The sequence below is a fragment of the Engystomops pustulosus genome, chromosome 6 (genome assembly GCF_040894005.1).
Source record: "Engystomops pustulosus chromosome 6, aEngPut4.maternal, whole genome shotgun sequence".
NCBI lineage: Eukaryota > Metazoa > Chordata > Amphibia > Anura > Leptodactylidae > Engystomops > Engystomops pustulosus.
In genome coordinates this window covers 25,167,178-25,239,266 of record NC_092416.1, presented here as the reverse complement: position 1 = coordinate 25,239,266, position 72,089 = coordinate 25,167,178, and the positions used below count along the sequence as shown (strand labels likewise).

Below are 72,089 nucleotides of genomic sequence, written 5' to 3'. Positions count from 1 at the left end.
CACCATAGATAGGGGGCATCCTCTACACCTAGAGGAGAGGAGGTTCTACCATCACCATAGACAGGGGGCATCCTCTACACCTAGAGGAGAGTCGCTTCTATCATCACCATAGACAGGGGCATCCTCTACACCTAGAGGAGAGGAGGTTCTACCATCACCATAGAAAGGGGGCATCCTCTACACCTAGAGGAGAGGAGGTTCCATCATCACCATAGACAGGGGACATCCTCTACACCTAGAGGAGAGGAGGTTCTACCATCACCATATACAGGGGACATCCTCTACACCTAGAGGAGAGGAGGTTCTACCATCACCATAGACTGGGGGCATCCTCTACACCTAGAGGAGAGGAGGTTCTACCATCACCATAGACAGGGGGCATCCTCTACACCTAGAGGAGAGGAGGTTCTACCATCACCATAGACAGGGGGCATCCTCTACACCTAGAGGAGAGGAGGTTCTACCATCACCATAGACAGGGGGCATCCTCTACACCTAGAGGAGAGGAGGTTCCATCATCACCATAGACAGGGGACATCCTCTACACCTAGAGGAGAGGAGGTTCTACCATCATAATATACAGGGGACATCCTCTACACCTAGAGGAGAGGAGGTTCTACCATCACCATAGACAGAGGGCATCCTCTACACCTAGATGAGAGGTGGTTCTACCATCACCATAGACAGGGGGCATCCTCTACACCTAGAGGAGAGGAGGTTCTACCTTCACCATAGACAGGGGACATCCTCTACACCTAGAGTAGAGGAGGTTCTACCATCACCATAGACAGGGGGCATCCTCTACAGCTAGAGGAGAGGAGGTTCTACCATCACCATAGACAGGGGGCATCCTCTACACCAAGAGGAGAGGAGGTTCTACCATCCCCATAGACAGGGGGCATCCTCTACACCTAGAGGAGAGGAGGTTCTACCATCACCATAGACAGGAGGCATCCTCTACACCTAGAGGAGAGGAGGTTCTACCATCACCATAGACAGGAGGCATCCTCTACACCTAGGGGAGAGGAGGTTCTACCATCACCATGGACAGGGGGCATCCTCTACACCTAGAGGAGAGGAGGTTCTACCATCACCATATACAGGGGACATCCTCTACACCTAGAGGAGAGGAGGTTCTACCATCACCATATACAGGGGACATCCTCTACACCTAGAGGAGAGGAGGTTCTGCCATCACCATAGATAGGGGGCATCCTCTACACCTAGAGGAGAGGAGGTTCTACCATCACCATAGACAGGGGGCATCCTCTACACCTAGAGGAGAGGTGGCTCTACCATCACCACAGACAAGGGGCATCCTCTACACCTAGAGGAGAGGAGGTTCTACCATCACCATAGACAGGGGACATCCTCTACACCTAGAGGAGAGGAGGTTCTACCATCACCATAGACAGGGGACATCCTCTACACCTAGAGGAGAGATGGTTCTACCATCACCATAGATAGGGGGCATCCTCTAAACCTAGAGGAGAGGAGGTTCTACCATCACCATAGATAGGGGGCATCCTCTACACCTAGAGGAGAGGAGGTTCTACCATCACCATAGACATGGGACATCCTCTACACCTAGAGGAGAGGAGGTTCTACCATCACCATAGACAGGGGACATCTTCTACACCTAGAGGAGAGGAGGTTCTACCATCACCATAGACAGGGGACATCCTCTACACCTAGAGGAGAGGAGGTTCTACCATCACCATAGATAGGGGGCATCCTCTACACCTAGAGGAGAGGAGGTTCTACCATCACCATAGACAGGGGGCATCCTCTACACCTAGAGGAGAGATGGTTCTACCATCACCATAGACAGGGGCATCCTCTACACCTAGAGGAGAGGAGGTTCTACCATCACCATAGAAAGGGGGCATCCTCTACACCTAGAGGAGAGGAGGTTCTACCATCACCTTAGACATGGGACATCCTCTACACCTAGAGGAGAGGAGGTTCTACCATCACCATAGACAGGGGACATCTTCAACACCTAGAGGAGAGGAGGTTCTACCATCACCATAGACAAGGGACATCCTCTACACCTAGAGGAGAGGAGGTTCTACCATCACCATAGACAGGGGGCATCCTCTACACCTAGAGGAGAGGCGGCTCTACCATCACCATAGACAGGGGGCATCACTACACCTAGAGGAGAGGAGGTTCTACCATCACCATAGACAGGGAGCATCCTCTACACCTAGAGGAGAGGAGGTTCTACCATCACCATAGACAGGGGGCAGCCTCTACACCTAGAGGAGAGGAGGTTCTACCATCACCATAGACAGGGGGCATCCTCTACACCTAGAGGAGAGGAGGTTCTACCATCACCATAGACAGGGGGCATCCTCTACACCTAGAGGAGAGGAGGTTCTACCATCACCATAGACAGCGGCATCCTCTACACCTAGAGGAGAGTTGGTTCTACCATCACCATAGACAGTGGCATCCTCTACACCTAGAGGAGAGTTGGTTCTACCATCATCATAGACAGGGGGCATCCTCTACACCTAGAGGGGAGGAGGTTCTACCATCACCATAGACAGGGGGCATCACTACACCTAGAGGAGAGGAGGTTCTACCATCACCATAGACAGGGGACATCCTCTACACCTAGAGGAGAGGAGGTTCTACCATCATCATAGACCGGGGGCATCCTCTACACCTAGAGGAGAGATGGTTCTACCATCACCATAGACAGGGGGCATCACTACACCTAGAGGAGAGTCGCTTCTATCATCACCATAGACAGGGGACATCCTCTACACCAAGAGGAGAGGAGGTTCTACCATCACCATAGACAGGGGGCATCCTCTACACCTAGAGGGGAGGAAGTTCTACCATCACCATAGACAGGGGGCATCCTCTACACCTAGAGGAGAGTCGCTTCTATCATCACCATAGACAGGGGGCATCCTCTACACCTAGAGGAGAGGAGGTTCTACCATCCCCATAGACAGGGGACATCCTCTACACCTAGAGGAGAGGAGGTTCTACCATCAACATAGACAGGGGGCATCCTCTACACCTAGAGGAGAGGAGGTTCTACCATCACCATAGACAGGGGGCAGCCTCGACACCTAGAGGAGAGGAGGTTTTACCATCACCATAGACAGGGGGCATCCTCTACACCTAGAGGAGAGGAGGTTCTACCATCACCATAGACAGGGGGCATCCTCTACACCTAGAGGAGAGGTGGCTCTACCATCACCACAGACAAGGGGCATCCTCTACACCTAGAGGAGAGGAGGTTCTACCATCACCATAGACAGGGGACATCCTCTACACCTAGAGGAGAGGAGGTTCTACCATCACCATAGACAGGGGACATCCTCTACACCTAGAGGAGAGATGGTTCTACCATCACCATAGATAGGGGGCATCCTCTAAACCTAGAGGAGAGGAGGTTCTACCATCACCATAGATAGGGGGCATCCTCTACACCTAGAGGAGAGGAGGTTCTACCATCACCATAGACATGGGACATCCTCTACACCTAGAGGAGAGGAGGTTCTACCATCACCATAGACAGGGGACATCTTCTACACCTAGAGGAGAGGAGGTTCTACCATCACCATAGACAGGGGACATCCTCTACACCTAGAGGAGAGGAGGTTCTACCATCACCATAGATAGGGGGCATCCTCTACACCTAGAGGAGAGGAGGTTCTACCATCACCATAGACAGGGGGCATCCTCTACACCTAGAGGAGAGATGGTTCTACCATCACCATAGACAGGGGCATCCTCTACACCTAGAGGAGAGGAGGTTCTACCATCACCATAGAAAGGGGGCATCCTCTACACCTAGAGGAGAGGAGGTTCTACCATCACCTTAGACATGGGACATCCTCTACACCTAGAGGAGAGGAGGTTCTACCATCACCATAGACAGGGGACATCTTCAACACCTAGAGGAGAGGAGGTTCTACCATCACCATAGACAAGGGACATCCTCTACACCTAGAGGAGAGGAGGTTCTACCATCACCATAGACAGGGGGCATCCTCTACACCTAGAGGAGAGGCGGCTCTACCATCACCATAGACAGGGGGCATCACTACACCTAGAGGAGAGGAGGTTCTACCATCACCATAGACAGGGAGCATCCTCTACACCTAGAGGAGAGGAGGTTCTACCATCACCATAGACAGGGGGCAGCCTCTACACCTAGAGGAGAGGAGGTTCTACCATCACCATAGACAGGGGGCATCCTCTACACCTAGAGGAGAGGAGGTTCTACCATCACCATAGACAGGGGGCATCCTCTACACCTAGAGGAGAGGAGGTTCTACCATCACCATAGACAGCGGCATCCTCTACACCTAGAGGAGAGTTGGTTCTACCATCACCATAGACAGTGGCATCCTCTACACCTAGAGGAGAGTTGGTTCTACCATCATCATAGACAGGGGGCATCCTCTACACCTAGAGGGGAGGAGGTTCTACCATCACCATAGACAGGGGGCATCACTACACCTAGAGGAGAGGAGGTTCTACCATCACCATAGACAGGGGACATCCTCTACACCTAGAGGAGAGGAGGTTCTACCATCATCATAGACCGGGGGCATCCTCTACACCTAGAGGAGAGATGGTTCTACCATCACCATAGACAGGGGGCATCACTACACCTAGAGGAGAGTCGCTTCTATCATCACCATAGACAGGGGACATCCTCTACACCAAGAGGAGAGGAGGTTCTACCATCACCATAGACAGGGGGCATCCTCTACACCTAGAGGGGAGGAAGTTCTACCATCACCATAGACAGGGGGCATCCTCTACACCTAGAGGAGAGTCGCTTCTATCATCACCATAGACAGGGGGCATCCTCTACACCTAGAGGAGAGGAGGTTCTACCATCCCCATAGACAGGGGACATCCTCTACACCTAGAGGAGAGGAGGTTCTACCATCAACATAGACAGGGGGCATCCTCTACACCTAGAGGAGAGGAGGTTCTACCATCACCATAGACAGGGGGCAGCCTCGACACCTAGAGGAGAGGAGGTTTTACCATCACCATAGACAGGGGGCATCCTCTACACCTAGAGGAGAGGAGGTTCTACCATCACCATAGACAGGGGGCATCCTCTACACCTAGAGGAGAGGAGGTTCTACCATCACCATAGACAGCGGCATCCTCTACACCTAGAGGAGAGTTGGTTCTACCATCACCATAGACAGTGGCATCCTCTACACCTAGAGGAGAGTTGGTTCTACCATCATCATAGACAGGGGGCATCCTCTACACCTAGAGGGGAGGAGGTTCTACCATCACCATAGACAGGGGGCATCACTACACCTAGAGGAGAGGAGGTTCTACCATCACCATAGACAGGGGACATCCTCTACACCTAGAGGAGAGGAGGTTCTACCATCATCATAGACCGGGGGCATCCTCTACACCTAGAGGAGAGATGGTTCTACCATCACCATAGACAGGGGGCATCACTACACCTAGAGGAGAGTCGCTTCTATCATCACCATAGACAGGGGACATCCTCTACACCTAGAGGTGAGGAGGTTCTACCATCACCATAGACAGGGGGCATCCTCTACACCTAGAGGGGAGGAAGTTCTACCATCACCATAGACAGGGGGCATCCTCTACACCTAGAGGAGAGTCGCTTCTATCATCACCATAGACAGGGGGCATCCTCTACACCTAGAGGAGAGGAGGTTCTACCATCCCCATAGACAGGGGACATCCTCTACACCTAGAGGAGAGGAGGTTCTACCATCACCATAGACAGGGGGCATCCTCTACACCTAGAGGAGAGGAGGTTCTACCATCACCATAGACAGGGGCATCCTCTACACCTAGAGGAGAGGAGGTTCTACCATCACCATAGACAGGGGGCATCCTCTACACCTAGAGGAGAGGAGGTTCTACCATCACCATATACAGGGGCATCCTCTACACCTAGAGGAGAGGAGGTTCTACCATCACCATAGACAGGGGGCATCCTCTACACCTAGAGGAGAGGAGTTTCTACCATCACCATAGACAGAGGACATCCTCTACACCTAGAGCAGAGGAGGATCTGCCATCACCATAGGCAGGGGACATCCTCTACACCTAGAGGAGAGTCGCTTCTATCATCAACATAGACAGGGGACATCCTCTACACCTAGAGGAGAGATGGTTCTACCATCACCATAGACAGGGGGCATCTTCTACACCTAGAGGAGAGGAGGTTCTACCATCACCATAGACAGGGGGCATCCTCTACACCTAGAGGAGAGGAGGTTCTACCATCACCATAGACAGGGGGCATCCTCTACACCTAGAGGAAAGGAGGATCTACCATCACCATAGACAGGGGACATCCTCTACACCTAGAGGAGAGGAGGTTCTACCATCACCATAGACAGGGGGCATCACTACACCTAGAGGAGAGTCGCTTCTATCATCACCATAGACAGGAGACATCCTCTACACCTAGAAGAGAGGAGGTTCTACCATCCCCATAGACAGGGGACATCCTCTACACCTAGAGGAGAGGAGGTTCTACAATCACCATAGACAGGAGGCATCCTCTACACCTAGAGGAGAGGCGGTTCTATCATCACCATAGACAGGGGCATCCTCTACACCTAGAGGAGAGGAGGTTCTACCATCACCATAGACAGGGGGCATCCTCTACACCTAGAGGAGAGGAGGTTCTACCATCACCATAGACAGGGGGCATCACTACACCTAGAGGAGGTTCTACCATCACCACAGACAGGGGGCATCCTCTACACCTAGAGGAGGTTCTACCATCACCACAGACAGGGGGCATCCTCTACACCTAGAGGAGAGTCGCTTCTATCATCACCATAGACAGGAGACATCCTCTACACCTAGAAGAGAGGAGGTTCTACCATCCCCATAGACAGGGGACATCACTACACCTAGAGGAGAGGAGGTTCTACCATCACCATAGACAGGAGGCATCCTCTACACCTAGAGGAGAGGAGGTTCTACCATCACCATAGACAGGAGGCATCCTCTACACCTAGAGGAGAGGAGGTTCTACCATCCCCATAGACAGGGGACATCCTCTACACCTAGAGGAGAGGAGGTTCTACCATCAACATAGACAGGGGGCATCCTCTACACCTAGAGGAGAGGAGGTTCTACCATCACCATAGACAGGGGGCATCCTCTACAGCTAGAGGAGAGTAGGTTCTACCATCACCATAGACAGGGGGCATCCTCTACACCTAGAGGAGAGGAGGTTCTACCATCACCATAGACAGGGGGCATCCTCTACACCTAGAGGAGAGGAGGTTCTACCATCACCATAGACAGGGGGCATCCTCTACACCTAGAGGAGAGGAGGTTCTACCATCACCATAGACAGGGGGCATCCTCTACACCTAGAGGAGAGGAGGTTCTACCATCACCATAGACAGGGGGGATCCTCTACACCTAGAGGAGAGGCGGTTCTATCATCACCATAGACAGGGGCATCCTCTACACCTAGAGGAGAGGAAGTTCTACCATTACCATAGACAGGGGGCATCCTCTACACCTAGAAGAGAGGAGGATCTACCATCACCATAGACAGGGGGCATCCTCTACACCTAGAGGAGAGGAGTTTCTACCATCACCATAGACAGGGGGCATCCTCTACACCTAGAAGAGAGGAGGTTCTACCATCACCATAGACAGGGGGCATCCTCTACACCTAGAGGAGAGGCGGTTCTACCATCACCATAGACAGGGGGCATCCTCTACACCTAGAGGAGAGGCGGCTCTACCATCACCATAGACAGGGGGCATCCTCTACACCTAGAGGAGAGGTGGTTCTACCATCACCATAGACAGAGGGACATCCTCTACACCTAGAGGAGAGGCGGTTCTACCATCACCATAGACAGGGGGCATCCTCTACTCCTAGAGGAGAGGCAGTTCTTCCATCACCATAGACAGGGGGCATCCTCTACACCTAGAAGAGAGGAGGTTCTACCATCACCATAGACAGGGGGCATCCTCTACACCTAGAGGAGAGGTGCTTCTACCATCACCATAGACAGGGGGGAATCCTCTACACCTAGAGGAGAGGTGGATCTACCATCACCATAGACAGGGGGCAGCCTCTACACCTAGAGGAGAGGAGGATCTACCATCACCATAGACAGGGGGCATCCTCTACACCTAGAGGAGAGGAGGTTCTACCATCACCATAGACAGGGGGCATCCTCTACACCTAGAGGAGAGGAGGTTCTGCCATCACATAGACAGTGGGCATCCTCTACACCTTTAAGAGCAGTGAGACTATGGACCTCTGTGCCGCAGGAGGTTGTTATGGTGGACTCCATATACAAGTACAAGAGAGGCCTGAATGCATTTCTGGAGAGCAAAAATATCACAGGTTATGGGGGAAAACATTGTGTAATTCTTAAAGATTGGACTTGTTGGACTTGTATCTTTTTCCAACCTTATATACTACGGTGGTATACGGATGTATGGTGAAACCAGAAGAGGGGAGCCAGGTCATAATAAAGTTCCCTTCGGAGCAATTTGGTGTATATGATAGGTCCCAGCTGATGGTAAAAGGGGGAGTCTGTGATATTAGTGGTTTTAGCCAGGGCACAGAAAACAGAGATTCTGAAGTAAAATTCACTGTTCATTTATTGCGATACTCACCAAACCGCAACAATGGCCCGCAGGGCTGACATGAATGAATGGATTCACAGCTCTGCTGCAACAGCTGCACCATCAACAGTGTCTTCACAGAAATCTCCAGATAGAGACCAACAGTCCAAAAGAAACCTAGAACCAGGGCAGAGCCACTTTTATAGACTGGTGGCCTCTGGAATGTTCTGAGGGACCGGTCTATCAGACATCCTGCATCTCAACCGGTGGTTACAAAAGAGAAACAGAATGTAAAAAGATGTAAAAAATAAAATATTCAAATGAGGTACATTGCAAACAGTTAATACCCTCAATACCCTCAGCCTATATAGGAGGTTATCTAGAGATCACTTAAAAAAACTGGATTTACTAAAGTTCCCTGAGTTACAGATGACAGCAGGGTGATCAGGCCTTTCGGTGTCTACTCCAACAGGATAATAGCACCAACTCTGGGTTATAGCATCTACTAGCAACCAAATGGCAACTAATATCCAATGATACCCTCTATATCTGGGCAATGCCACACCTCATAGTGCTCCACCCTACACTTTAAGCAGCTTATAGCAGAGTGCACAGAGCAGAAGCTCCACACACAATTCTGATGGAGGGAGACAACAACACAATGTACCAATGTATCAGCCGTGGAGACCGTCCAGCCCGGACCAGCGCCCCATCAGCGCCCCAAGGATTATTTGACATGGTCCATTATGAACCTGCTCTGCTGCTTTATACCCACTGGGGTTGTGGCTTTGATCTACTCCGCTAAGGTAATTACCGGAGACAAATTGTAAAAGCTTGTTTATGTTTTTATAACTTTCTTTATTTATTCAAGTTCAGCCATATTATTACCAGGTTATCAATAGGAATTATCCCACTAGTTTAATAAATTGACTTATTATTTCGCTTCAATTTGCTACATTTGCCTCTTAAGATTTTTTTATTCTATTTATTTTATTTCTGTTGTCTTTATTATTTAGATTTTTTTGGTTTTTATGCTTAAGAGTTTCAATTTTCCCTTATGTGCAGTATCCTTACATCTTGTTTTATGCATATAGAAGAAACCGATGACGTGGTTGAGCTTTATTGGGAGCTTAAAGCTGAGGAAAAATTACTTATTTTAGTTATTTATGTTAAGCATATATGTTTTTTATGTTTATAAATTTGTTATGATTATGTTATCTGTGACATTTAATAAAATGTCATACAGCCTGTGAATTGAAAATAGATGATGTCACAGCTTATCCCCTCCCCCTCCCTGTACAATGACCTCTATATAGATAACACTGACCCATCATTACATCACTACTGACAATAGATGATGTCACAGCTTATCCCCTCCCCCTCCCTGTACAATGACCTCTATATAGATAACACTGACCCATCATTACATCACTACTGACAATAGATGATGTCACAGCTTATCCCCTCCACCTCCCTGTACAATGACCTCTATATAGCGAACACTGACCCATCATTACATCACTACTGACAATAGATGAGGTCACAGCTTATCTCCTCCCCCTCCCTGTACAATGACCTCTATATAGATAACACTGACTCATCATTACATCACTACTGACAATAGATGATGTCACAGCTTTTCTCCTCCCCTCCCTGTACAATGACCTCTATACAGATAACACTGACCCATCATTACATCACTACTGACAATAGATGATGTCACAGCTTATCTCCTCCCCCTCCCTGTACAATGACCTCTATACAGATAACACTGACCCATCATTACATCACTACTGACAATAGATGATGTCACAGCTTATCTCCTCCCCCTCCCTGTACAATGACCTCTATATAGATAACACTGACTCATCATTACATCACTACTGACAATAGATGATTTCACAGCTTATCTCCTCCCCCTCCCTGTACAATGACCTCTATATAGATAACACTGACCCATCATTACATCACTACTGACAATAGATGATGTCACAGCTTATCTCCTCCCCCTCCCTGTACAATGACCTCTATATAGATAACACTGACCCATCATTACATCACTACTGACAATAGATGATGTCACAGCTTATCTCCTCCCCCTCCCTGTACAATGACCTCTATATAGAGAACACTGACCGATCATTACATCACTACTGACAATACATGATGTCACAGCTTATCTCCTCCCCCTTCCTGTACAATGACCTCTATATAGATAACACTGACCCATCATTACATCACTACTGACAATAGATGATGTCACAGCTTATCTCCTCCTCCCCCCTGTACAATGACCTCTATATAGATAACACTGACCCATCATTACATCACTACTGACAATAGATGATGTCACAGCTTATCTCCTCCCCCTCCCTGTACAATGACCTCTATATAGATAACACTGACCCATCATTACATCACTACTGACAAGAGATGATGTCACAACTTATCCCCTCTTCCTCCCTGTACAATGACCTCTATATAGATAACACTGACCCATCATTACATCACTACTGACAATAGATGATGTCACAGCTTATCTCCTCCTCCCTGTACAATGGGCTCTATATAGATAACACTGACCCATCATTACATCACTACTGACAATAGATGATGTCACAGCTTATCCCCTCCCCCTCCCTGTACAATGACCTCTATATAGATAACACTGACCCATCATTACATCACTACTGACAATAGATGATGTCACAGCTTATCTCCTCCTCCTCCCTGTACAATGACCTCTATATAGATAACACTGACCCATCATTACATCACTAATGACAATAGATGATGTCACAGCTTATCTCCTCCCCCTGTACAATGACCTCTATATAGATAACACTGACCCATCATTACATCACTACTGACAATAGATGATGTCACAGCTTATCTCCTCCTCCCTGTACAATGACCTCTATATAGATAACACTGACCCATCATTACATCACTACTGACAATAGATGATGTCACAGCTTATCTCCTCCCCCTGTACAATGACCTCTATATAGATAACACTGACCCATCATTACATCACTACTGACAATAGATGATGTCACAGCTTATCTCCTCCCCCTCCCTGTAGAATGACCTCTATATAGATAACACTGACCCATCATTACATCACTACTGACAATAGATGATGTCACAGCTTATCTCCTCCCCCTCCCTGTACAATGACCTCTATATAGATAACACTGACCCATCATTACATCACTACTGACAATAGATGATGTCACAGCTTATCCCCTCCTCCTCCCTGTACAATGACCTCTATATAGATAACACTGACCCATCATTACATCACTACTGACAATAGATGATGTCACAGCTTATCCCCTCCTCCTCCCTGTACAATGACCTCTATATAGATAACACTGACCCCTCATTACATCACTACTGACAATAGATGATGTCACAGCTTATCTCCTCCTCCTCCCTGTACAATGACCTCTATATAGATAACACTGACCCATCATTACATCACTACTGACAATAGATGATGTCACAGCTTATCTCCTCCCCTCCCTGTACAATGACCTCTATATAGATAACACTGACCCATCATTACATCACTACTGACAATAGATGATGTCACAGCTTATCTCCTCCCCCTCCCTGTACAATGACCTCTATATAGATAACACTGACCCATCATTACATCACTACTGACAATAGATGATGTCACAGCTTATCTCCTCCCCCTCCCTGTACAATGACCTCTATATAGATAACACTGACCCATCATTACATCACTACTGACAATAGATGATGTCACAGCTTATCTCCTCCCCCTCCTTGTACAATGACCTCTATATAGATAACACTGACCCATCATTACATCACTACTGACAATAGATGATGTCACAGCTTATCTCCTCCCCCTGCCTGTACAATGACCTCTATATAGATAACACTGACCCATCATTACATCACTACTGACAATAGATTTCACAGCTTATGTCCTCCTCCTCCCTGTACAATGTCCTCTATATAGATAACACTGACCCATCATTACATCACTACTGACAATAGATGATGTCACAGCTTATCTCCTCCCTCTCCCTGTACAATGTCCTCTATATAGATAACACTGACCCATCATTACATCACTACTGACAATAGATGATGTCACAGCTTATCTCCTCCCTCTCCCTGTACAATGTCCTCTATATAGATAACACTGACCCATCATTACATCACTACTGACAATACATGATGTCACAGCTTATCTCCTCCCCCTCCCTTTACAATGACCTCTATATAGATAACACTGACCCATCATTACATCACTACTGACAATAGATGATGTCACAGCTTATCTCCTCCTCCCTGTACAATGACCTCTATATAGATAACACTGACCGATCATTACATCACTACTGACAATAGATGATGTCACAGCTTATCACCTCCCCCTCCCTTTACAATGACCTCTATATAGATAACACTAACCCATCATTACATCACTACTGACAATAGATGATGTCACAGCTTATCTCCTCCCCCTCCCTTTACAATGACCTCTATATAGATAACACTGACCCATCATTACATCACTACTGACAATAGATGATGTCACAGCTTATCTCCTCCTCCCTGTACAATGACCTCTATATAGATAACACTGACCGATCATTACATCACTACTGACAATAGATGATGTCACAGCTTATCACCTCCCCCTCCCTTTACAATGACCTCTATATAGATAACACTAACCCATCATTACATCACTACTGACAATAGATGATGTCACAGCTTATCTCCTCCTCCCTGTACAATGACCTCTATATAGATAACACTGACCCATCATTACATCACTACTGACAATCGATGATGTCACAGCTTATCTCCTCCTCCTCCCTGTACAATGACCTCTATATAGATAACACTGACCCATCATTACATCACTACTGACAATAGATGATGTCACAGCTTATCTCCTCCTCCCTGTACAATGGGCTCTATATAGATAACACTGACCCATCATTACATCACTACTGACAATAGATGATGTCACAGCTTATCTCCTCCCCCTCCCTGTACAATGACCTCTATATAGATAACACTGAGCAATCATTACATCACTACTGACAATAGATGATGTCACAGCTTATCCCCTCCCCCTCCCTGTACAATGACCTCTATATAGATAACACTGACCCATCATTACATCACTACTGACAATAGATGATGTCACAGCTTATCTCCTCCTCCTTCCTGTACAATGACCTCTATATAGATAACACTGACCCATCATTACATCACTACTGACAATAGATGATGTCACAGCTTATCTCCTCCCCCTGTACAATGACCTCTATATAGATAACACTGACCCATCATTACATCACTACTGACAATAGATGATGTCACAGCTTATCTCCTCCCCCTCCCTGTAGAATGACCTCTATATAGATAACACTGACCCATCATTACATCACTACTGACAATAGATGATGTCACAGCTTATCTCCTCCCCCTCCTTGTACAATGACCTCTGTATAGATAACACTGACCCATCATTACATCACTACTGACAATAGATGATGTCACAGCTTATCTCCTCCTCCCTGTACAATGACCTCTATATAGATAACACTGACCCATCATTACATCACTACTGACAATAGATGATGTCACAGCTTATCTCCTCCCCCTCCTTGTACAATGACCTCTGTATAGATAACACTGACCCATCATTACATCACTACTGACAATAGATGATGTCACAGCTTATCTCCTCCCCCTCCCTGCACAATGACCTCTATATAGATAACACTGACCCATCATTACATCACTACTGACAATAGATGATGTCACAGCTTATCTCCTCCCCCTCCCTGCACAATGACCTTCATAACACTGACCCTATGATGACATATGATGGCGCATTACGGCTATAGTGGGGGTTTTGTTGGCTGTGTTAGTCAGAGTTGTTATGGCGGCCATATGTCCTGTCCTGTATAAAAGCAGTTATAAGAGACTCTTTTTACCTGTGATGTTTCTAATGTTAATAATGGATCTCTCCTTTTCCGTTTGCAGACCCGAAATGCTTTGCACCTTGAAGACCTGGTCTTGGCCGCCAAGTATTCCCGCACCACCTTCATCATCAATGTGATCAGCACAGTGATCGGAGCCATCATAGGCATCATCTTTTTGGCCATCTTTATTTTTTTGAAGAAAAAATAATCCGAATAAAAGTGTTAAAAAACAGCAGAGAGGGTGGAAATCAATAAAAGTCTATGAGAAGCTCCCAGCATGTGTCTGTGTTTTATCTTTCCCTAGGACTTCTCTCGTGCTGCTCTTGTTCTCTAGGATTTAATATTTTGAGCCTTCCTGATAAAGGTGCTAAAGGTAAAAGAAAAAGGTAATTGTCTGGGTCTTGTTCACACAAATTCTGTTTTGTATTTTTTCACCAGAAAAAATCATCACCAATCATTACTTATTATGTGTAATCTTTAAAACCGCCGCATTTTAAAAAAAAATGTGTCACGAAAATTGCACTTACCTTCATTCAGCCCGGCTCGGTGAACTCCAGTGTGTTCCGATGCTCTTCAGCGCAGCAGCGCCACCTGGTGGACGTCTGAGGAACTACCTTAATAAATCCCGGCCGGTCCCGAATCCACCGCAGAGAACGTGCCGCTGGATCGCGAATGGACCGGGTAAGTAAATCTGTCCCAATGGGGCAGATTTACTTACCCGGTCCTGTCGCGATTCCTGAGGTGCGTTGTCCGACGAGGATTTGGGTCTTTTGCGATTCACTAAGATCGTGCGCCCGATATCCTGCATGTGTCGCTTCCGCGGCCGAGGTGTGCCGAAGTTCACCTAATTAAAATTCTGCGGTTTGTCCGAATCCGTTGGGTTGCCCCCCCCCCCCCCCCGATTTCTGCTGCGTGCAAGCCGATGCGCAACAATCCGATCGTGTGCACAAAAATCCCGGGAGAATTCGGCGCAAAACGGAAATTGTCAGGAAACCCGACGAAAATGCCCCCGACAGACCCTTAGTAAATGAGCCCCAAAATTTAGGGTTGGTTGAAGATGCCCTTTTCTGGATTATTTTTGGATATTTCCTCGCCGCACAGTTGGCCTTTTTAGCTACTAGAAGGAACTATCGTGCCTTTAATAAACTAATTGCCCTCAGTGCGGGTAATAGGGATTCTATATTTTCTCTCTTGGAAAGTAGGGAATTAAATCAGTATAGAAGTAGTCACATGGCAGGGTTGTTAGATGCATATAAGAAAATAAGGGGTATTCAGGGGGGGGTTTGGTTTATGCCGATATGGGATCATTTTCACTTTGGGAAATTCGGATCCATCTCGGATAGTATGTATTGGATCTAAAAAAAAAGGGGTAAGATTTTTTTTCACAAATTCTTAGAAATTTTCACTTATGTGACTTTACAGAAGAGTTTACAACTCGTTTTTGTCACAGGTGCTCCCGCGACCCATAACGCGAGTCACAGGATCACCCGCACCTCTCCGTACTCGCTGGTGTGGTGCGTCCCCGTTTCCTAGGGCGTGCGCATGGGGGCTTCAGAAAATTTAAAGGGTCAGCGCACTGTTAATTGGCGCTGACCATTTCCCAGAATTCTATTGAGACCTTCCCTGCACACCCTGCCGGATCTTTGTGCCTAGTGCCTCAGAGAAAGCTGTTCCATGCAATTTACTGTGTTTCTGAATCCCCACTGTTACCTTGGTTCCGTTATTGACTCTGATCCTGTGCTGCCTGTCCTGACCTCCCACTATGTCCCTGACTCCAATCCTGTGCCACCTGTCATGACCTCCTGCCTGTCCCCGACCACGAGTTTGCCTTACGATTCTATACTTTGCCTTGGCTGCCACCGCAGACAAAGTCACACCTGTGAAGGGACCTGGTGGTACCACGCCGCAGCATGTCCAACTCACTTTGAAACCAGGTGCCAAATAGATTCTGGTCCCAGGTGCCAGCTTACACCATCATCCGCTGTGGTCCAGAGGGTCCATTACCTCCGAATCCTGAGTTTTGATGGATTTGACATTTGGCTCTTTCGGTATAGAAGTTTTGGTTAGTAATCTAGCACCTGCAATAAGGCGATTTCTTTTTTATTTAGGCAGGTAATTCACGGATACGCAAAAAGTGTAGATCACTCTTCTAAGAGAAAATAGCAGGAATTGTCAGGACCCTTCTCTGATGAAGTGCGGGAGAGATGCTGTAGAGGTGCAGAATTGTCCTCCATATCTTGGAACCATCAAATGGTGCAATAAATTTTGTTTGACTTACAGACAACCCCTAGTTACAGGCGGACCTCTCTGTCCACTGTGACCTCTGGTGAAGTCTCTAGATGTTACTATAGTCCCAGGCTGCAATGATCAGCTGTGAGGTGTCTGTAATGAAGCTTTATTGATAATCCTTGGTCCAATTACAGCGAAAAATTTAGAAAATCCAATTGTCACTGGGACCAAAAATGAAATGTTGTCTGGATACACAGTTTACATACAAATTGAACTTAAATACAAACCCAAGGACCTTGTACGTAACCCGGGGACTGCCTGTATAATACTCCAAGAGGCGATTTAAGATGAAACTGAAGGGAACTCAGGGAACTCGCTAGGTTGAATATTGCACGTAAATGGGGTAATTCGTGGCTCCTTAGTTTCATGAATGTTTGGCTGAGGTTCGAAGGAGTAAGAACTATGAGATGATAATGTCCATATGTGGGGGGGGGGGGGGATCTGGAGAAATAGAGAAAGATATGGAAGGTTGGACACGTTGAATTGAGTAATGATTTTTTTTCTCCCCCTCTCCTCCTCATGGGGGTGGGTTGAGTCGGGGGGATATGGTTATGGTTGATATGATTTTCTCAGTTCGGATTGTTTGTATCTTGCGTTGATGGTTTTTATATAAGATATCCGAACTGAAGTTTTTATTGTATTGATGTATTTTTATAGTTGTACCTATTGATAAATGATTAATAAAAAGAAATAAATAAAGAGGGAATATCTCTCTAATTATTCATAGTGGGAGCACTTACCTTATAAAATATATGTAAAATCTTTTTTTTTTTTATGTAGGCCACATAGTCACGGCCGGCTCCAGGTTTCAGTGGGCCCCTGGGCGACAGTGCCTCACTGGGCCTCCTAGCAGTGAACTCATGTGGTGGCTTTAAAAGCACAGAACCTTAAGATACCAATATAAATATACAGCCACCCAGGCTCCATTACTATACAGCCCCCCCAGGCTCCATTAATATACAGCCCCCCCAGGCTCCATTAATATACAGCCCCCGGGCTCCATTAATATACAGCCCCCGGGCTCCATTAATATACAGCCCCGGGCTCCATTAATATACAGCCCCCCAGGCTCCATTAATATACAGCCCCCGGGCTCCATTAATAATCAGCCCCCCCAGGCTCCATTACTATACAGCCCCCCAACTAGGCTCCATTATAATACAGCAACCACCCAGGCTCCATTAATATACAGCCCCCCATGTTCCATTAATATACAGCCCCCCAGGCTCCATTAATATACAGCCCCCCAGGCTCCATTAATATACAGCCTCCCCCCCCCCCCCCAGGCTCCATTAATATACAGCCCCCCATGCTCCATTAATATACAGCCCCCCAACTAGGCTCCATTAATATACAGCCCCCCAACTAGGCTCCATTATAATACAGCCACCCCCCAGGCTCCATTAATATACAGCCCCCCAGGCTCCATTAATATACAGCCCCCCAACTAGGCTCCATTAATATACAGCCCCCCAACTAGGCTCCATTAATATACAGCCCCCCAACTAGGCTCCATTAATATAAAGCCCCCCAACTAGGCTCCATTATAATACAGCCACCCCCCAGGCTCCATTAATATACAGCCACCCAGGCTCCATTAATATACAGACCCCCCCCCCAGGCTCCATTACTATACAGCACCCCAACTAGGCTCCATTAATATACAGCCCCCCAGGCTCCATTAATATACAGCCCCCCAGGCTCCATTAATATACAGCCCCCCAGGCTCCATTAATATACAGCCCCCCCCCAGGCTCCATTAATATGCATGCCCCCCCCCCCCCCAGGCTCCATTAATATACAGCCCCCCCGCAGGCTCCATTAATATACAGCCCCTCAGGCTCCAATAATATACAGCCCCCCAGGCTCCATTAATATACAGCCCCCCCCCCCAGGCTCCATTTATATGCAGCCCCCCAGGCTCCATTAATATACAGCCCCCCAACTAGGCTCCATTAATATACAGCCCCCCAACTAGGCTCCATTAATATACAGCCCCCCAACTAGGCTCCATTAATATACAGCCCCCCAACTAGGCTCCATTATAATACAGCCCCCCCCCCAGGCTCCATTAATATACAGCCACCCAGGCTCCATTAATATACAGACCCCCCCCCCAGGCTCCATTAATATACAGCCCCCCAGGCTCCATTAATATACAGCCCCCCAGGCTCCATTAATATACAGCCCCCCAGGCTCCATTAATATACAGCCCCCAACTAGGCTCCATTAATATACAGCCCCCCAGGCTCCATTAATATACAGCCCCCCAGGCTCAATTAATATACAGCCCCCCAGGCTCCATTAATATACAGCCCCCCCCCCCAGGCTCCATTAATATGCATGCCCCCCCCCCCCAGGCTCCATTAATATACAGCCCCTCAGGCTCCAATAATATACAGCCCCCCAGGCTCCATTAATATACAGCCCCCCAGGCTCCATTAATATACAGCCCCCCAGGCTCCATTAATATACAGCCCCCCCCCCCCAGGCTCCATTAATATACAGCCCCCCAGGCTCCATTAATATACAGCCCCCAAGGCTCCATTAATATACAGCCCCCCCCCCAGGCTCCATTAATATACAGCCCCCCCCCCCCCAGGCTCCATTAATATACAGCCCCCCCCCCCCAGGCTCCATTAATGTACAGTCTCCCCCCCCCCCAGGCTCCATTAATATACAGCCCCCCATGCTCCATTAATATACAGCCCCCCAGGCTCCATTAATATACAGCCCCCCAGGCTCCATTAATATACAGCCCCCCAGGCTCCATTAATATACAGCCCCCCAGGCTCCATTAATATACAGCCCCCCCCCCATGCTCCATTAATATACAGCCCCCCAGGCTCCATTAATATACAGCCCCCCAGGCTCCATTAATATACAGCCCCCCACGCTCCATTAATATACAGCCCCCCCCCCCCCGGCTCCATTAATATACAGCCCCCCCAGGCTCCATTAATATACAGCCCCCCAGGCTCTATTAATATACAGCCCCCCCAGGCTCCATTAATATACAGCCCCCCAGGCTCCATTAATATACAGCCCCCCAGGCTCCATTAATATACAGCCCCCCAGGCTCCATTAATATACAGCCCCCCAGGCTCCATTAATATATAGCCCCCCAGGCTCCATTAATATACAGCCCCCCAGGCTCCATTAATATACAGCCCCCAAGGCTCCATTAATATACCGCACCCCAGGCTCCATTAAAATACAGCCCCCCAGGCTCCAATAATATACAGCCCCCGGGCTCCATTAATATACAACCCCCCAGGCTCCATTAATATATAGCCCCCCAGGCTCCATTAATATACAGCCCCCCAGGCTCCATTAATATACAGCCCCCCAGGCTCCATTAATGTACAGTCTCCCCCCCCCCCCAGGCTCCATTAATATACAGCCCCCCATTCTCCATTAATATACAGCCCCCGGGCTCCATTAATATACAGCCCCCCAGGCTCCATTAATATACAGCCCCCCAGGCTCCATTAATATACAGCCTCCCAGGCTCCATTAATATACAGCCCCCCAGGCCCCATTAATATAAAGCCCCCCAGGCTCCATTAATATACAGCCCCCGGGCTCCATTAATATACAGCCCCCCCCCACGCTCCATTAATATACAGCCCCCCCCCCCCCCGGCTCCATTAATATACAGCCCCCCCCCCCCGGCTCCATTAATATACAGCCCCCCAGGCTCTATTAATATACAGCCCCCCAGGCTCCATTAATATACAGCCCCCGGGCTCCATTAATATACAGCCCCCCCCCCACGCTCCATTAATATACAGCCCCCCCCCCCCCCGGCTCCATTAATATACAGCCCCCCCCCCCCGGCTCCATTAATATACAGCCCCCCAGGCTCCATTAATGTACAGTCTCCCCCCCCCCCAGGCTCCATTAATATACAGCCCCCCATTCTCCATTAATATACAGCCCCCGGGCTCCATTAATATACAGCCCCCCAGGCTCCATTAATGTACAGCCCCCCAGGCTCCATTAATATACAGCCCCCCAGGCTCCATTAATATACAGCCCCCGGGCTCCATTAATATACAGCCCCCCCCCACGCTCCATTAATATACAGCCCCCCCCCCCCGGCTCCATTAATATACAGCCCCCCCCCCCGGCTCCATTAATATACAGCCCCCCAGGCTCTATTAATATACAGCCCCCCCAGGCTCCATTAATATACAGCCCCCAAGGCTCCATTAATATACAGCCCCCGGGCTCCATTAATATACAACCCCCCAGGCTCCATTAAAATACAGCCCCCCAGGCTCCAATAATATACAGCCCCCGGGCTCCATTAATATACAACCCCCCAGGCTCCATTAATATACAGCCCCCCAGGCTCCATTAATATACAGCCCCCCAGGCTCCATTAATATACAGCCCCCCAGGCTCCATTAATGTACAGTCTCCCCCCCCCCAGGCTCTTTTAATATACAGCCCCCCATGCTCCATTAATATACAGCCCCCGGGCTCCATTAATATACAGCCCCCCAGGCTCCATTAATATACAGCCTCCCAGGCTCCATTAATATACAGCCCCCCAGGCTCCATTAATATATAGCCCCCCAGGCCCCATTAATATACAGCCCCCAGGCTCCATTACTATACAGCCCCCCAGGCTCCATTAATATACAGCCCCCAGGCTCCATTAATATACAGCCCCCCAGGCTCCATTAATATACAGCCCCCGGGCTCCATTAATATACAGCCCCCCAGGCTCCATTAATATACAGCCCCCCAGGCTCCATTAATATATAGCCCCCCAGGCTCCATTAATATACAGCCCCCCAGGCTCCAATAATATACAGCCCCCCAGGCTCCATTAATATACAGCCCCCCAGGCTCCATTAATATACAGCCCACAGGCTCCATTAATATACAGCCCCCGGGCTCCATTAATATACAGCCCCCCCACGCTCCATTAATATACAGCCCCCCCCCCCCCCCGGCTCCATTAATATACAGCCCCCCCAGGCTCCATTAATATACAGCCCCCCAGGCTCTATTAATATACAGCCCCCCCAGGCTCCATTAATATACAGCCCCCAAGGCTCCATTAATATACCGCACCCCAGGCTCCATTAAAATACAGCCCCCCAGGCTCCAATAATATACAGCCCCCGGGCTCCATTAATATACAACCCCCCAGGCTCCATTAATATACAGCCCCCCAGGCTCCATTAATATACAGCCCCCCAGGCTCCATTAATATACAGCCCCCCAGGCTCCATTAATGTACAGTCTCCCCCCCCCCCCAGGCTCCATTAATATACAGCCCCCCATGCTCCATTAATATACAGCCCCCGGACTCCATTAATATACAGCCCCCCAGGCTCCATTAATATACAGCCTCCCAGGCTCCATTAATATACAGCCCCCCAGGCTCCATTAATATACAGCCCCCAGGCTCCATTACTATACAGCCCCCCAGGCTCCATTAATATACAGCCCCCAGGCTCCATTAATATACAGCCCCCCAGGCTCCATTAATATACAGCCCCCGGGCTCCATTAATATACAGCCCCCAAGGCTCCATTAATATACCGCACCCCAGGCTCCATTAAAATACAGCCCCCCAGGCTCCAATAATATACAGCCCCCGGGCTCCATTAATATACAACCCCCCAGGCTCCATTAATATACAGCCCCCCAGGCTCCAATAATATACAGCCCCCCAGGCTCCATTAATATACAGCCCCCCAGGCTCCATTAATGTACAGTCTCCCCCCCCCCCAGGCTCCATTAATATACAGCCCCCCATGCTCCATTAATATACAGCCCCCGGACTCCATTAATATACAGCCCCCCAGGCTCCATTAATATACAGCCTCCCAGGCTCCATTAATATACAGCCCCCCAGGCTCCATTAATATACAGCCCCCAGGCTCCATTACCATACAGCCCCCCAGGCTCCATTAATATACAGCCCCCAGGCTCCATTAATATACAGCCCCCCAGGCTCCATTAATATACAGCCCCCGGGCTCCATGAATATACAGCCCCCCAGGCTCCATTAATATACAGCCCCCCAGGCTCCATTAATATATAGCCCCCCAGGCTCCATTAATATACAGCCCCCCAGGCTCCATTAATATACAGCCCCCCAGGCTCCATTAATATATAGCCCCCCAGGCTCCATTAATATACAGCCCCCCAGGCTCCATTAAAATATAGCCCCCCAGGCTCCATTAATATATAGCCCCCCAGGCTCCATTAATATACAGCCCCCCAGGCTCCATTAATATACAGCCCCCAAGGCTCCATTAATATATAGCCCCCCAGGCTCCATTAATATACAGCCCCCCAGGCTCCAATAATATACAGCCCCCCAGGCTCCATTAATGTACAGCCCCCCAGGCTCCATTAATATATAGCCCCCCAGGCTCCATTAATATACAGCCCCCAAGGCTCCATTAATATATAGCCCCCCAGGCTCCATTAATATACAGCCCCCCAGGCTCCAATAATATACAGCCCCCCAGGCTCCATTAATATACAGCCCCCCAGGCTCCATTAATGTACAGTCTCCCCCCCCCCCCAGGCTCCATTAATATACAGCCCCCCATGCTCCATTAATATACAGCCCCCGGGCTCCATTAATATACAACCCCCAGGCTTCATTAATATACAGCCTCCCAGGCTCCATTAATATACAGCCCCCCAGGCTCCATTAATATATAGCCCCCCAGGCCCCATTAATATACAGCCCCCAGGCTCCATTACTATACAGCCCCCCAGGCTCCATTAATATACAGCCCCCAGGCTCCATTAATATACAGCCCCCCAGGCTCCATTAATATACAGCCCCCGGGCTCCATTAATATACAGCCCCCCAGGCTCCATTAATATACAGCCCCCCAGGCTCCATTAATATATAGCCCCCCAGGCTCCATTAATATACAGCCCCCAGGCTCCATTAATATACAGCCCCCCAGGCTCCATTAATATATAGCCCCCCAGGCTCCATTAATATACAGCCCCCCAGGCTCCATTAATATATAGCCCCCCAGGCTCCATTAATATATAGCCCCCCAGGCTCCATTAATATACAGCCCCCCAGGCTCCATTAATATACAGCCCCCAAGGCTCCATTAATATATAGCCCCCCAGGCTCCATTAATATACAGCCCCCCAGGCTCCAATAATATACAGCCCCCCAGGCTCCATTAATGTACAGCCCCCCAGGCTCCATTAATATACAGCCCCCCAGGCTCCATTAATATACAGCCCCCGGGCTCCATTAATATACAGCCCCCCAGGCTCCATTAATATACAGCCCCCAGGCTCCATTACTATGCAGCCCCCCAGGCTCCATTAATATACAGCCCCCCAGGCTCCATTAATATAAAGTCCCCCAGGCTGCATTAATATACAGCCCCCCAGGCTCCATTAATATACAGCCCCCCAGGCTCCAATAATATACAGCCTCCCAGGCTCCAATAATATACAGCCCCCCAGGCTCCATTAATATACAGCCCCCCAGGCTCCAATAATATACAGCCCCCAAGGCTCCATTAATATACAGCCCCCCAGGCTCCATTAATATACAGCCCCCCAGGCTCCAATAATATACAGCCCCCAGGCTCCAATAATATACAGCCCCCCCAGGCTCCATTAATATACAGCCCCCCAGGCTCCATTAATATAAAGTCCCCCAGGCTGCATTAATATACAGCCCCCCAGGCTCCATTAATATACAGCCCCCCAGGCTCCAATAATATACAGCCCCCCCAGGCTCCAATAATATACAGCCCCCCAAGCTCCATTAATATACAACCCCCCAGGCTCCATTAATATACAGCCCCCGGGCTCCATTAATATACAGCCCCCCAGGCTCCATTAATATACAGCCCCCCAGGCTCCATTAATATATAGCCCCCCAGGCTCCATTAATATACAGCCCCCCAGGCTCCATTAATATACAGCCCCCCAGGCTCCATTAATATATAGCCCCCAAGGCTCCATTAATATACAGCCCCCCAGGCTCCATTAATATATAGCCCCCCAGGCTCCATTAATATATAGCCCCCAGGCTCCATTAATATACAGCCCCCCAGGCTCCATTAATATACAGCCCCCAAGGCTCCATTAATATATAGCCCCCCAGGCTCCATTAATATACAGCCCCCCAGGCTCCAATAATATACAGCCCCCCAGGCTCCATTAATGTACAGCCCCCCAGGCTCCATTAATATATAGCCCCCCAGGCTCCATTAATATACAGCCCCCAAGGCTCCATTAATATATAGCCCCCCAGGCTCCATTAATATACAGCCCCCCAGGCTCCAATAATATACAGCCCCCCAGGCTCCATTAATATACAGCCTCCCAGGCTCCATTAATATACAGCCCCCCAGGCTCCATTATTATATAGCCCCCCAGGCCCCATTAATATACAGCCCCCAGGCTCCATTACTATACAGCCCCCCAGGCTCCATTAATATACAGCCCCCAGGCTCCATTAATATACAGCCCCCCAGGCTCCATTAATATACAGCCCCCGGGCTCCATTAATATACAGCCCCCCAGGCTCCATTAATATACAGCCCCCCAGGCTCCATTAATATATAGCCCCCCAGGCTCCATTAATATACAGCCCCCCAGGCTCCATTAATATACAGCCTCCCAGGCTCCATTAATATATAGCCCCCCAGGCTCCATTAATATACAGCCCCCCAGGCTCCATTAATATATAGCCCCCCAGGCTCCATTAATATATAGCCCCCCAGGCTCCATTAATATACAGCCCCCCAGGCTCCATTAATATACAGCCCCCAAGGCTCCATTAATATATAGCCCCCCAGGCTCCATTAATATACAGCCCCCCAGGCTCCAATAATATACAGCCCCCCAGGCTCCATTAATGTACAGCCCCCCAGGCTCCATTAATATACAGCCCCCCAGGCTCCATTAATATACAGCCCCCGGGCTCCATTAATATACAGCCCCCCAGGCTCCATTAATATACAGCCCCCAGGCTCCATTACTATGCAGCCCCCCAGGCTCCATTAATATACAGCCCCCCAGGCTCCATTAATATAAAGTCCCCCAGGCTGCATTAATATACAGCCCCCCAGGCTCCATTAATATACAGCCCCCCAGGCTCCAATAATATACAGCCCCCCCAGGCTCCAATAATATACAGCCCCCCAGGCTCCATTAATATACAGCCCCCCAGGCTCCAATAATATACAGCCCCCAAGGCTCCATTAATATACAGCCCCCCAGGCTCCATTAATATACAGCCCCCCAGGCTCCAATAATATACAGCCCCCCAGGCTCCAATAATATACAGCCCCCCCAGGCTCCATTAATATACAGCCCCCCAGGCTCCATTAATATAAAGTCCCCCAGGCTGCATTAATATACAGCCCCCCAGGCTCCATTAATATACAGCCCCCCAGGCTCCAATAATATACAGCCCCCCCAGGCTCCAATAATATACAGCCCCCCAGGCTCCATTAATATACAGCCCCCCAGGCTCCATTAATATACAGCCCCCGGGCTCCATTAATATACAGCCCCCCAGGCTCCATTAATATACAGCCCCCCAGGCTCCATTAATATATAGCCCCCCAGGCTACATTAATATACAGCCCCCCAGGCTCCATTAATATACAGCCCCCCAGGCTCCATTAATATATAGCCCCCCAGGCTCCATTAATATACAGCCCCCCAGGCTCCATTAATATATAGCCCCCCAGGCTCCATTAATATATAGCCCCCCAGGCTCCATTAATATACAGCCCCCCAGGCTCCATTAATATACAGCCCCCAAGGCTCCATTAATATATAGCCCCCCAGGCTCCATTAATATACAGCCCCCAAGGCTCCAATAATATACAGCCCCCCAGGCTCCATTAATGTACAGCCCCCCAGGCTCCATTAATATATAGCCCCCCAGGCTCCATTAATATACAGCCCCCCAGGCTCCATTAATATACAGCCCCCAAGGCTCCATTAATATATCGCCCCCCAGGCTCCATTAATTTACAGCCCCCCAGGCTCCAATAATATACAGCCCCCCAGGCTCCATTAATATACAGCCCCCCAGGCTCCATTAATGTACAGTCTCCCCCCCCCCCAGGCTCCATTAATATACAGCCCCCCAGGCTCCATTAATATACAGCCCCCGGGCTCCATTAATATACAGCCCCCCAGGCTCCATTAATATACAGCCCCCCAGGCTCCATTAATATACAGCCTCCCAGGCTCCATTAATATACAGCCCCCCAGGCTCCATTAATATATAGCCCCCCAGGCCCCATTAATATACAGCCCCGAGGCTCCATTACTATACAGCCCCCCAGGCTCCATTAATATACAGCCCCCAGGCTCCATTAATATACAGCCCCCCAGGCTCCATTAATATACAGCCCCCGGGCTCCATTAATATACAGCCCCCCAGGCTCCATTAATATACAGCCCCCCAGGCTCCATTAATATATAGCCCCCCAGGCTCCATTAATATACAGCCCCCCAGGCTCCATTAATATACAGCCCCCCAGGCTCCATTAATATATAGCCCCCCAGGCTCCATTAATATACAGCCCCCCAGGCTCCATTAATATATAGCCCCCCAGGCTCCATTAATATATAGCCCCCCAGGCTCCATTAATATACAGCCCCCCAGGCTCCATTAATATACAGCCCCCAAGGCTCCATTAATATATAGCCCCCCAGGCTCCATTAATATACAGCCCCCCAGGCTCCAATAATATACAGCCCCCCAGGCTCCATTAATATACAGCCCCCAAGGCTCCATTAATATATAGCCCCCCAGGCTCCATTAATATACAGCCCCCCAGGCTCCAATAATATACAGCCCCCCAGGCTCCATTAATATACAGCCCCCCAGGCTCCAATAATATACAGCCCCCCAGGCTCCATTAATGTACAGCCCCCCAGGCTCCATTAATATACAGCCCCCCAGGCTCCATTAATATACAGCCCCCGGGCTCCATTAATATACAGCCCCCCAATCTCCATTAATATACAGCCCCCAGGCTCCATTACTATGCAGCCCCCCAGGCTCCAATAATATACAGCCCCCCAGGCTCCAATAATATACAGCCCCCCAGGCTCCATTAATATACAGCCCCCCAGGCTCCAATAATATACAGCCCCCAAGGCTCCATTAATATACAGCCCCCCAGGCTCCATTAATATACAGCCCCCCAGGCTCCAATAATATACAGCCCCCCAGGCCCCAATAATATACAGCCCCCCCAGGCTCCATTAATATACAGACCCCCAGGCTCCAATAATATACAGCCCCCAAGGCTCCATTAATATACAGCCCCCCAGGCTCCATTAATATACAGCCCCCCAGGCTCCAATAATATACAGCCCCCCAGGCCCCAATAATATACAGCCCCCCCAGGCTCCATTAATATACAGCCCCCAAGGCTCCATTAATATACAGCCCCCGGGCTCCATTAATATACAGCCCCCCAGGCTCCATTAATATACAGCCCCCCAGGCTCCATTAATATACAGCCCCCCAGGCTCCAATAATATACAGCCCCCGGGCTCCATTAATATAAAGTCCCCCAGGCTGCATTAATATACAGCCCCCCAGGCTCCATTAATATACAGCCCCCCAGGCTCCATTAATATACAGCCCCCCAGGCTCCATTAATATACAGCCCCCAAGGCTCCATTAATATACAGCCCCCCAGGCTCCAATAATATACAGCCCCCAAGGCTCCATTAATATACAGCCCCCCAGGCTCCATTAATATACAGCCCCCAGGCTCCATTAATATACAGCCCCCCAGGCTCCATTAATATACAGCCCCCCAGGCTCCATTAATATACAGCCCCCCAGGCTCCATTAATATACAGCCCCCAAGGCTCCATTAATATATAGCCCCCCCAGGCTCCAATAATATACAGCCCCCCAGGCTCCATTAATATACAGCCCCCCAGGCTCCATTACTATACAGCCCCCCCAGGCTCCATTAATATACAGCCCCCCAGGCTCCATTAATATACAGCCCCCCCAGGCTCCATTAATATACAGCCCCCAAGGCTCCATTAATATACAGCAGTTAAGAGTTAATATTTCCATTTTCTTGACACTTAGAAATACAAGTTTAGATTCATATAAAATAGGAGACTCTCTACTTTCATAGGAAAAGTAAAAGGTTCTATGTGTCACAGAGCCAGAGATACAGCCCCCTGAAGTGTCCCCCCCTCCTCCAGATTCTTAGCCATCAGGCTGCAGGGAGCATTTACTGGACACAGGAGCTGCTGCACCTCACAGATAATGGAAATATTCACTTTATATGTTACTACATTTTGAGAAGGAATAAAATCAACTAATATTTATGTTTTTAACCCTTCTCTATGCAGAACTATCTGAGAACACACTTTCTCTCCTATTACCTTTTATTTCATGATAGTTTTTTTTTTTTTTTAAATTGACTGATACAATGAACATTTGATCCTCTTCGCCTAATGTCGCTATTATATATTAACCCCGCGACCCAGAACATGTCCATAAAGTTATATGTAACTCATAAAACACGCACATGTTCTGGAATAAAGTTTTTACTTCCCACCATCCTCCATTACTTACACCTCTGTTATGAGGTTCTGACTCTCATTCTTATGAAGCGTGGAGGGTTCTGTTATTGTGCAGCTAATACAACGGCGCACATCTAAACGTGACTTTTATTATCTCATTAGATTGGTTTATGGATATATAGTTATTATTTGGGTGACCATTGTGTAAGGGAGTAAACCGTGATAAATCTGTGTGACGCTCAGTGCAATTTTCAGCAAAAATGGTCTGCTGCCCCTGTGGGTGTAATGTTCCCTTTGCTGCATATTCTGGTGAATATCCACATGTGGGTTATGTATGATCTCCTCACATCTTACTGGTTTAGGAAAGTATATTTTCTTTATATAACATATATACTCGAGTATAAGCCTAGTTTTTCAGCACAAAAAAATGTGCTAAAAACCCAAACTCGGTGTCATGATCAGTGGACCCCCTGGACCACCGCTGGAGATGGAACTAGCCGTCACCTGGGACCGGAGTCTAAGTGGCACCTGGTCTGTCACCAGAGCCCGCCGCAAAGCGGGATGGTCTTGCTGCGGCGGGGTACCACCAGGTCGTTCCACAGGTAGCCCGCGTATGACAATCTCGTAGACAGGTCCAGGCACAGGGTCAGGGCAGGCGGCAGAGATGCAACGTCAAGTCCAATCCGGGGTCAGCAACAGGAGGTCCAGGCAGGTGGGAACGGGAACACAGGCACACGGAACACAGCAACACGGAGGAACTCGGGTAACACGGCAACACAGGACTCAGGAGCGGGAACACAGAGGAATGCAGGTATACACAGGAACACAGGAATACTCGCTTGGAAGCTTTCTCTTAGGCTATGAGGAACAAAGATCCGGCAGGGGACACAGGAAGAGGCAGGCTTATGTAGAATTGGGCAATATGGCCAGCGCCAATTAATGGTGCGCTGGCCCTTTAAATCTGGAGAAGCTGCCACGCGCGTCCCCGACTGCACAGCGCACAGCGGAGGGGAGTGAGGCAGGAGCCGGGAACGGTGAGATGCGCTGGCGGGGGCAGGGCAGCACGGGGACCACCCGTGACACTCGGCTTATACTCGAGTAAAAATAATATATGAAAACTCACCTTTCTGGCTTCCCCCGCTGCTGGCTGTATACTGGGGCAGGAGGCTGACTATATATTGGGGCAGGGGGCTGACTATATATTGGGGCAGGGGGCTGGCTATATACTGGGGGATATGGGCTGGCAGGCTATATGCTGGGGGGCACGTGATGGCTATATACTATGGGGCAGGGTCCGGCTTGCTATATACTGGGGAGGCTGTGACCAATGCATTTGCCACCCTCGGCTTATACATGAGTCAATAGGTTTTCCCAGGTTTTTGTGGTAAAATTAGGGGCCTCGGCTTATACTTGGGTCGGCTTATACTCAAGTATATACGGTAAGTCTTCTGGATTTGTACATACTTTAGAGGAAATTTTAAATGTTAATTGCCAAATGCATCGCCTGGTTGTCAGCTATCAAAATTCTATAGGTTTTATGGCGCCTTTACTTTTTATTCTGCTTTATTGATATATTTCGCAGGTTGTGACTGTCTTAACATTTCTAGCTGAAAAGCAGATATCTAGTTGTGGGGGCCCCACAACATTTGTCTGAATGGGGCCCTGAAATATCTGATGGCAGCCCTGGATGAAGGTTTTGCTTTTACGCAATTTTCATGAATCTACCTTTCTACTTATTGTGAGTATATAATGTTTGCGAGGAATTGATGTATTAATTATTTATATTTTGCCTGTTACCGGTGTAATCCTTTAAAAAATGAAGAAGTTAGTTCAGAAATGATCAGTCATTCCCTGACCTCGTCCTATCACGCTGCTCTGTACACTGAATTATGGATGGATTTTCAGCCACTTCCCTAAGTGCGATTTCTTTTCTAATATGTTATTAACACCCTAGTGACCCCTTGTACATTCCCCTTTTTACTGCAAATGGACCATTACCCACCACAGGCCAACTGAGTTCACTCACTACCCATGGTCTATAATATGTCCATTCCGGGCATTTAACTCCTACGATGCAGAAGGGCAGTGGCATCTACAGGCAGTCCCCGGGTTACATACAAGATAGGGTCTGTAGGTTTGTTCTTAAGTTGAGTTTGTATGTAAGTCGGAACTGTATATTTTATCATTGTAATCCCAGACAGAACTTTTTTGGTCTCTGTGACAATTGGGTTTTAAAAATGTTGGATTGTCATAAGAATCAGGATTAACACTAAAGCTTCATTACAGACACCAGTGATAACTGTTACAGCTGATTATTGTAGCCTAGAACTAAAGTACAATAAATTACCAATATCCAGAGGTCCGTTTGTAACTAGGGGTCATCTGTAAGTTGGGTGTTCTTAAGTAGGGGACCGTCTGTACATAGTTTCAGAGGTAGAGAGTAAGCCTCTTTATGTAGGCATTAGCACCCCACAAACGTAATCGCACATGTAGATGGGACAAGGTGGTGATCCCTGTTCCCCTTGTCTGATTTAATCTGTATCAGCGTCCTTAGGCTGCCAATACATTTTAAAGCCATGGTAGGGACTTCCTGCGCAGCCAATCAGAGTTGTGCATTAGGAGGGACAACCAAGGAATAACTCTGCTCTTAGGCCTCCTTGGTGCTAAAGAAATGGAGACATTAGGGCTCATTTACTTACCCGTCCCGTTGTGATCCTCGTCGTGCGTTGTCCGACGAGGATTCGGGTCTGCCGCGATTCACTCAGATCGTGCGCCCGATATCCTGCATGTGTCGCTTCCCCGCTGAGGTCTGACAGAGTTCACCTTCTTCTTACCGGTGCATGTGAGTGCTGATCTTGCGACACAATTTGCTTTTTAAATTCCGCGGGTTTGTCCGAATCCATCGGGTTGTTCGAGATCCATGCCCCCCGATTTGTGTCGCATGCAAGCCGGCGCCCATGTGCCACAATCCGCTCATGTGCGCCAAAACCCCGGGGCTATTCAGCGCAAAACTGAAAAAATTGCGAAGCCCGACGAAAATGTGGCATTCGGACCCTTAGTAAATGTGCCCCATTATAAGTAAAATCCTACAGGAAGGGGGGCATTATTATCCAGCGGATCCACTGGAGAACATTATATATTGTGTGGGGCACAGGAAGAGGTGTTATACAGTGAGGAGGCGCAGGAAGGGGAGATTCTGCAATGTGAGGACATTGAGGTGGTTTTTATACTTTGCGGTCACATTAGGGTTAGGGCCAGAAGAGAACATATACTGTAGCACATTTCACCACAATGCTGATCCCTCATTCACTGCATGAAAGTTGGGAGTCATGTACAACCCATGGACAGGTACAGCACCATTAAAAGAACAAAGCAGACACGTTTTTTTTCACATTCTCGGAAAGCTGGGTTGTCGGCTTCTGCATTCTCTTGATCTTAGCCCTTCTCTGTTATGTTGCAGTGCAGAAAAAGTGAATATATTCTTGTATTGACACCGAAAACTCCAAAGCAACTGAATTCTTTAGCTGTGGCTGACAGTGACACATCTTATCTCATGTGACCAATGCGTAGCCCCACACTGGGTGTTGTGTGTATCCGGTGTGTGTGCATCCATTTGCTTACGTTTTTTGTCAGCGTCCGCTGACTGAAGGTTTAGCATTGGTTAGAAAACATAACACCTGGTTTCCCACCCTCATCAATGATAAAAATGGACCCGTCATCTGTTTATTTTTGTGTGGACATATACTGTATATGTAATGTAAGGATAAAATCAGTGATGCGAGTAAAAAATAGAAGTAGTTGCAGTTTTCACTTCTGACCACAAGATGGCGCGCGCGGCCCCTGGACTCTCCCTCCGTCGCCCTCCTGTGGTGCGCGGGCTCCCTCTGCTGGCGGAATGTGAGAAGTGCAGCGCCGTGACGTAGAAATAACCGCTGATGACACCTTAATGTCGCGACACGAGTCACAGGCGGGAAGACTGAAATACTGGTGAGAGACCGAGAGGGAGGGGAGTGCGGCCAGCGACATGTATCGTGATATATGTAGTATTTGTGTGGATTATAACACTGCGGCGAGGCCATGCTGGGGCTTGTAGTCCTGTAACTTGACTTCACCTTGCAGATAATACATGCTGGGAGTTGTAGTTCCACTTTATAACAAATGGACCTGGGAAATGATGGGGCTTGTAGTTCTGCAGGGTAATTGTATGATTGCAGAGTCAGGGACTTGTACTGCGCTGATGCTGGGAGTTGTAGTCATTGTACAAGGGGGTGTGTCCTGGTCATGCTGAGACTTGTAGTTCTATATTGGGATGTGGTGTCTGTATACAGCCAGCAGGGGGCACCAAATATACTTCAACTTTTTATATACCCCCTGGGGTGCGTTTGAATACGCTTACACAATATGCTTGACACAAGAGCTTACAGTCTATGAGGATGAGGGGGTGACACAAGAGCTTACAGTCTATGAGGATGAGGGGGTGACACAAGAGCTTACAGTCTATGAGGATGAGGGGGTGACACAAGAGCTTACAGTCTATGAGGATGAGGGGGTGACACAAGAGCTTACAGTCTATGAGGATGAGGGGGTGACACAAGAGCTTACAGTCTATGAGGATGAGGGGGTGACACAAGAGCTTACAGTCTATGAGGATGAGGGGGTGACACAAGAGCTTACAGTCTATGAGGATGAGGGGGTGACACAAGAGCTTACAGTCTATGAGGATGAGGGGGTGACACAAGAGCTTACAGTCTATGAGGATGAGGGGATGACACAAGAGCTTACAGTCTATGAGGATGAGGGGATGACACAAGAGCTTACAGTCTATGAGGATGAGGGGATGACACAAGAGCTTACAGTCTATGAGGATGAGGGGGTGACACAAGAGCTTACAGTCTGAGGATGAGGGGGTGACACAAGAGCTTACAGTCTATGAGGATGAGGAGGTGACACAAGAGCTTACAGTCTATGAGGAGGTGACACAAGAGCTTACAGTCTATGAGGATGAGGGGATGACACAAGAGCTTACAGTCTATGAGGATGAGAGGTGAAACAAGAGCTTACAGTCTATGAGGATGAGGGGGTGACACAAGAGCTTACAGTCTATGAGGATGAGGAGGTGACACAAGAGCTTACAGTCTATGAGGATGAGGGGTGACACAAGAGCTTACAGTCTATGAGGATGAGGGGTGACACAAGAGCTTACAGTCTATGAGGATGAGGGGTGACACAAGAGCTTACAGTCTATGAGGATGAGGGGGTGACACAAGAGCTTACAGTCTATGAGGATGAGGGGGTGACACAAGAGCTTACAGTCTATGAGGATGAAAAGCTGACACAAGAGCTTACAGTCTATGAGGATGAGGGGGTGACACAAGAGCTTACAGTCTATGAGGATGAAGGGGGACACAAGAGCTTACAGTCTATAAGGAGGTGACACAAGAGCTTACAGTCCAATGAGGATGAGGGGGTGACACAAGAGCTTACAGTCCAATGAGGATGAGGGGGTGACACAAGAGCTTACAGTCTATGAGGATGAGGGGATGACACAAGAGCTTACAGTCTATGAGGATGAGGGGTGACACAAGAGCTTACAGTCTATGAGGATGAGGGGTGACACAAGAGCTTACAGTCTATGAGGATGAGGGGTGACACAAGAGCTTACAGTCTATGAGGATGAGGGGTGACACAAGAGCTTACAGTCTATGAGGATGAGGGGTGACACAAGAGCTTACAGTCTATGAGGATGAGGGGGTGACACAAGAGCTTACAGTCTATGAGGATGAGGGGGTGACACAAGAGCTTACAGTCTATGAGGATGAGGAGGTGACACAAGAGCTTACAGTCTATGAGGATGAAGGGGGACACAAGAGCTTACAGTCTATGAGGAGGTGACACAGGAGCTTACAGTCTAATGAGGATGAGGGGGTGACACAAGAGCTTACAGTCTATGAGGATGAGGGGATGACACAAGAGCTTACAGTCTATGAGGATGAGGGGGTGACACAAGAGCTTACAGTCTAATGAGGATGAGGGGGTGACACAAGAGCTTACAGTCTATGAGGATGAGGGGATGACACAAGAGCTTACAGTCTATGAGGATGAGGGGTGACACAAGAGCTTACAGTCTATGAGGATGAGGGGGTGACACAAGAGCTTACAGTCTATGAGGATGAGGAGGTGACACAAGAGCTTACAGTCTATGAGGATGAGGAGGTGACACAAGAGCTTACAGTCTATGAGGATGAGGGGGGGGGCAAGAGCTTACAGTCTATGAGGATGAGGAGGTGACACAAGAGCTTACAGTCTATGAGGATGAGGGGGACACAAGAGCTTACAGTCTATGTGGATGAGGGGTGACACAAGAGCTTACAGTCTATGAGGTTGAGGGGGTGACACAAGAGCTTACAGTCTATGAGGATGAGGGGGGGGACAAGAGCTTACAGTCTATGAGGATGAGGGGGTGACACAAGAGCTTACAGTCTATGAGGATGAGGGGGTGACACAACAGCTTACAGTCTATGAGGATGAGGGGATGACACAAGAGCTTACAGTCTATGAGGATAAGGGGGTGACACAAGAGCTTACAGTCTATGAGGATGAGGGGGTGACACAAGAGCTTACAGTCTATGAGGATGAGGGGGTGACACAAGAGCTTACAGTCTATGAGGATGAGGGGGTGACACAAGAGCTTACAGTCTATGAGGATGAGGGGGTGACACAAGAGCTTACAGTCTATGAGGATGAGGGGGTGATATAAGCTAAATTGGTCAAATTAAAAGTAAACTATATAAATGATGTATGGCTGTGACCCATAGAATAAATATAACATATTATTTGCACGGTGAAGTGAACAACGCTCAAAAATTCTCTAATAATCTGTGGAGTTTTTTTGTAGAGTTAACAATAGAACACTGATGCGCCAAATTGAAGTATCTGTGAAGTGCATCTCATACTGCAAAAAATAAACCCTCATGTGTCCACGCTCCCAAAAACATGACAATGTTCTGGCCTGTACAGTGTGAGAATTGGAACATTGACGTAAGATTAGGGCTTCTGTAAGGTTTTTTTTTTTTTTGGTTTTTTTGTTTTTTGGTTTTTTTTATGGGTGGAGTTGGATGAGGTCTTGTTTTTTAGTGGGTCGAGCTGTAATTTTTTTATTTTTTTTTTGTATTAATAATGTGACGGCACAGACCTGTCAGCAAGCAGAGGTCTTGAATCTATGTGTTATGTGTATGTTCTGTCAGGAGATGATGGGTGTTGTCTTCCAGGGATGGATCGCAGGGGTCTGGCGCAGGAGCTGCGGCGCTGGGTGCAGGAGGAGATGGGAGTCCCGCAGCAGAAGGCGCCCAGCGAGGAGATCCTGCAGAGGTGAGGAGCCCCCCCATAGCGAGTGGAGACCACCACCCCCCCCCCCTCCCATCCCCCCATATCCTGTGTCACCCCGTGTTTTGTCTTGTAGACTCTTCATAGGACAGTGCGCCGACATCTGGAAATACGTCATGCGTCACGTGCGCAGCCAGAGGTGAGAGGTCAGGTGTCACGACCCCTATTTAAGGGGGCGGTTGCCTATCGCTGTGACCCCATTGTGAAAAGTTTTCATGCTGCCTTTTCTCTCATTGCAGGACGGTGAAGAACATTGAAGGGAACCTGCTCTGGTATCCTTACCCCTACCCTACCCCCTGCCCGCGAATTAAGGGGTCACCCAACTTTTCCTGAACCCTGAATAGTGTATTCATAGTGTCTGGGTGGTTATCCTCATGTACCAGGTAGATCAGGATGAGCAGATTTATATGTCCCCAGACCTCTACTTCCGTGTCAGTCTTCACTGTTCTTCTAGCAGCACGGTGACTCAGTGAGTAGCACTTCTGCCTTGCAGCGCTGGGGTTATGGGTTCAAATCCCACCCAGGTGAACATCTGCAAAGAGTTTGTATGTTCTCTACGTGTTTGCATGGGTTTCCTCTGGGTCCTCCGGTTTTCTCCCACACTCTAAAACATACTGGTGGGTTGATTAGATTGTGAGCCCCATGGAGACAGGGACTGATTCGTCATGCTTTGTGCAGCGCTATGGAATCTGTGTGCGCTATATAAATAAAGAATTATTATTATTAGTTACTATTCATGGACCAGACTGGACGCCGCTTCATGTTATTGAGGAGGGTGTTTGTTACATTGTATCAGCGCTGTGATATATTGTTATTTGTCGCCTTAACTCGGAGCCCAGGTATCAGCAGCTGCAGCACAGCGAGGTAATCTAGGGGCTCACCAACTAATAGATATAATATATGACTCCCCCCGATTGCATACGTTTTCACGCCGTCTGTGTCCCCCCACCCCAGGCCCAGCACTCGGAGGAGGAGAAGGAGCGGCAGCGCAGGCGGCAGCTGTGCCAGGAGATCCAGGAGCTGCGCACAGAACTGCAGCACCTACGGGAGCAGATCATGAGCGCCGAGCGAGAGGTGGTCGCCCAGGGTGAGAGGCGGGGGGGGGGGGAAGTATTCACACCCCGGGGCAGCGCCTACGCCAAGGTCTCATGACGCGTCTTCTCCTTCAGAGCTGAACAACCACCGGTCGCAGGATTTCCGTCGCCGCTCGCTGCTGCTCCGCGCCTACAACCGGAAGAGATGGGAGGAGTGGGAGGCTCTGCAGGACAGTAACCTGCGCATCCAGTATCGCTGCGACCAGCTGCAGGATGTCAGCAGGTAGGTAGTGACGGATATGGCGCCCGTCCAGCTCTGCTATGTCACATCTTGTATCTCCTTCCCTGCAGAGCGTCGCAGAGGGAGATCGTATTCCCAGCCCTGGATGCAAATCTGGCCATGAATTCTTTCCCGGAGCCCGAAGTCCTGGTATGTATATACCGCGCATTCCCCAGGGGACCCCATAAATATTTCACACCCTAAAACCCAACCCCTTTCCTTCCTCCTACGACAGAGAGAAGTGCGGGAGGTGTACGATATCCGTTACAAGTTTTTCCGCTCTATTTACGCCGATACCATTTCCGGCTCAGTTCTGTAAGTGTAGAGAATCCTTCCCTCGTCTACTCGTAATGTCTGGATTCATACTGATAGGCTCTCTGCTAGTCGTGTCTGAGCTCACTGCTGTTAATGTAGAGATTCTCCCCCCATCTGCTAGTCAGGTCTGGTGTCTCCCTGCTGTATGTGTAAAAGAATCCTTCACATCTACTTGTAATGTCTGGACGCTTGCATAGAAAAATCTTAATGATGGTGTGTCTTTCCTAAATTTCACCACTCAATAGCTCTAAATGTAGAGACTCTCAACTATCTGCTGGTCAGGTCTGTTTGATATCCCCCCCATCTTCTAATTTTTCCTGTTCCTCTATCGATTACTTAGCCTTACTGCTCTGTGCATAGAGAATTCTTTCCAGCTGCTAGTTATGTCTGCCCTTCTATATTACACCTTTACTGCTATCTGCCATCTACTAGTAATGTCTGTCCTTATCCTACTATTGCTGTAAACTTAGAGATTCTTTCAAATCCACTAACTTGTAATATCTGTCCTTATATCTTGCACGTTTACTGTTCTTTACATAGATTCCTTCCCATCGTCTAGTTATGTCTGCACTTCTAGATTAAACTTTTACTGTTGCATAGACTGAGATTACTTCCCTTCGGCTAGTTATGTCTGTCCTTATCTTACGCATTCACTGCTGTAAACGTAGGGATTCCTTCCAATCCACTAGTAATGTCTCCTTATATCTTATTTATTCACTGCTTTACACACAGAAATTCCTTCCCATGTGTCTTACATGTTTACTGCTGTATACAATAAGATTCCTTCCCATCTGCTAGTAATGTCTGCCCTTCTATATTACATGTTTACTGCTGTATACAAAAAGATTCCATCCTTTCTGCCAGTAATGTCTGTCTTTATATCTTAAACGTTCACTGCTGTATACACAGAGATTGGCTAGTAATGCCTGCCACTGTACACAGAGATTCCCTCCTATCGGCTAGTAATGTCTGCCAGGGTACACAGAGATTCCTTCCCATCGGCTAGTAATGTCTGTCATTTTATCTTACAGTTTCACTGCTGTATACATAGACTCCCTCCACCTTGTAGACTTTCCTGCTTCTTATAGACTTTGCTTGTAACCTATTTTTTCCTCTGCTCAGGCCTGGGAGAGATGATCTGCGCCTGATGGCTCACCATCAGTGGTTGAGTGAGGGGGAGGTAAGGCGGCCATGTAGGATCTGGTGGTCTCTTAATCAATAGGTAAATCCTGATGAGTAACCTCTTCCATTGTTGTGTATCCTGCAGAAGCTGTGGAGCTCGTACCCCCCGAACCACATTGTCTCGTCCCTAGAACACCTCACCTTAGAGGGCACCCGAGACTTGAGGCAGCTGCAGTCTTCCCTGGCCGCGGACCCCGCAGAGACGTCCTGCAGCGTATCCGAGGCCATGAGCGACCCCCGGGAAACGAGCGAGGATCAGGAGAACTCCAAACGCGCACGGTGATCACCATTATCACGTGTTCAGCTGAGGGTTTGTTACAATGTATCAGTCCAGGTTGACTTGTTTGAATGAAAGTATTGGATTGAATACAAATCTCACAAACCCTCAGCTGCGATATATGTAGTTATAATGTAGATCTATAGCACTGGTGTGATTCCTCACAGAGCCTTTAGGGGTCACTGTTATATCATGGCACCTATAGACATTATGGAGCTGCTCTTAAAGAGACAGTGACCTAAAAACTTGCTTCTAGAATAAAGCTATAGTTGGATGATCTAAGCTACCCAGACTACAGGACATCCAAGATGCAATGGGGCGAGTGGGTAACTTTGCTACAACTTAAGACCGTTATACATTTCTGGACTCTGGGAAAGCTGGGTGAGGGCTGTAATGTAAAAGATCTGTGTGTCTCTATCAGGTTGCAGTGCGGGGACGGACGCTCTGATAGTTTTACCCGTCTCCCGTCCTACAGCTGTCTCATCCAGGTGAGTGTCTCATGTATCGGGAGGTCCCTCTGCAGGTTGGGGGTGATCATTTATACAATATTTGGGGGTTCCTTTCTCCTCTCTTCCCCGCAGGAGGGTTGGGCAGAGACGGCCGCGGTGGCGTCTCAGCTTTGCAACGTTCAGCGTCAGTCTCGGGATCTCTCGGCACGCTTGGCGGATAAGATACAAGAGGTCCACCGGACGCTGTCAGACGGCAGTGAGCTCTCTGTCCTCAGCAGGTAGGGGGCAGTATAATTCACGTGGACGGTAAAGCGGGGAGGCAGGTAGGATCCTGGTGGTCTAGTGCACTGAAGGGATTAATAATATATAGTCCCTGATCACTTAGTGTAGAGAAGTGGTTAATGTAAGTATCTTTTCTGGTCTACAACAATGAATAGGTTAATTCTAGTGTCCTTGATTATCTAGGACAGCCAAGGGATTCATATCAGGATCCCTGGTGGCCACTGACAGTGAAGGGGTCAGTATAAGGATACCTGGTGGTCACGGACAGTGAAGGGGTCAGTATAAGGATACCTGGTGGTCTAGGGTAATGAATAGAATTATGGCCGTGGTCTAGGACACAAAAGTGATTCATTATCTGTAAGATTTCAATGAAGAGAGCAATGTACATTGAGGGTCCCTGGTGGTCTAGGGCAGTGAGAGGGTGAATGTACAGATATCTGGTGGTTTACAATGAGATATTGGCTCATTGCAGTATACTTCATGATCCAAGACAGTAAAAAAGGTTGGGAAATCCCACGGTCTAGGGAAGTTAAGAGGTTACTGTTATACAAGGGTCCCTGGTGGTCGGGGGCAGTGATTAGCACCTCCTAATAGAGGGCATAGAAAAGGTTAATGCTTAGTACCTGGATAGGCACCTCTTCATAGACATCAGTCTATACATAATGCAGGGAGGGGATAGAGCTTACTGTGCGGCTGTGTAGGGTGTGTTGCTGCACAGTTCTCTTTCTGACTCTGTCATGGCCGCCTGGTGTACAGTCTCCTCTATACATGATGCATCAGTCTATACATAATGCAGGGAAGGGATAGAGAGTACTATGCAGCTGTGTCGGGTGCATGGCTGCATAATTCTCTGTAAACCAGCTATGGCAGTGTGTTCTGTACATGATGCAGGGAAGGGGATAGAGAGTACTGTGCTGCTGTGAAGGATGTACTTCCGCATAGTTCTCTCTATATATCTCATTAGTCAGCCATGATGGTCTCCACTGTAAATGATGCAGGGAGTGGATAGAGAGTACTGTGCAGCTGTGAAAGGTCTACTTCGGCATAGTTTTCTCTATACGCCAGTTGGGCAAGTGTCTCCTCTGTACATGATTCAGGTAGGGCATAGAGAGTACTGTGCAGCTGTGAAGGATGTACTTCCGCATAGTTCTCTCTATACATTAGTCAGCTGTGACAGTTTCCTCTGTACATGATGCAGGGAGTGGATAGAGAGTACTGTGCTTCTGTGTAGGGCTGCACAGTTCTCTCTGTACATCAGCCGGCTATGACGATCTCCTCTGTACATATGGCAAGTCTTCATTCTTTCTTAAATAGGTTCAGTGATTACCCTGATGCAGTACAAGAATTTACGATAACAGCAGTACAATTTCTATTAGAGAATAACTACTTCTCATTTGACAAAAAAATTTTTGTACAAAGATGTGGAGCGGCAATGGGGGGCAAATGCTCCCCATCACTAGCTAACATCTACATGGCCGCATGGGAGGAACAGTTCCTCTTCACCTTGGATAATCCTTTCCTCTCCCGCATCAGGTGGTATGGCCGTTACATTGACGACCTCCTCCTGGTGTGGGAGGGGACAGAATCCGAGGTTATGAAGTTCTTACAATACATAAATTCCAATGATATGTATCTACGGTTCACACATGAACTATCTAAGGACACAATACATTACTTGGACATTACAATGAAGAGTACTCCACATGTAACGATAGAACCATACTCCAAACCAACAGCTCTTAACTCTACTCTCAATGCTCACTCATGTCACTCCAAACATGTAGTCAAAAATATTCCTGTTGGAGAGATGATTCGTACCAAACGTAACTGTACAGACACTACAATTCTAACTCAAAAAATACACAGAAAAAAAGAAGATCTGTCACATAGGGAATATCCGAGATGGATGCTCAATAGAGCACAAGATATAGTTGAACAAATTCCCAGAAGCAGATTATAAACAGAAAATACCAAACGTAAACAACAGGTTACATTTTCCACTACATACAGCTTACAATATGAACAGATTACGCATATCATCAAGAAACATCTTCCCATACTCCACACGGACAATGACTTAGCTGCTATTCTCCCAGACAAAGTCAATTGTGTTGCGAGAAGAGCCCCTACACTAGGCATGCAACTCTCTCCTAGCTTGTTCACATCAAATAATAATGCCTCCAATACTTGGCTAGACCTACAAGGTTTCTTCAAATGCGGTCATAAAAAATGTATTTGCTGCGATTTTGCTGCCCCCAATAAATATTTCACCTCTGCACGTACTCAAGAGACACATAAAATTTGCAGTTTTATTAACTGCAATACAACATATGTCATCTATCTTATCACCTGCACTAGATGTAGAATACAATATGTAGGGTGCACCACCTGTTCTTTGAAAACAAGAATCCGTCGCCATATATCCGATGCTAAGAAAGCAGAAATAATTAACGCATCAATGGTTTCCAAACACTTTCAAAACACTCATCAGGGAGATTGTACAGGACTCACAGTCACAGCGATTGAAAAAGTCAAACGCCCTTCCAGAGGAGGAGATCACAGAAGGTTACTTCTCAACAGAGAAACCTTCTGGATCTTCTCGTTACAAACTCGTGTTCCGGAAGGCCTAAATAAAAAACAAGATTTAATATATCAATACTGATACTTTCTTCTAGATATGGTATAGATACACTTGTCTCTCTTATATGACTTACTTACCTCTTTTTATCTACTTTGATACTTTTAATGTAACAATGTGTTAAAACAATCAGTCTGTTCACCTTGCCGTGAGAGCCCCATGTGACTTACGACTCCGCCCATTTTTGTATCATGTGATCCCAGTCATTCTTATTTAAGCTCCCGGTTTACTGTGACAGATTAGCCATGACTAAGGAGATGATTCTCTGAAACGCGTAGGCTGCTACCCGTCCCCTCACTACCCGATGCCAGTGCTTATCATGCCTATAGGCTGTTTGCCTTAACCATATATTTTTTTGCTTTTACACTTTTTGAATAAAGACAACAGTGTTTTAACCGCACGTGGACACCGTTTGTAGCTGGAATTTTTCTCTTCAATCTATGGCAGGGCGGCGTTTGATGCTGAGCTGCGTTTGGTGCTCCTCCGCGGCTGTCAGGACGCTCTGCTGCAGGAATGTCGGACGCTTCAGGCGGAAGCTGCGGACAGGAGGCAGGGTATGAAGTTCCTTCAACAGCAGCAGCAAAATATCCAGGACTCCTTTCTCCTCCTGGTGAGTGGTCGTCTGGGGGTCCGGGGGGGAGTTGGGTCAGAACAGACTTTTGGGTTATTCTCCCTGCAAATGTTTCATAACAGGAGAAGAAACAGGAACAGATCCAAGTCCTGATCAAAGCGACCTCCTTCTCCAAGGCCCAGGTCAGGCACAACAGCGGCGAGGTGAGCTCATTGTGAACTCTATTTATGCAAATGAGCATGTAACAAGCTCCTCCCACTTACATATCCCCCTCCTCCTCCTCCACAAGGTGCAGAAATTCGTTCAGGAGAGGCTGCTGCTGCGCCCCCTAGAGGTGGTCCAAGAATCGCAGCGGCTCCAGGACTCTGTCATGAAGGACCTTAATCATTTCACCGCCATCTCCCTCCCAACGCTGCAGAAAGTGACCCTGCACGGGTGAGCACCGACCTCTTCATGCCTCGTACCCCGGTCACAGCCGGAGCTGCCTTGCATGCAGCTTTGGATGTGTCTAGAGGATGACGTCTGCTTACATTCCTCCTGCAGCGTACACCAGATCCCAACGCAGGAGCTTTCCATCAATCGTCTCTCCAATCCTTCTTTCCATCTCTACCCCATCTACAAGGCCCTGTACAGCAGCATCGGCCTATCCCTGTATAAGGTGAGATCAGGGACGCCCCCTACAGGTCGGGTATAACATCTTCTCCAGGATACATATGGCTGATGGTCTTCTCCTTCCTCCCAGACCCCGGAGAGCATCCTGCAGCACGTTGCAGATGTGAAGAAGCATCTGCTCTTCCTGCGGGCGCAGTTATGTAGTCGTAGTCAGGCTACAAACAAGATCCACAAGCAACTACGCGAGAGTCAGACCCCTGACATCAACAGTGAGTGGAGCGATGACGTGGGGTTATGTATTGGTCCGATAGATACAGATCAGTCTTGTCATCTCATTTTCTTTGGTCACATGACCCGTTTCCAGCTTCCATTTAAAGGGAGTGGCTGGAATCTGGGTTCTTAAGAAACCATAAGAGCTCAGACATGAGGCGTGTTGGGCTCCTTATGATCTGAAATTGGACATAACCTATAACAATTCTCCCCTAAAGTCATGTGAAGATGAACAAAGAGGTGTCATTGACTGAGATGAGTCAAGTTTAGAGGCTGCAGGGGGCGTGTCACTAAAGATGCCCCTATCTTTAGTTCTGTAGCAGATACTGTAGCTGCTTTTGGTGTCATATTAAAGATAAGATTCTCGTCTTTCAGATAACATCAGGATTGTGATTCTGGGAGCTACAGAACTGGAAGTACAGGCAGGTAAAGACATAGTTGGAGCTGATTCTTATCTGAAAGACGAGTTTATTACCTTTAATATCTATAGGAGTAGAGATTATTTCACAGAGCACGGTCTAAACACACTGTAACGAACCCTCCCCTCAGTAGTTTTTCTACCGTATATATTTAACCCTTTCACATCTCTCCAGCGCTCTTGGACCTCCTGTCCGCTCACTACGCCCAGCAGACGGATCAGCTGGTTCCTAAACTGCAGCAGATCATCGAGCAGTGCCAGAAGAGCCAGGAGTACGGGAAGGAGGTGCAGGCCGCCGTGAATGACTGGTGAGTGGTAGTCTTAAAGGGGCGGTGAACCTCAAATTTGCTGTAGTTTTGTATTCCCTAAATAGTCCACTGGGGGGCGCTATGGGCTCAATGACCAACTTCCTTTGTTTGCTGTCCTCTGTAGGTGGGAGCAGCCGGCGCAGCAGTGTCTTCCCTGGGAGCAGCGCGGAGGCCAGACCCTACAGCAATGGCGGGATCGCTGGACGGTGGCGGTGACGGCGCTGCAGAGGGCGTCAGGCGGGAGGAGCTGAGGATTTATATTATCATTTTGTAGTAAAGATGATGAACTTTTAAGGATCGGATCATCTGCATCTTGGGCTACGCGTTGCCACCTAGTGGTGATACAGAAGAAGTGCATGTGCTCTAATGTGTATATATAGATTGTGTTTTATAACAGCCGCTAACTGGACTCGCTGCTTAAAGGGGTATTCCAGCCCTTTAGAATAGGAGATCAGTATCGGAGTGAGTGATGTACCATGCACGGGAATGGGACCGAGCTGCAATACCGGGCACCGCCACTATACAAAGAGCCTGCAACGCTCCTTCAGCAATTGTAATCTCTTGGTGGTGGTGTTAGATGTGACATTGTACAGGAATGCCCCTTTAAGTGACTTTCATCCCTATTACTCATGTCCAGCCTCGTGTCAATAAAGTTTAGTGATTGTATAATAAAATGTTTGTACCGAACCTTGGCTTTCAAGATCTCTGCTTTCTGTCTGTGAACATTTTGGTACAATGTATCAGTGCAGGCTGGTGACGCTGACACATTGTAGCATTTCCTATGGAGGACATCGGAATGTTCTCATTGCTTTCAGCAAGCGGAGATCCGATACATTGCGAAGCTGAAATCTATCAGAACATCTTGCGCTTTATATACAGAACCCCGGCCCTTTAAACAGGGAGCACGTGTGGCGCGGCGAGTGCGCAGTATGTGAAGCGTCACCTGTTTCTCGGTATTAGTCACGCTCAATAGACGCCATTAATGTGCGGAGGAAACTTCCACCCACACAACATCACTGTTATACCCTGTGCCCCTCGCCCGACCCAAATATTCTTACAGATCGCCTGTGCTGGGTTTGCCTGCTCAGCAAAATCATAGACGAGTATAAAATCGGAAGAAATGCAATAGTTTTATGAAGAATTGCCACTAGGTGGCGCCATTCTACTCTTAATAGTCCATCATTTAAAGGGATTGTCCATTGTTTGATGCATTTCTCTTGATTAATAAGCTCCCTATTGTGTGGGTAACTTCTGGTTGTCACAGCCCCGCCCCTTTTATTAGGATAGCAAATATCTACAGTATATACTAATATTGTAGTGTATCCTGTACACTGCAGTTCTGGTTCTGTCTTCAGCTATGATTGACTGCTGATGCAGGGTCACTGATATCTGGGCTGAGGATCTGTCTCTGCTCTTCTACCTACCATGTTCCAAAATAAGCTCAACACAGGAAGTAATGAAACCGCTACTGCTGCAGATCCTCCTGTCACCACTGGGGGCAGTGCTGAGGTTTCCACAGCACAAGATTTCTGGGCCCCAGCAATTAATAGAGCGATTGTATTGTTTTACTTTTAATTGTTGAAAAATCAATAAAGATGATTTAATTAAAAAAAAAAAAAATTGCTATCACCCTTGATGTTCACCCATCTTTTCCAGAGATTTTACCAGAAATGAGTCAAGGTGGAGTATAGCAAATTCTGCAGGATAAATATACATACGGCTGATGTATTCTGCTTCCTCCCAGGCCCCCCGAGACCCTCCTGCAGCATGCATCAGAGATTATTAAAAAGCAGTTGCTCTTCCTGTGGGTGCAGTTATGTAGTCGTAGTCAGGCTGCGAGAAAAATCCAGAAGCAACTACAATGTTGGCCACAAGCAGTTATGTATTGATCAGCGGGGTCTGACACTGCAGCTAGATCCACTTTAGTCATGTGATCTCATTTTCTTAGATCACATGACCTGTTTCCAACTTGGTCCCATTTAAAGGGAGTGTCTGGAATCTGGTGAAGAAACTAGTGCTCAGAAATTAGTGATGGGCTCCTGACAATCTGACATTGAGCGCCAATCCTAATTTTTAGACCACCCCATTAAAATACCAGCCCCCTCAGGTTGGGGAAGAAATGTCCTTTCTAGAATTTTCTCTTTTATGTAGAATTTTCCTGTTTTATTTTGACCGGGTTTGAGTCCGACATATTTTGCCTGAAATCAGTCAAGTTTAGAGTCTGATGCCCCTATTTTCAGTTCTGTAGCACCTAGAGATATGCTGCTGGTGTTGTATTAAGGATAAGAATCTCATCTTTCAGTTTGCATCAGGATTGTGGTTTTGTGATCTACAGAAAATTTTTAAAAAGAAATAGCAATTGAGATTTGATCTGCAGTTAGCATTTCTTACTATAGGGAAGGTTTATGATATGTTGATGCTGCCAAACAATTTTGCATCAAGCTTTGACTGGCACAGAATTGCACCTGCTGGCACAGGCTATAGCTAGTGCCCAAGCACAAGGCAGGCATGCCTAGAATCAGCCTAATCCGCCGGCTAACCCCTTCACTGGCAGAAAAGCAATGATAAATCTCCCCCTTTGTCTTTTACTGTCTATATCTTGTCTGTTATGTGTATGTGATCTGAAAGATGATATTCTTATCTTTAATATGACACCACTATGTTTCTAGGTGCCATAGAACCAAACATACAGGCATCTAAGTTTTACGCTTTCCCCCTGCAGTCTCTAAACTTGACTCATCTGAGGCAAATATGACTCTTCTCTGCTCATTTTCACATTCGGAGAAGACTATTTTTTAGGTAAATGGGCAAGATATCCCATAAAAGAGGGAATTCTACAAAGGACATTTCAGCCCCTACCTGAGGGGACTGTTAGTTTAATGGGGTAAAATCTGATGGCAGGTTCCCTGTAAGTGCATGTACTTCTAGATAGACCTGTAGGTGGCGCTGCAGATCTGTTGTCTCCAGGGTCAGTAATGACACCAAATATTTAAGAAAAGTGAAAAAAAATAGTTTATTATTAAGAAAATACAAAATATAACAATATCTTAATATTTACAAGAACATATTTAAGGGGAATGTACCTAAAGAAGAGCATGAACTATAAAGAGCAAAGGATGATGGGAAGGCATCAGACAGTAGGGTCCTTAAAGGGACCAGATTGCCCGCCCCCCCCCCCCCCCCCCACATCAACCAGTTGCGGCCAGTGTATCCTCAGTGCTTGTAATAGGGTGGTCTTTATGGCTGTAGGTTGAGGTTCTACACATGGTAGAGTCTCAAGATGAGTCCAAGACCTCAGTCTCTGGTGTGGAGCCATCGCTGCTCCTCAGAGGTTTCTTCCTCATGGCTGTAGATTGAGGGTCTTTACATGGTAAAGTCTCTAAGTGAGTCCAAGACCTCAGTCCCTGGTGTGGAGCCATCGCTGCTCCTCAGAGGTTTCTTCCTCATGGCTGTAGATTGAGGGTCTTTACATGGTAAAGTCTCTAAGTGAGTCCAAGACCTCAGTCTCTGGTGTGGAGCCATCGCTGCTCCTCAGAGGATTGAGGGTCTACACATGGTGGAGTCTCAGGATGAGTTGTGGACCTCAGTCGCTGGTGTGGAGCCATCGCTGCTCCTCAGAGGATTGAGGGTCTACACATGGTGGAGTCTCAGGATGAGTTGTGGACCTCAGTCTCCGGTGTGGAGCCATCACTGCTCCTCAGGGGATTGAGGGGCTTCACATGGTGGAGTCTCAGGATGAGTTGTGGACCTCAGTCGCTGGTGTGGAGCCATCGCTGCTCCTCAGAGGATTGAGGGTCTACACATGGCAGAGTCTTAAGATGAGTCTCAGACCTCAGTCTCTGGTGTGGAGCCATCGCTGCTCCTTAGACGTTCTTCTGCCTTTGACTCTTGGATTCCTGTTGAAGTCCTTGTGAAGGTCGGTTCAGAAGATCCTGGAGGTCACACACAAACTTGTAGACGTATCGTTGGCCGCCGGTCTTGTGGATGATGTTCTTGTGGTAGTAGTAGCGCAGGCCACGGCTCAACTTCTCGTAGTTCATTCTGGGCTTGTTCTTACGTTTTCCCCATCGGCGAGCAACCTGCAAAACCCAACATGAAGGAAGAGGTCAACCACCGGCCGGAGAGTGAGGACACAGGGCGAGAAGAAGACACTGGGACAGGAGCTGGACCTACCTCATTGGGGTCAGAAAGCTTGAACTCCCAGCCATTGCCCGTCCAGCTGATGAGTTTCTGGCAGGAGGAGTCTTGTAGTAATTCCAGGAGGAACTGCCAAAGCTGGATCGGACCAGAACCGGCTGTGAGAAACAAGAAGGATACATGTGGTTATTGAACTGTTGGACTAAGATACATTCACACGGCATGAAGAATGATGAACACAAGTGTAATGTATCTACTCAGAAGCTGGATCACTCATCATGGGCTTAGATACATCCAATCACCAGTGAGTTTTAACACGGCTTAGATACATCAGCTCAACAGGTATTGGCAATCACACAAAACATATATATGACTTCATGCACTATGAGGGGCTTAGATACATTTACTGTATCACACATGACATACTCCACACATGTGTAATACTTGGATACACCTAATCGCCAGACCGTACCATACATCTCTGGCTTAGATACTTCCACTTATCAAGTAGTAACATGCACAAAAGACATGTATGCACTGTGAAGCTGAATCATATATGAAGGGCTTAGATACACCACCTCGCACAGATAAGGGTGATATAGATGGCTCACCTGATGTGGGGGGCTTGCTCTCCTTCGCTCCGGCGCTCTTCTGACCATAACTCTGGTAGTAGCCTTCTTTCTCAGTGTTGGCTCGGACTCCTGTGAGGACGGACGTCTGATGGAATCCGGGGTCATTGTACTGGAAACCTGGGGAGAGACATTGGATTATATTGAGTCCTCTGAATTACGGTAACAAACCCTCAGCTGTGAGAAGTATTAAAGTATACAGACAAGAAAATTTCCATTCACTGACAGCAAGCAGAGAAGTTGGGATAAGGAATTGAAAACCTAGTTGATGTCCCATTTCCTGGTTCTCACCTGTGAGGGGCACCGCTGTTCGCTGGGACTGGCTGCAGCTCGTCCAGGTGGCATCGTCCCAGCTGTGCCACTCCTGAGATGCCCAGGAGAAGCTCTGATCTCCCACCGAGCCGGCGGCCATATTATTGCTGGAGTAGGAATCGGACATGGTAAAGGAGGGCTCCTCCTGGGAGTGGTATAGGGAGTCGTCACTGTGGGGGGCGGGGTGGCGCTGCAGCTCTTCCGTCATGGTAGGGAGTAAGTTATGGAAGGATTGCAGATAATCCTCCTGGTTTGAAGACTCTATACCTGGTAATAAAAACAATATGGCGGTCAATTTAAAGGGGCGGTAGGACAACAACGAATATTTTATACTACAAATATAAAAATGCGGCTCAGTGGAACTACAGGTGCCAGCATGCCTTACTACATTACATAGCTTGTGATCTTCTAGTTACATTGGGTTTTTCTGGCAGTGAATGCTGGGATTTGTAGTTCCACTACTTCTGGAAAGACCCCCCGTTGCTTACCTTGGTTGTAGGGTTCCCAGTAATACAGGGACTGCTCTGTGTAGGCTTCACAGGAGGACAGGGGGGCGCTGCCCGGGCATCCAGCTGGGCTGGGGTACAGTGCCTTTCCTGTGTTCAGTTCAAGATCTTGTAGGAATGTGGGGTCTTCATATCTGAAATCTGGAGTAAAATAAGAGGAAATAAGGGGGTTACCACCCAAAGCGGGGTCCTTCCCACTCCCCCTGCACTACTATGGACTGGATACAATGTAACAAACCTAAACTCATGGCTGCAACAATGTAACAAACATTTGTTTACAAATAGGGAAGTTCTAAACATGTACATGGTAAGTGCATAATGGGAGTTGTAGTCCTCCAGGGCTGATAATCAGTGTTTACTCAGACATCAATCTCCCTCTGAGCTTAACCCTTTATCACACAGAGAAGCTGCTTACCTATAGAAGAAGTGTCCACATTGGGGACCTCCTGGGGGGTCATGTCTGGACAGTAAAAACTGCTGGAGTCCATCTGAGACAGAGAGAAGATGAAGAGACATTAGAACCAGACATTGCAGTCCTGCTTATTGAGGAGACGGGTGAGGGGGGGTCATAGGGTGTCAGGACCTAAAGATAACATTTTAGGGTGCAATCAAATATTCAGGAAAGGGATCACTATGCTTGCAATTTAAGGGGAGATAGTGCATCACATGGGGTACAAATCATTTGTATAATAGCAATCAGTTTTATAGAAAAACATTGGGTGCTGGCTCGGACATGGGTGCTGAGCTTAAATTAAGGGGACACAAGTATAAAGGTTATAAAGGGAAACATTTTGAGTACAGATAAGAAAATGGGGTGCAGTGTACGGGGTCACTCACCTTGGTCTGTGCAGCTCTTCTCTGTAGTGGTGTCTAAGGTGAGCAGAGGATTCAACTTTCCCTCCCTGCTGCCCCCTGCCCCCTATATACAGCCCGCCCCTCTCTGATTGGTGGCCAGGGAGGTGACGTTCTCTTCTTCTACAAACTTTCTTAGAGGGGGGAAGAGTTTCCGTGACGTCACAAATCACAACTCCAGACTCCAGTCCCTCTACAGTGGAGGGGGGTCTTATCAGTGGGGTCATATGGCAGCCTGACACCAGGGACATGGGGAGGGGGCACTGACTAATAATGTCCTGCACTCATTAAGACTTATATAGAAATGACTAGAATTATACAAAATTCTTTGTAAATATCCAGAATGACTAGAGATGAATAGAGAGGAATAAAGTTATACTAAAGAATAATAATAATTTTTATTTATATAGCGCCATCATATTCAGGAGCGCTTTATAAATCAATAAGAGATAGATAGATAGATAGATAGATAGATAGATAGATAGATAGATAGATATGAGATAGATAGATATGAGATAGATAGATAGATAGATAGATAGATAGATATGAGATAGATAGATATGAGATAGATAGATAGATAGATAGATAGATAGATAGATAGATAGATAGATAGATATGGGATAGATAGATAGATAGATAGATAGATAGATAGATAGGAGATAGATAGATAGATAGATAGATAGATAGATAGATAGATAGATAGATAGATAGGAGATAGATAGATAGATAGATAGATAGATAGGAGATAGATAGATAGATAGATGGATAGATAGATGGATAGGAGATAGATAGATAGATAGATAGATAGATAGATAGAGTAACAATTTGAAAAACATTGGGGGGCATTAATCATAGTGGGTCTCTGGTTCGCCTATTTTTGCACCTGGTTTGTTCATTTTTTTGGCTCCTGATCTATGATGGATCTAGTTCTGCCTCAAATTGTCTCAAATTGTTAGATCTCATTTGTGACCAATAATGAAAGGAGACTGAGAAAATGTGACAGAACGTTCAGGGCGTCATCTCTGCTCAAAAACCTATCATTGTGATGTAACTGCAGGGACTAAAATAATTCTTGCTGAAATGAGTCTTTTCCTTTTTTATTATAATGTACAGTAAATGGAGTCTGATAATATTCTCAGATCTGTACAATAAGACAATAATCACTCCCAGAGATGATCCCATAGACAATAATCACTCCCAGAGATGATCCCATAGACAATGATGAAGTCGTTACTGGAGAAATTTTACATTTTAAAACTGGAAAGTATTTTCCATGTTGCATAGAGGGAATTTTTCATTTTGGAACCTAAAATTTATGTTTTTAGTAATGAAAAGTTTTTTGGAAGTGCAGCTGCTCAGAGGAGGTGCATTTTTGCGCCTATTTTGCGCCTTTTTTAGGCGCAAATTAGTGATAGATCCCGTGCAAACATCTGTATAGCAGCCGCTCACTATGTCAGATAAGGTGCAGGGACTCAAAACCACTAAGTGCCGGACTTTGCTGTGCGCCAGAAAATGGCGCATAAATACGAGATGCGCCAGATTTTTGCGTAAAAAACCGCTCAAAACTGTCTAACAGACTATGATTAATGTCCCCTATGAGCCTTCATACTCGTCCCCATAAGATAGAGGGCGATTACATCTCCCCAGGAATGACAGATAATTCTCTCACACCTGAGTGATGGAGACCCCTATAGATTGCAGGGTCTTCCTCCCACTCGTTCCTCTGCAGTATTTGCATTTGTTCTTGTGTAATGTATGTGAACCCCTTACTGATTGTACATCCCTTGGGGTTACTGCTGCCCTATAAATAATAATAACTGATGTCCTGAGGGATTGTGCAGATATCATGTAGATCTGATGAGATGTATATTATACAGGCTGTGCTGTTATACTGTGTCATGTGACTGCAGTGACATCATCGCTCCCCTGATATATAATATTCTGTGCGGCTATCAGGACATGCTGGGAGTTGTAGTCCTGCTGTTTGCTGGTCCCTTTCATGTCCCCTGGATGGTCCTGTGTCAGCAGTGACTTTATCTATTGTCTCTGAGGACTGATTTATTTTCCAGTCATTTGATCTTCTCCTCCTCCGGCTGCTGCTGCTGGAGATAAAGGAGCTGATATTAATCACCGTCACTCGCCAGCGGAGCTTACACTCTACAAGACTGATTCAGTATTTCATGAACTCCAATGTGATTGGTTACGTGTTATGTCATAGCTTTGAACTGTATTGGGGTCCTTAGGTTCCCCCCTTATAACCCAGGCCCTAAGCACTTGCTTGATTTGCTTCATGGGTTAATAAACTCCATTGTAGTCTGAGGACTGTAGTAGACAGATGGATGCCCACATCCTTTGAATAGAGTAGAGTGGAGTTCCCCTTTAAATCAATGACAGTACTTTATGGAGTAAAGTAGCAGCAAGACAATGAAATAGGGTATTAGTATTAATTGTTTTGAAGGTGGAGCAGTGACTTCTCCTTTAACAAGGGGGCGGGGCTGTGACAACTAATACGTAGTTCTTATGAGTATTGAAGATTTCAGAGACAAAGGGGCTCATTTACTAAGGGTCCTTCGGACGCATTTTCGTCGGGTTTCACGGCGATTTCCGTTTTGCGACGAATTGCCCCTGGGGTTTTGGAACACGCGATTGGATTGTGGCGCATCGGCGCCGGCTTGCACGCGACAGAAATCGAGGGGCGTGGCCGTCGGACAACCCGACGGATTCGGACAAACCGCGGAATTTAAAAAACTGAATTCTGTCGCAAGATCAAGCACTTACATGCACCAGGAAGAAGCAGGTGAACTCCGGCGGAAATCGGCGCTGAATCGACGGATGCAGAAACTCGGGCTCATGGGATTAGTGAATCGCGGCAGATCCGAATCCAAGTCGGACAATGCACCTCAGGATCGTGGCAGGACCAGGTAAGTAAATCTGCCGCAATGGCTTCAACTATGAACGAGCCATAAGGAGATTTGGTATTCGGAGTAGAGTTCCCCTTTAAGTCTTTCACTTCTATTATACAGTAGACTATGGAGAAAAGCAGGAATATCAGGAATGACATACGTTGCAGATTTGCTCAGACCCCACATGTCATCAGAGGCCTCAAATCATGAAGATCCAATTAGTAGAGATAAGAAAGTGCTGAACACAACCTGGCCGGGGAGATAAGCTACTGGCATCCACCCCACCCAAGGGAGGCAGATATCACAGGAGCAGGGCAGCCCACATTCAAAGAGAAAGAAAATCTTAGTCTCGTTTTGTTGTTGTTTTTGTTTTCTTTTTTAGAAAACAATTTTAGATTTACCGCAGTAAGCGAATCTGCGCTGATAGCGAGGACTTAAGGGGAGGGTTAAAGGGACAATCACTGGTGGAGGAATGTGTCACTTTTTAAAGGCAGGGGATGCAAGTAATGGCGTCTTCATAGGTGATGTCAAATTTAAAGGGGTTCTCCATAGAAGACAAGAAATGGTGGATGGGTTCAGACTATCTCACCCAGTGTCGCACTCTCCCCAATACAAACAGTCCCGGGGTTACATACAGGATAGGTTCTGTAGGTTTGTTCTTAAGTTGAATTTGTATGTAAGTCGGAACTGTATATTTTATAATTGTAACCCCAGCCAAAATTTTTTTTTGGTCTCTGTGACAATTGGATTTTAAAAATGTTGGATTGTCATAAAAATCTGGATTAACAATAAAGCTTCATTACAGACACCGTTAATAATAACTGTTATATTCGTTTATTTTAGCCTAAGGCTAAATTACAGTAAATTACCAACATCCAGAGGTCCGTTTGTAACTGGGGTTTCATCCAATTGTCATAGAGACCAAAAATTTTTGGATGGGGTTACAATTATGAAATATACAGTTCCGACTTACATACAAATTCAACTTAAGAACCAATCTTGTACATAACCTGGGTACTGCCTGTACTGGCATAAGAAAAAGATAACCTTGGACCCAAGTCCCATACAGATCTCACCTAAGGGTAAGGACGGGGCAGGATTTAGTGGTCTTCCCTCCATTTATTATAGACACTACTAAGACCCTCTTGAATTTTTAGGGAACACTCCAGACAAGACTAACATTCTGTATCCTGAATTGTATAGAATCTCCTATTGGAATAATGTGATGTATCGGTTTTGTCTGTGGTGTTCCTTTAACAATACCCTATTAAAGGGATATTCACATACACATCCCCCATCTGTCTGATATCTGCCCAATGTCGCCTCTAAATATGAAGTATATTTTACAGAAATTAGATTACTGCCTGTGAAATATAAAGATTTATCTAAGGGGTCAGCAATAGTCCTGCTTCCTGTGTAATATGAGGCTCCGTGAAATTAAAGTGATTGGCTAATTACCGAAAATTCCTTTCACATTTGAGCCGTGGCAGCAATCAATTGATTGTCGCTGATCTAACTCCTGACAGCGCGTCTCTATTGACTGCTTATTTTTTCCATAGTGGCCACTCCTGGTAATATGGGGTATTACACTGCTAAAAATGGACACGCTCTGCCTAAAAGAGAACTTTAGGGACATTCATATAACTCAATATGGTGTATCAGTATACAGGGCCAGATTATAGGGGGGGCTCCTGGGGCTCGAGCCCCAGGGCCCCCACCATCTTGCCCTCCAAGGGGGCCCCCACCAGATCGCTAGCTCTGTTACTGGGGGTGAGGCGGCTGTATGTAGCTGAGTGACTGCTGGGATAGTGGATAGTAAGCAGGACAATGTGTGTATGCACGCTACACTCAGTGGGGGCCTACACCATATTTTGAGCCCAGGGGCCCCCACCATCCTTAATTCGGCCCTGTCAGTATATGGTGGTGAGATGATCCCCTTAAAGTACAGTAGATGCAATATGTTACTTTATTGATCACTTATCAGTATTTGTACTCAATATCAGATTGGGGTGATCAAACACACAGGAACCCCCGAATAAACTTCTACTTTACAGTTCAGTGATGTGACATCTATCAGTCACGTGGCCTGATTGCACCTCTCAGTCTGATTCAAGTGAATTGAGAAAAGCTTCAATACCAGTCACATTGTACGGCACTGTGCTTGGTAAGTCGCAAAGAAAGTAGCAACAGCATACAGTCTCTAATTAAGGGGTGCAGCGTGTCAGAACCTCTCCCTCTCAGATCTCACATTATTCAGCTATCCAATATATAGGTCATTATTTGAAAAAATAATCCCATTCAATAATGTAATCCATTTTCAAATTCTAAATTGTACACAACTAGCTGATGTGTAAGGGTCCAACTGCTGGGATCACGTGAACGACCCCCCAGCAATCCGAAGAACTGTCATCCTGTCTTTAACAATGAAGGAGCGTCAGGCTGTGATTGCTTCCTGATATTCCATTCTATAATATAGAAGTATTTGAAATTGGCAAACTCAGCGACCAAGTATCTCCAACCCTCTCTTATACAGTGAAGGGGAGTGCAGGAGATACCCGAATGCTGGGCTCTGCAACACCTACTATCAGTGACAACAGAGCCTCATTTTTTGGATTTCTGGGGGTCCGTTCTCATGATCCGCGCAGGTCCCAGTAGGAGGACCCTTACCGATCAGATCATTATCCCCTTTCCCTCAATCTAAAATCTTTTTGTGTATTCTGAATGTAAAGAAACCTGGGTGTCAACTGGGTGTTTTATTGATGGTTATTAGCCTTGGCCGCTGGTTTATCCATCCAGATTTACATGAGGTGTAGCAGAGCTAAGTAGGTTGCGGGACAATCAGGTGTGTGACATGTTGCTGTGATATCTTTGGTTTGACATAGGACAGGAGGTAACCCTACCCCCAAAATTTTAATTTCAGGACATACAGGAGATTTATCAGAAGTGTCTGAGCTAAAATTGTTCTAGTTGCCCATGGAAACCAATCAGAGCTCAGCTTTCATTTTCCCACAGCTGTTTTTAAAATGAAAGCTGAGCTCTGATTGGTTTCCATGGGCAACTAGAACAATTTTACCTCAGAGACAACTAATAAATGTCCCCATTAGGGTGATAGTTATTATTAAAGGGGTTGTCCCAACTTCAAAGTTATCCCCAATCCACAGGACAGCTACGACCATGAGAACGGGACCACAGCTATTAGGAGAGCGGTGGTCCTGTTCTCACTAATGGATGGGACACATTCACCTTTATATGTTTTTGTGAAAATTAAAAAAAAAAAAACAATAAACTCCTCCAAAAACACTTGTGTCATCATCCATATTATTACTTTGTCCATATGTGTAGAAATATGTGATTTACAGGCGGTCCCCTACTTAAGAACACCCGACTTACTTACGACCCCTAGTTACAAACGGACCTCTGGATATTGGTAATTACTGTACTTTAGTCCTAGGCTACAATAATCAGCTGTAACAGTTATCACAGGTGTCTGTAATGAAGATTTAGTGTTAATCCTGGTTCTTATGACAACCCAATTGTCACAGAGACCAAAAAAGTTCTGGCTGGGATTACAATTAGAAAATATACAGTTCTGACTTACATACAAACTCAACTTAAGAACAAACCTACAGACCATATCTTGTACATAACCCGGGGACTGCCTGTATTCTGATTACCAGTTACCTGATAAAGGGATCAATGATAAAGGGACACTCATTTTTTAAAAAAAATTGTTTAAATTGTCAAAAAATATTTGAATTTCCAGAATTTTTAAGATTTGTATCCAATAAAAACCTGATCAATGGAATAATAGTAAGTGTATCCGTTGGATTGACCTGTGTTATGGTACCTGTGGGACCTCCATGATGAGATCCCTTAAGTGCCCCCCTGCCTCCCCTCACCCCAGGCACACGCACAGGCCCCCCCTTAGCCGCCCCCTCCTCTGACCCCGGAACAGCAGGAACTCCTGCTTGGAAGACTTGTGTTTAGATAAGTTTTTTTTCCACAGTTTACTGCAGTAGAAGTTTGTTTGATGGATCCTCGCAGCCGCTTTCATAGCTGCTGTTTTATTTTGGAAAATCTCATTGACAAATGATGTGGAAGTGGTTTCAAATCACAGAGGTGGATGGGGGGGGGTCCAGGGGGTCCGGGGGCTGAGCATTCATTACCTCTCCTAGTGAAAGTGCTTTTATCAGGATCACATTCCAGCATTCAATTTCCACTTTATCCACTGACTTAATCCCAAATCCCCGGCCCTGAAATACACGACAAAGCGGAATCATAAAAATAGCAACACGAACAAATTAATAAAGATTAATTACCAAACTAAAAATAGCAAAAAAAATATCAAGGAAAAAAAAAAGACTGTAACTAAAAATAGGAACAGCGTATCAAGAAAAAAAAACCTGCAAATAAAAATAACAAAATTTAAAAAAAAAAAACTTTATTTAAAAATAATAACAAGGTATCAAATAAAAAATAAATCAAGCAATAAAACCTAGAACTAATAATAGTCTTTTGGTTTGTCAATTGTGAAAAAAAAAATCGAGTCAGTGTATCAAGTAACCAAAAAAAAAAAGAAAAAAAACCCCGGAACTAAAAATGGCAACAATCTATCAAGAAAATACATGTAACTAAAAATAGCAACAATGTCTTAAGAAAAAAATCTGTAAATAAAAATAGCAACAAAGTAAATTTAAAAAAAAAATAGCAATAAAATATTAAAGTCAGAAGAAATAATGAATTACCAAAAATGACAACAGTAATAATGGATCAATAAAATGTTTTTTGGTTTTTTTTTTTTTTAGGAAAATGTAATGAAATAATTCAAAATGGAAAAAAAATCTCCAACTAAAAGTCAAGTTGAAAATCTGTGAACAAATACTAATATCAACACAAGCTATAAAAATATAGCATAAATAGAATAAATAATTCTAAAATGATGTGTAATATTATGGGGAAAAAAAACCATTTTATTTAAATTAGACGGAAAATAATTTTTAATATTGTAATTTTATGTTCTTCAAAGAACACTCCAGTAAGAGGTCATTCAATGAATAATACATGGTGCAAGGCCTTCAGACCCTACACAAGGTAGAATTCAATGAATCAGTTGTGACTGGAAGGTTCCTTTAAATTAACTTTATGGTTTTTAGTTGTATTTGAGGACATTGGGAGATGCCATTGTGCAAAATTTAGGTGTGAAGTTATGGATAGACTTTTTTTCATGAAGGCCAATCCAGTTTGCTGCCGTGGTTGTGTCTACATACCATGGCTACCCCAGGCACATGCCCATCCGGCCCCTACTTGTAGATACACATCTATGGCGCCATATAGAGAAATAGGAGGTCTGAAGGATTCTGGGAATACACAGTCTATGGAGTGGTGCATGTAGTGGCTTAGGGTAGGCATGGAGGCAGGGATGTAACATAAAGGTGTGCACTCAGACTTGAGTCGGCAGACATTGTCAGATGGTGGGGGCCCCTTTGGGAGCAAGATGGTGGGGGCCCCGGGGCTCGAGCCCCGGGAGCCCCGCCTATAATTCGGCCCTGGTATGCAGAGGGTGCGTCCAACTGGGTCAGGAGCCTAAGGGGATCAACAAGATTACTGCCACTGTATGGGGGCAAAAATTAAGGCATGACTGTTATTGGGGGGGTTATTACCAATCAGGATGCAAAATAGTCACTTTTATTGTATAGTGTATAGAGGCCACTGCTACTGTGTGTGGCCCTAAAGGAAAAGTACTTCCACTATGTAGGTCTCCGTTAGGTAAATTTAGGAAGGGAGCTAGCCAACATTATCAAATAATCTCAGGAAGAAGTCATCATAGTGGTCTGGCAAGAGGGGATACAAGAATAAGGAAACTTTGTAACTCCCATCTGTGAGTCCACTGAATCTTATGATCAGTGTTCTGGTATCTTATATGATCATGATATGGCGGTAATATTGGACTTTGTATAATATTTAATAACTTAGTATCAGTATTATACAGACGCCATGTGGTGGTTATATCCATACAGAGATGTGATCTATAGTATGAAATCTGATGGGACAGTCTGATCTGTGTTAGGTTTGTATAGGGTTATGATAATCCTATGTCCATGGCATGTGCGGATGTATACATGATACCAGTAAAGGGGGATATATAGGAAGTAAAGCATGATATATATGTATATACTATACCCCCTGTCAGTATCAGGGTCCGGCAATGTGATGGACTATCCTTTACCTGTCCCTTGTTCCGGATCATGTTCAGCTCTTTATTCTTTTGTTGGGTTAATGAGGAGTTTGTCATTTGAGGGTCACTCAGGTCAAACAGCTCAATCCCCCCCTCGTCCCCTGCTCCCTACAGTATAAGCGGCCGCAGCCATAACATCCCTGGTAACTGCTCACCAGAGCGGGACTATATGACAGATGTATGTATCCCCTGAGCAGTGTGTGTAGGTCCAACTATTATCATCTGTCATCTTTAGCTGCAGAATTCTGTGCCAAATCACATCTTAAAATGTCTCTAGGGGAGGCAGAGCTGGGGTTTTTTTTTCTGAAAAATAGCTCCACACTACCTGCAATGTAACAGATTTACATAGAAATATTTTGCTTGTGTGCAGTCACCACTAGGGGGAGCTCCGAATCTTAGTGCATACTGGATGTAAATATATGTCATATATTATAAGACAGTATGCAGTGAACGTCTGAGCTCCCCTTAGAGGTCATAAATGGAAGACAAAAATTGAATCTTATTATTGTGTTTATGCAGGGGATTTGGATCTGTGTATCAGGATATTCCTGACTGCTATAGTGACATTATATTAATATACATATGGTGTTCATTTGGTGAAATCTGCACAGATATGATTGCATAGATTTCATTAAATAGATGCGATTGCATAGATTTGGTTGGATAGATGTGAATATACATATTTGTGCAGATTTTATTGCACAGATGTGATTGCATAGATTTGATTGGATTGATATGATCACACATAATCGTGCAGATTTGATTGCTTAGATGTGATTGATTAGATGTGATTGCAGGGATTTGGTTGGATAGATGTGAATACACATATTTGTGCAGATTTGATTGCGCAGATGTGATTGCATAGATTTGGTCGTATCAATATGACTACACATATTTGTGAAGATTTGATTGCATAGATTTGATTGAAAGAGATGTGACTGCACAGATTTGGTCGTATTAAAATGACTTCACATATTCGTGCAGATTTGATTGCATAGATTTGATTGAATAGATGTGATTGTATAGATTTGGTTGGTCATATCGCAGAATTTAGAATGTGTTATAAGCAGTTGTTTTGCAACCTGTGATCCTTCACTTGTAACATTATGAATCCGAGGTTGTAGGTTTTAAAGCAGCAGGAGACCCCTGATAGACGGTATATGATGGTGGGGGAAAGGGGGCTTACATAGGTTGTGTTTTGGGGTCCAGGAACCTTGAGCTGACGTCAGTACAGTACACAGACTCTTGACAGATGAGCAGTGGTCACTTCTCCTGCAGACATCAGCAGACTCCATCAGATAAGCCCCTGATATGACAGCCCTGCGGACCCCTCTGCACATCACATGGAGCGCTCTATAATCCCCTGATGGGGAGACACCAGACCCCAGAGCTCCTCGCACCTCTGATGGAGACACCAAGACCCTGTCTGATTGGGAAACCCTGATCTGCAAGGATTATCTGCAAGGATCTAGTCATCTTATAACAAGCAATGGTCATCTGCTGCTCTCTAATGTACTTTGTGTTCACAGTTCACAGTTGAGGGTTCGTTACACTGTATCAACATTACAGCAACACAAAGATCTATCCGACATTAAAGCTATTACCTGATACATTGTAACGAACCGTTAATGGCCACCTGTAGCTTCCATCATCCCCATCATTAAGGACCATGGGTGATAGGGTTCAGCTCCAGTAGTCAACCAAGGTCAATATGATACATCCAAATTTTTGGGTTTACCCTGTACTCATCCTGGGATTCATACTGTGTGCTCCAAATGACGAGTCTCCTTTATTCCTTGGTCTGGTATGATTGCCACAAAATTTACATAGGTTTAAAAAAATAAAACCTTTTGTACAAGAAAAATAATTCTCTTCATTCTGCCCTATTCTGACGCTAATAAGTTTTCTGTACTTTAGCGCACGGATCTGCATGAGGTGTCATTTTATTTTACATTGATACAATTTGTGTGACTGTATGACCTTTTGATCACTTGTGTTTCATACATTTGTCCTTTTCCACGGTTCATTGATAACATTTTTCTGATTTTTTAAATTTATTTTTATATCGGTTCTGGGGGGTGATTAGAATTTTCATGCTTTTTTATTTTTTATTCTTTTTTTAACTTTTTTTACTACTTTTAGACGCCCATGGGTACTTTAAAGGGGCCACACTCGGCAATCTCCGTCAGCTCCATAGAGATGAATGGAGCAGAATGGACATGCGCGGGCGTCTGCTCCACTCATCTCGGGAAGCAACAGGGGTCGGGCAAAGGTACCTCGGACCCCATTGGACTCCCTGTTCCCATGATCTGTGGGGTCACTTCATTAACCCCTCCCCTCTGATCAGCAAGTTAGACCCTATTCTGTGGATAGGGCCTAACTTGTTTGGTTGTTTGGTGGGAAGACCCCTTTAACCCTAGGGGGTCTGATCATTCCTACCATCTACTCCAATACTACATCCTATCCAATGACAGGTCCTGGAGTATCATGCAGACTCCAGGCTGCCAAGGGAGCAGATCATTGCTCCCCAATGACGTCATGGGGAGTGACAATCTAATCCAAGATGGCAGCACCCATGGTTAACGCCCACGATAGTTACCACCATGTATCAAGAGGGCTCCAGCCCTTGAGCCCTCATCATACAACCTTGAACAAGCAGTCTCCGGGTTACATACATACATGGGTTCCGTAGGTTTGTTCTTAAGTTGAATTTGTATGCAAGTCGGAACTGTATATTTTATAATTGTAACCCCAGCCAAATTTTATTTAGTCTCCATGACAATTGGATTTTAAAAATGTTGGGTTGTCATAAGAATCAGGATTAACACTAAAGCTTCATTACAGACACCTGTGATAACTGTTATAGCTGTTTATTGTAGACTAAGGATAAAGTACAGGTCTGGATGTAACTAGGGGTCGTCTGTAAGTCGAGGGCTCTTAAGTAGGGGACTGCCTTTATGTAAAAACATACACATACTTGTACGTCAAAATGTGTTAAGGGGTTAAAGGCATTGTCCCATTTACGGAAGCTATCCCCAATCCACAAGACAACCGATCTTGAGAACAGGACCCCCAGAAATTAGGAGAATAGGGGTCCCGTTCTCACTAATGAATGGGACACAATCAGCTCTGCTTCCTCTATACGTCTCACCACCTATAATGCTTTGGTGGAAATTTCAATAAAACGCCTCCAAAAACAAACAGGCCCCCCCCCCTATTAAGAGGCCGAGACCCTGAGCCCATAAAGCGCGGGCCCCTAATGTCTGAGATGAGGGGGAGACGCTTAGGATGGAGGTGATACATTTATGGGGCCGCCGCTGTTTATCCTCAGCCTCTTCCTCGCCCATTAAAGTTATTTTGCCAAGTGAAGAGCTTGTTGTTCTTTCCTCTCGCTGACGGCATTTCCTGGTGTTTTCTAACAAATAAACCTCGGCCTTGTTGTTTTTTTGGCCTTTTTTTGTTTACAATCTTCTTTTTTTAGCTTCTAACAATTAAATCTCAGGTCCTTTACATTCTGTAAGTGCACAACAAGCAAAGGCAACGACCATCCGACTTGTGCCGCCCCTTTAATGGGGGCAAAAAATCGACAAAATTTGACGAAATTTCGGCAGCAAATCTGCCACTTGTTAATTGACCCCAAAACACTGAATCCACTGTTACCCAATTTTACAAAACGGAATAATAAGTCATAGAAAACCAGAATAAAATATGAAAAATTGCTAATTTTTTTTAATAGTTTTCCCTATATCATTACAGTTAATTGAGTTTTATTTACTTCAATTGACTTGTTGTTTCCTGTTATTTTTTCATTTAAGTTTAATTGTCAAGTTTATATATTTTTTATATTTTTTTCTTTTGATTTTCTTCTTTTATTCATCATTTATGTTTTATTTATTTTTTATATATATTTCTAGCTTTTATTTTTTTCTTATTTTTAATGAATTTTTCATGATTTTTCTTGATTCTTTTAAAAATCATTTCTTAAATATGTTTATTATATTTATTCTTTTATGGTTGGAGTTTAGTTTAATGTTTTCTTAGTTTTCTTTTTTATTTAGCTTTAATGTTTTTTAATGTATTCTTTTTTCTGTCTATATTTATATTCGTTGTATTTTGTGTTCTTTGTTAGATATTACATTTTTACATTTTGTATTATTTGTATGCAGTATCATGCTTTGTAATCTTGAATCATTTTGTATTTTATTGATTTTTCTTTGGTTGTTGCTTCTATTTAGTATTTTTTTTGTATCTCAGGGCTGAAAAAGTTGCTGAACTTGAGAGAATGTCTGTGACCTGTCTTTGTCTGGTTTATGGGTCGTGTTTACAGGATTCGCTCCAAGTAACCCTGCTAATGGAGGGGAATAAACACGAAGTGTTCTGCTGCAACATTGATTTTATTAATTGCCAGTAATGACCTCCTACTGTGCAGGGGAGAGGTGGTACTGTGCACTGTCCATATATATACAGGTCAGGAGAAGTGGTACTGTGCACTGTCCACATATATATACAGGACAGGAGAAGTGGTACTGTGCACTGTCCATATATATACAGGTCAGGAGAAGTGGTACTGTGCACTGTCCACATATATATACAGGACAGGAGAAGTGGTACTGTGCACTGCCCATATATATACAGGACAGGAGAAGTGGTACTGTGCACTGCCCATATATACAGGAGAAGTGGTACTGTGCACTGTCCATATATATACAGGACAGGAGAAGTGGTACTGTGCACTGTCCATATATATACAGGTCAGGAGAAGTGGTACTGTGCACTGTCCATATATATACAGGACAGGAGAAGTGGTACTGTGCACTGTCCATATATATACACAGGACAGGAGAAGTGTTACTGTGCACTGTCCATATATATATACAGGACAGGGGAAGTGGTACTGTGCACTGTCCATATATATACAGAACAAGAGAAGTGGTACTGTGCACTGTCCATATATATACAGGACAGGAGAAGTGGTACTGTGCACTGTCCATATATATACAGGACAGGAGAAGTGGTACTGTGCACTGCCCATATATATACAGGACAGGAGAAGTGGTACTGTGCACTGTCCATATATATACAGGACAGGAGAAGTGGTACTGTGCACTGTCCATATATATACAGGACAGGAGAAGTGGTACTGTGCACTGCCCATATATATACAGGACAGGAGAAGTGGTACTGTGCACTGCCCATATATATACAGGACAGGAGAAGTGGTACTGTGCACTGTCCATATATATACAGGACAGGAGAAGTGGTACTGTGCACTGTCCATATATATATATATATACAGGACAGGAGAAGTGGTACTGTGCACTGTCCATATATATACAGGACAGGAGAAGTGGTACTGTGCACTTCCCATATATATACAGGACAGGAGAAGTGGTACTGTGCACTGTCCATATATATACAGGAGAAGTGGTACTGTGCACTGTCCATATATATACAGGAGAAGTGGTACTGTGCACTGCCCATATATATACAGGACAGGAGAAGTGGTACTGTGCACTGTCCATATATATACAGGACAGGAGAAGTGGTACTGTGCACTGTCCATATATATACAGGACAGGAGAAGTGGTACTGTGCACTGTCCATATATATACAGGTCAGGAGAAGTGGTACTGTGCACTGTCCATATATACAGGACAGGATAAGTGGTACTGTGCACTGTCCATATATATACAGGACAGGAGAAGTGGTACTGTGCACTGTCCATATATATACAGGACAGGAGAAGTGGTACTGTGCACTGTCCATATATATACAGGACAGGAGAAGTGGTACTGTGCACTGCCCATATATACAGGACAGGAGAAGTGGTACTGTGCACTGTCCATATATATACAGGACAGGAGAAGTGGTACTGTGCACTGTCCATATATATACAGGACAGGAGAAGTGGTACTGTGCACTGTCCATATATATACAGGACAGGAGAAGTGGTACTGTGCACTGTCCATATATATACAGGGCAGGAGAAGTGGTACTGTGCACTGTCCATATATATACAGGGCAGGAGAAGTGGTACTGTGCACTGTGCATATATATACAGGACAGGAGAAGTGGTACTGTGAACTGTACATATATATACAGGACAGGAGAAGTGGTACTGTGCACTGTCCATATATATATATACAGGACAGGAGAAGTGGTACTGTGCACTGTCCATATATATATACATGACAGGAGAAGTGGTACTGTGCACTGTCCATATATATACAGGACAGGAGAAGTGGTGCTGTGCACTGTCCATATATATATACAGGACAGGAGAAGTGGTACTGTGCACTGCCCATATATATACAGGACAGGAGAAGTGGTACTGTGCACTGCCCATATATATACAGGACAGGAGAAGTGGTACTGTGCACTATCCATATATATACAGGACAGGAGAAGTGGTACTGTGCACTGTCCATATATATACAGGACAGGAGAAGTGGTACTGTGCACTGTCCATATATATACAGGACAGGAGAAGTGGTACTGTGCACTGTCCATATATATACAGGACAGGAGAAGTGGTACTGTGCACTGTCCATATATATACAGGACAGGAGAAGTGGTACTGTGCACTGTCCATATATATACAGGACAGGAGAAGTGGTACTGTGCACTGTCCATATATATACAGGACAGGAGAAGTGGTACTGTGCACTGTCCATATATATACAGGACAGGAGAAGTGGTACTGTGCACTGTCCATATATATACAGGACAGGAGAAGTGGTACTGTGCACTGTCCATATATATATACAGGACAGGAGAAGTGGTATTGTGCACTGTCCATATATATACAGGACAGGAGAAGTGGTACTGTGCACTGTCCATATATATACAGGACAGGAGAAGTGGTACTGTGCACTGTCCATATATATACAGGACATGAGAAGTGGTACTGTGCACTGTCCATATATATACAGGACAGGAGAAGTGGTACTGTGCACTGCCCATGTATATACAGGACAGGAGAAGTGGTACTGTGCACTGTACATATATATGCAGGACAGGAGAAGTGGTACTGTGCACTGTCCATATATATACAGGACAGGAGAAGTGGTACTGTGCACTGCCCATATATATACAGGACAGGAGAAGTGGTACTGTGCACTGTCCATATATATATATACAGGACAGGAGAAGTGGTATTGTGCACTGTCCATATATATACAGGACAGGAGAAGTGGTACTGTGCACTGTCCATATATATACAGGACAGGAGAAGTGGTACTGTGCACTGTCCATATATATACAGGACAGGAGAAGTGGTACTGTGCACTGTCCATATATATATACAGGACAGGAGAAGTGGTACTGTGCACTCTCTTTATATATAGGACAGGAGAAGTGGTACTGTGCACTGTCCATATATATATACAGGACAGGAGAAGTGGTACTGTGCACTGTACATATATATACAGGACAGGAGAAGTGGTACTGTGCACTGTCCATATATACAGGACAGGAGAAGTGGTACTGTGCACTGTCCATATATATACAGGACAGGAGAAGTGGTACTGTGCACTGTCCATATATATATACAGGACAGGAGAAGTGGTACTGTGCACTGTCCATATATATACAGGACAGGAGAAGTGGTACTGTGCACTGTCCATATATATACAGGACAGGAGAAGTGGTACTGTGCACTGTCCCTATATATACAGGACAGGAGAAGTGGTACTGTGCACTGTCCATATATATACAGGACAGGAGAAGTGGTACTGTGCACTCTCTTTATATATAGGACAGGAGAAGTGGTACTGTGCACTGTCCATATATATATACAGGACAGGAGAAGTGGTACTGTGCACTGTCCATATATATACAGGACAGGAGAAGTGGTACTGTGCACTGTCCATATATATACAGGACAGGAGAAGTGGTACTGTGCACTGTCCATATATATACAGGACAGGAGAAGTGGTACTGTGCACTGTCCCTATATATACAGGACAGGAGAAGTGGTACTGTGCACTGTCCATATATATACAGGACAGGAGAAGTGGTACTGTGCACTGTCCATATATATACAGGACAGGAGAAGTGGTACTGTGCACTGTCCATATATATATACAGGACAGGAGAAGTGGTACTGTGCACTGTCCATATATATACAGGACAGGAGAAGTGGTACTGTGCACTGTCCATATATATACAGGACAGGAGAAGTGGTACTGTGCACTATCCATATATATATACAGGACAGGAGAAGTGGTACTGTGCACTGTCCATATATATACAGGACAGGAGAAGTGGTACTGTGCACTGTCCATATATATACAGGACAGGAGAAGTGGTACTGTGCACTGTCCATATATATACAGGACAGGAGAAGTGGTACTGTGCACTGTCCATATATATACAGGACAGGAGAAGTGGTACTGTGCACTGTCCATATATATACAGGACAGGAGAAGTGGTACTGTGCACTGTCTATATATATACAGGACAGGAGAAGTGGTACTGTGCACTGTCCATATATATACAGGACAGGAGAAGTGGTACTGTGCACTGTCCATATATATATACAGGGCAGGAGAAGTGGTACTGTGCACTATCCATATATATACAGGACAGGAGAAGTGGTACTGTGCACTCTCTTTATATATAGGACAGGAGAAGTGGTACTGTGCACTGTCCATATATATACAGGACAGGAGAAGTGGTACTGTGCACTCTCTTTATATATAGGACAGGAGAAGTGGTACTGTGCACTCTCTTTATATATAGGACAGGAGGAGATGCTGATATTTTTTCTGCAGTGAGGGATCCAATATTTATGTAATTCAGATGAGTGCTTCATATTATGCTACAAAAGTATTTTGGCATGGAAATACCCATATTCCTTATACCCCTGTGTATTATTACAACTAAAACTTTATCAATTATATTCTTATACATGGCTATAGCTCCAACCTAAACCATCCAGGATCTTTATTCCTTGATAATGTGTCCCAAAATATGAGAACTCTGAGGGGGAACTGGAAGAATATACAGTGATGTCGAGCACATTCCTGTTCCCACCTGCTCAGAACATACAACTCGCGGAACTACACAACACAAGATACAAATACATCTTATCATTTTTGTATCTTTGAAGTGCAGATGTTTGTAGCAAACACTGCTATATATTACACAACGTGGGGTATTTACTAGGGCAGTGATGGCGAACCTTTTAGAGCCTGAGTGCCCAAACTTCAACCAAAAGCCACTTATTTATTGCAAAGTGCCAGCACAGCAATTTAAGCAGTTATTTATATCTCCTTGTTCTTTGACAACTTTCAATTGTTCAGCCTCCTAAAGACACCAACGCAGTTAAAAGGAGGAGGGCAAATTCGCCTATCATTGTAGATTCTATAGGAAGATTCTTTGAGTCCTGTCTGGTGAACTTCATGCTGGGGTGATGGCCAGGGTGCCCACAGAGAGGGCTCCGAGTGCCGCCTCTGGCACCAGTGCCATAGGTTCGCCACCACTGTACTAGGGGTTTGCGCTTGTCTTCTGCTGGACTTTGCACGTTCTTTTAGGGGTAAACTGCTTGCACAGGTATTTAAGAAGTGTCTGTGCCACATTTGTGTTGCACGTGACCCTTTTGCACCAGGTATCAAGCAAATTAAGGGGCGTTCCAGTGCTCAGGCGGACCATGCACCTGATTTAACAAGCAAATTCTGTCGCACGCCCTATATTAAAGGTGCACCACAAAAAAGTTGGTGGGGCTAGTGCAGGGAAGCGACAGATTCATGATTTCTGGCGCTCGTTATTAATGAATCTGGCGCTCCCAGCGTTATACACGGGCAGAGCACTTTTAGTTCTGTTTCCCACATTCTTAGTAAATGTGCCCCAATGGATCTAATACTTATGCAACATCAATGGTCCACCTGATAGTCCCATACATGGAGTTATCTGCTGTTTAGGAATTATTTCGCAATTGGGAAACAATGTGCTGCCATGACCAACATGACACTGTGTCCACTTAAAAAGAAAACACTGCGACAAATTCCGACAATATTTTTGCAACATTACTTATTCAACAGTAGGCAACATTTTACATAATACTGGCTGTAGCCCCCGGCATTGCTCTTATCTGTAACAAAATGGAAAGAGATAACAAATAATATTTTATATCTATCTCTATATCTAGTTCAAGAAAACGGCAGCACTCCTCTTGAATTATAATTTGCACCCTATCTTTAGCTGTGCTGCTCTGGATTCTCTTGGTTATATCTCTATCTATCTATCTCATATCTATCTATCTCATATCTATCTATCTATCTATCTCCTATCTATCTATCTATCTATCTATCTATCTATCTATCTACCTAATATCTATCTATCTATCTCATATCTATCTATCTATCTCATATCTATCTATCTATCTCATATCTATCTATCTATTTATCTCATATCTATCTATCTATCTATCTATCTATCTATCTATCTATCTATCTATCTATCTCCTATCTATCTCTCTATCTATCTATCTATCTATCTATCTATCTCATATCTATCTATCACCTATCTATCTATCTCTATGGGGGACATTAATCATAGTCAGTTAGACTGTTTTGAGCGTCTTTTAGCGCTAAAATCTGGCATCTCGTTAATTAGGCGCATTTATGCACCATTTTTTGGCGCACGGCATAGTTCGGCACGTAGTGGTTTTGAGTTCCTGCGCCTTATCTGACATAGTGAGTGCGTCCTATACAGATGTTTGCACGGGATCTATCACAAAAGTGCGCCTAAAAAGGCACAAAATAGGCGCAGAAAATGCACCTGCTCTGAGCAGGAGCACTTCCAAAAAACTTCCCTTTTCATTACTAAAAACATACATTTTAGGTTCCCAAATGAAGAATTCCCTCCATGCAACATGGAAAATACTTCGGAGCAGTTTTATAATGTAAAATTTCCCCAGTAAGGACTTCATCATTGTCTATGGGATCATCTCTGGGAGTGATTATTGTCTATGGGATCATCTCTGTGAGTGATTATTGTCTTATTGTACAGATCTGAGAATATTATCAGTCTCCATTTACTGTACATTATAATAAAAAAGGCAAAGAC

The 72,089-nt window shown here is 45.8% G+C and overlaps 2 protein-coding genes across 4 annotated transcripts; one reads left to right on the top strand and one right to left on the bottom strand.

Moving 5' to 3' along the window:
- Positions 1-33,308: 33,308 nt before the first annotated feature.
- Positions 33,309-46,132, top strand: HAUS5 (HAUS augmin like complex subunit 5). Of its 2 annotated transcripts, none has more exons than XM_072155161.1 (20): positions 33,309-33,413; positions 36,695-36,794; positions 36,886-36,948; positions 37,049-37,081; positions 37,649-37,673; positions 37,764-37,896; positions 37,979-38,126; positions 38,195-38,273; positions 38,359-38,438; positions 39,561-39,618; positions 39,706-39,899; positions 40,319-40,385; positions 40,479-40,624; positions 43,714-43,876; positions 43,960-44,040; positions 44,133-44,272; positions 44,381-44,495; positions 44,580-44,718; positions 45,313-45,445; positions 45,570-46,132. In XM_072155161.1, the coding sequence occupies exons 2-20, from the start codon at positions 36,697-36,699 to the stop codon at positions 45,694-45,696; spliced, it is 2,022 nt and encodes a 673-aa protein (XP_072011262.1). In that variant the 5' UTR covers positions 33,309-33,413; positions 36,695-36,696; the 3' UTR covers positions 45,697-46,132. The 2 variants fall into 2 exon arrangements, with proteins under 2 accessions (XP_072011262.1, XP_072011261.1); XM_072155160.1 differs by having other exon boundaries at positions 44,127-44,272.
- Positions 46,133-48,629: 2,497 nt separating this feature from the next.
- On the bottom strand, positions 48,630-59,022 carry ETV2 (ETS variant transcription factor 2). Of its 2 annotated transcripts, none has more exons than XM_072113186.1 (7): positions 58,951-59,022; positions 51,445-51,517; positions 51,012-51,170; positions 50,503-50,790; positions 50,194-50,331; positions 49,619-49,740; positions 48,630-49,524 (listed from the first exon to the last, which is right to left on the bottom strand). In XM_072113186.1, exons 2-7 carry the CDS (start codon positions 51,515-51,517, stop codon positions 49,309-49,311), a joined length of 996 nt encoding a protein of 331 aa, XP_071969287.1. In that variant the 5' UTR covers positions 58,951-59,022; the 3' UTR covers positions 48,630-49,308. The 2 variants fall into 2 exon arrangements, with proteins under 2 accessions (XP_071969287.1, XP_071969286.1); XM_072113185.1 differs by lacking the exon at positions 58,951-59,022 and adding an exon at positions 51,867-51,916.
- Between the last annotated feature and the right edge of the window lie 13,067 nt (positions 59,023-72,089).

Coding starts and splice junctions, on each gene's coding strand:
- HAUS5 (XM_072155160.1), top strand. CDS start 36,697: ATGGATCGCAGGGGTCTGGCGCAGGAGCTGCGGCGCTGGGTGCAGGAG. Junction 37,897..37,978: donor GCGAGAGGTGGTCGCCCAGG/GTGAGAGGCGGG, acceptor CTTCTCCTTCAG/AGCTGAACAACCACCGGTCG. Junction 44,273..44,380: donor CAGAAAGTGACCCTGCACGG/GTGAGCACCGAC, acceptor TTCCTCCTGCAG/CGTACACCAGATCCCAACGC.
- ETV2 (XM_072113186.1), bottom strand. CDS start 51,517: ATGGACTCCAGCAGTTTTTACTGTCCAGACATGACCCCCCAGGAGGTC. Junction 51,171..51,444: donor TGTGGACACTTCTTCTATAG/GTAAGCAGCTTC, acceptor ATTTTACTCCAG/ATTTCAGATATGAAGACCCC. Junction 49,741..50,193: donor GAGCAAGCCCCCCACATCAG/GTGAGCCATCTA, acceptor TGTTTCTCACAG/CCGGTTCTGGTCCGATCCAG.